This window comes from Caretta caretta, chromosome 6 (genome assembly GCF_965140235.1).
Source record: "Caretta caretta isolate rCarCar2 chromosome 6, rCarCar1.hap1, whole genome shotgun sequence".
In the NCBI taxonomy this organism is placed as follows: domain Eukaryota; kingdom Metazoa; phylum Chordata; order Testudines; family Cheloniidae; genus Caretta; species Caretta caretta.
Window position 1 is genome coordinate 6,615,549 of NC_134211.1, and position 72,089 is coordinate 6,687,637.

The 72,089-nt window shown below is 46.9% G+C and overlaps 1 pseudogene; it reads right to left on the reverse strand.

Annotated features, from left to right (window-relative positions):
• Nucleotides 1-30,562: 30,562 nt before the first annotated feature.
• LOC142072416 (up-regulator of cell proliferation-like) lies at nt 30,563-44,136 on the reverse strand (annotated as a pseudogene).
• Nucleotides 44,137-72,089: the final 27,953 nt, after the last annotated feature.

A 72,089-nucleotide genomic window follows, 5' to 3' on the forward strand; every position in this document is an offset into this window, starting at 1 on the left:
CGTGGGACAGCCTTGAAGGGCCCCCCCTTCCCATGCCCAGAAGCTCCCACTCCCTGCCGCAGGTAATGCTCTTTCCTGCTGGGCCTGGGGGAGAAGGGCTAGGGGGAGGGGCCATAAACCCCATAGCACTGAGAGAAACCCAGACCGAGCACCTCGCTCTCACCACCCTGACCCCTGGAGCTGGGGCCAGGCCACATACGGTCCCTGCCCCCATGCCCAGAGGCCAGTTTCAGAAGCATCAGGCTTTCAGGGCCATGGGACTGGCCCAGAAATGGGAGCATTCTCAGAGCCAAGGGTTATCCTCAGTAACCATTGCATTCTGGGAGGGGTGGCCCGATGTGGAGCCCTCCCCTGTTATCACTGCTCAGACCTCCCCATTGCCCATGTTACCCCGTCGCAGTGAATGTCTGACTATCCCCCACCTGGAGCCCAAGCCACACACATGGTATCTGAACCCTTCCCAGACAGGAATGAAACTCCCCCCTAACACCTTGGGGCAAGGAAGGATCCTCCCCATCTGGCAGGTGGGGACTGAGACACAGAAGAAGGGCTGCAATCCTGGTCACACACTCCTGGGGGTAGATCTGGGAACTGGAGTGGATCCCAGGCTAGTCCCTTTCCCCGAGAGGCAACTTCACTTTCTGCCCTTTATTCTCCCCTCCTGCTGGGGGGGCGGGTCTCTGAGTGTGAAATGAACCAGGAGGGTGATGGGGTCCTGGCACAATGCTTGGGTGGGAGCTCCCCTTGGCTTGGACCCCAGGCTCAGAGACATCTTTGTCATCTTGCTCTCCTTCTTTTATTCCTAGGAAGGGAGTCCCCCGATGAGGGGTCTCTAGGGATCCAGCTGGGCAGTGCCTAGGAGAACCTGTAAGTCATCCTGGTTCCCGCCTGCATGCACCACCCTGTCCTGCCCTGCCCTCCGGTTCTTCATTGTTGACTCTGGTTTGACCCTTGGCTCCGGTCTCTGATTATGACTTTGGCGTGACCCTTCTTGGCTCCAGATGCTGCCTGCCCACCTTGATTCCATATCTCCTTGCCCTTCTTTAGTCCCGCTCCAGGCCCTCCACTGACCCGCTCCAGCATTGCCTTCTCCTCCTGATCTTCCCCAACCACTCGGACGTTGACTACCCGGCTTTGACCCTCGGCCTGTATCTGCACTCCGGCTTGACACTGACTTGGCTGATCTTTGCTCTCTGACTACCGGGCTATGACCTTTGGCATGGATTTAGACTCTGGCCCTGGTTCTGCTTCTGCTTTGTCGATGGACTCTGATCTCGGTTTTGACCCTGGTGTGTCCCTGGACCTTGATTCTAGCACCACTCTTAGCCTCAGCACAATCCTGCACCTTGCTGCGACCTGTACTCCCACCCCTGGGCATCGTTATCAGATGCAGTATGTGACATTAGGTGGTGCAACCTTTTGGAGAAAAGCAGGATCTCCGCAAGTCAGTGGCCTGTATGCAACAGGGACACACCACACCAGGTGTGAACCAGGGCCTCACTACATGAGCCTGGCCCGATGATGTCCCTGCTGGAGCTGCACAATGGAAATGACTGAAAATGTCGGGGTTCCTTGAACCAGCCTCTGCCTCTGGACCTACTCCACCTTCTTGACTCGGACACCCGGCATTCCTGATCAATACCCGGATTACATGGATACCTGTGAAAGAAATGGGGGCTCGTTGCCTCTGCACCAGGACTATGACTGCCCCCTTGACCTGCAACCTTGGTTGAAAGTTGCCTTCACCAGTATTTACACATTGGTGGAACCAGAATTAGTGGCTCTCCCTGCGTACAGGCTTGAAAACCGGTCCTAAGAGTTTATGAGCAAATTAGCGTTTCCCACGGGTGCCCAGGAACTTTTGGGGAAGAAGAAATGTGGGACTCTACTATGTCTCTCTTTAGACAATCAGCCCCCTGAAAAAAAGGATCATTTGGAACCATAACCCCCTGTTGGGAATCCCACAATTGTTTGCTCGCAGGAAATCTGCAAAGTTGTTCATCAAACTTCATCTGTGAGGATTTCCAATCTAACACTCATTTGGGCAGGGGACAAATGGAAGGCAGATTTCAATGCACACTATGGACATTTTAACTGTCGGACATGCCATTTGAGCTAACTAATGGTCCCCTGCCCTTGCAACACTTCATCAGTGATGTATTTGGGGCCATTGTGGATCTGCACAGTGTCATCTATTCAGGTGACAGACTTCTTTTTTTTGGAGAACCAAGAGCAGCATGCCCACCACACCTGAACCTGGAGAGGTTTCGGCAGCATGGTCTCAGCACAGAATTGGAAAAACGTACCTCTGACCAACTCTCCACAGAGTTTTTGGGGTACATCCTCTCCCCGGAAAATGTTACGATTGATCCAAATAAGGTGGAAGCCATTCATAGATGGGACGAAGTTTGAAGTCCTCAAGAAGACCAGTGCTTCCTAGACTTCACCCGCTTTACTGCTGCTTCGGCCCAGGGTTCTCAGAGCCAATAACCCCCACGAGCGCTCTCCTCCACATAATGGCCACGTTTGTTTGGTCACCCAAGTTCCAAAAAGCCCACAAACAGCTCACAACTGCCTTCACTACTGCACCTATTTGGAGGCTCAGTGCTCATCCTGGAAGTAGATGCATCTACTATGACCACCAGGGCCTGCTTCATTAGCTGGTGCCAGATGTGGGCTGAAATTCAGACTTAGCTTGACTGATGTGACTTCTGCGCTTTCACCAAGGCACCACGCACCAAACTCCTTGGCATTTCAGGCCTCTGGAGACCCTGCCCTGGCCATGGGCAGCCATTGCCAGGAATTTTACCGAATCAAATGGCCACATGATGGAACTGACTCTCATAGATCACCTGACCACGATGGCATGCTTCATCCTCTTCTGAACATGTACCGTCGATTGATAGGACAGATCAGTTCCAAATTTGCAAAGGCCAATGAAATCTTTAGTTTGCTAAATGTAGATTTCCCACTGATTTCATGTCATGCTACAAATGACCTCTCCGAAATTCCCAGCTATCGACCTGGGTCAACGAATCCATCACCTGCAAGAAGAATGAAGGGAGCCCCTTCAGGACACTTGGAAGGAGTTCAGATACTGTATGGACTGCTGATGACAAGAGGGAAGCCATTTGCTGAAGGGAGGTACAAAGTCCCTGGCACTGACCAAATCCCTAAGCTCTGTCCATGGCAGCAGTTCCTGGCCCATCCCCTTTGCTGACCTTCTGATAACATCTTCCTCCCCTGGGTCTAGGGAGCAAACTCTGGGTCCCTTCCCTCACTCTGGCACAATCTGTGCCCAGAGTGTCTGAGTCCCTCACCAAAAATGGGTCTCTCCTCCCTTCTCCTCCCTGTTGGGCGGGGGAGACTTGTACCCCCATTTTACAGACAGGGAATGAAGGTGAGGAAGTGACCTCTCCAAGGTCACACCGAGCAATGTGGGGGAGAGCTGGGAACTGACTGGGTTCTACAGGAGTGCCCTCCCCACAGGGGCAGCTTCACTTTCTGCCCTTCCTCCTCTCCTTCCCTCTTGACCCGTCTTTGAAGGGGACTCTGAAAGGGAAATGAGCAAGGGTTTCCTCCCCGCTCTGTCTTCCAGGTTCTGGGATCTGTCCATGTCGCTAACAGCAATGCAGCCTGCAGCTGGCCCGGCTTGGGGAGCCATGGCCTCATCCTGTGAAATCGAGAAGTACTGGCTCTCAGGGATGCTTAGATGGAAAACCACACACCCCACCCGGAGGTAGGAGCCACCCATTCCCAGCTTGTCCTGAGGAGCCGCAATTCCTCCAGGAGCTGGGGAAGGGCACAGTGATCAGTTTATCAAAAGGTAGGGAAGGATCGTGTAAGAAGAAGGTCTAAGAGAGAAGGAGCATGAGCTACTCTCTGTATTTGGGCGTGGCAGGGATCAAGAGAAGGGACAGGGGCTGTTAGAGGGCAATGGTGAGGTACAAGGGGTGTCAGAGGTGGGGGCAAGGCCTGAAAAGTTCAGATACATTAGAACAATTGTGCCAGAGGTTCACCGGTTGAGGTGCTGAAAGCTCTGAACTAGGGCTGGCCAAAATCATCCTCCTCAGATGGGAACATCCCAAAAGTCTGTAGAAGCTCAGCCTCTGAGGTGAACGTTGTGGCCCCAACCTCTCTCTGCTCTGTACCTCACAGGATTCCCACTGGCTGTTCCAATCCAGGATGAAAACTATGCCACCGAAGTCTCACAGCACCTGGGCAGTGAAGTGGCCACTTAAACCCGCTGTGATGCACTGACTGTCTGCACAGGGCTGAATTTCACCCATTCAAAGTGTAAGGAAATAATTGGCTGAAGGCCTTTTTCTGCTCGGATGTGGTTCTAGGGGGAAAGAACCATGGAGATTTTTAACCTGTATTGCTCCCAGGACTGGTGCTGCAGTGATGCAGAGAAGTGCTGATGCACTGGATTTTTTTTGGATTCCCCCCGGCCCTGCTATTAATCCACTCTCTTCCTCTCTTTTAACTGGTATTCTAAGGGCACCCCATGCTTCATGTGGGTATTCTTGGGTGGGCAGATTGCATCAGACCTGCACCACAATAAATACTAGTGAATGACATATGCAGACACTAAAGTTCTGCAGCCTAATTCTCAGAAACTTTCCTCTTCAATGTAGAATCAGGATTTTGTTTTTAATTTATTTTTTGAAGGTGCTAAGCAGATGCTACCCTGTAATAAGAGGAAACAGAAGCAAAAACTGAAAGAATGTTACTTAAACCAATGAACAGATGCAGAGAGTGGAAACACAGCAAAGCAAACGAATGAATCCTGTGATTAAATAACCTGGAAGCAAATGGGGGAGAAAACCTCATCTGGGTAATTGTGGTTCTTGGGATAAAGATCAGGTTCCTGGTGCGTAGCCTGGCTGAGATTCTGCCTTTTCCCTGGATCCCAGACCTGGGCTTCACATGTCATTCTCCTTATTTTATTCCTAGGGAAAAAGGATCCCCAAAGGAGGTGTGAGGATCTTCGACTCTAATGTCTGCAAGAAGCTTCAGCCACCTTCACAGGTAGAAGTCACTGTCTTTCCTACAACGCCACTAGTGCCCTTTCTGATCTCCAGGCCTGCTCCCTGCAGCAGGACAGAGACACCCCTTAACTCCCCGAGTCCTGATTTCCTGCCATTCAAGGGTCTAGGGGCTTGCATTGCCCCCACCCCCACCATCAGATACTTTTCCGATGGAAATCTCCCTAGAGCAGGGGAGAAATCTGTTCTTCCCTTAGAACCAGTCTGCTCAGTAAGTCAAGCCACACTGACCTCATCTTGGCTGCTTTGTTTATCCACGATTAGTGCTATCTTTGGAAATTCCTTCGCGTGCGGGGGAGTGAGGTGGAGTGGGGGAGATGGGAGCTCCAGCAGATTCCCCTGAAGAACACCACCCTGTCTTTCTCTGGTCAGGGTCGGACTAGCCGTCCATTGCAGAGGTGAAGACCAGATGGGAGCTGCTGGATTGACCTTGATATGCCATGTCCTTGTGTGGATGAAGGACCGACATCTCAGGGATGGCCAGCAGCAGATGTACCATGTGTCCAGGAAGAGTCTGAACAACTGACACTGACAGGTAAGTAGAGTCATGGCCACATGCCGTGGGGAGCTGGAGCCGGTTCGCGCCAACCGGTTTTTACATTTTGAAGCCATTTTAGAACCAGTTGTTAACCCACTTCCCTGCAGGGGGCGCTGAGGCTTTGAAGGGCTCCGGCCGGGAAGTGATGTAATTCCTCCTCCGGCCACCGGGGGCGCTGCGCTGTGGGAGCCACGTGGGCTGCCGCCCGGCCCTAGGCACGAGCCCTGGGGCTGCTGCTGCTCCCCTGGCCCTGGAGCTCCCACTACTGCCTGGTGGGTCCCTGGCTGCTCTGCTGGGCCTGGGCTGCGTCCTGCTGCTCTCCCCGTGAGCACCCACCACCCTGCCCGCAGCCAGCCCCTGCCCGCAGCCACCCCCACATCCACTGGTGCCCTGCTGTTCCCAGGGCAGTAACCCTGCACACCTGCTTCAATGAGGGGGGCAGGGAGCAGCTGGGACCCACACATGTACACACCCTAGGGTGACCAGACAGCAAGTGTGAAAAATCAGGACATGGGGTGGGGGGTAATAGGAGCCAGGGGGTAATAGGAGCCTATATAAGAAAAAGACCCCAAAATCGGGACTGTCCCTATAAAATCAGGACATCTGGTCACCCTAGCACACCCCCAGGGACTGGCGGGGACCCACACATGTGAAACGGAGCTCATTTCTAGTACAGGCCCATCTTTTTAAAAAAGAACTTTAGGCAGGATTAATATACATCCATATTTTCCCAGACAGGTCAGGCTTTTTGGTTCTTAAATCGCCGTCCAGGAGGAATTTTTAAATTTTAAAAATTCCTCCCGGGAAAATACAGACGAATGCTAACCCTGTTTGTACAAAAAATACATACTGGGGCACATCCCTTAAATCAGAACTTTTTATGGGGAACCGGTTGTTAAGATTTTGGCAGCTCATCACTGGCCACATGTAGACACCACAGGAATTGGGGGGATTGAACCGGGGTCCTTCAGCACAAGCTCCGCTCACTCATTGTCAACCAATCCAGCTCCACCCACTAGACCTCACCCCCTTTCACAGTCACAGAATCCAGGAGCCCTAAGTCTCAGATCCATGCCTCACATCACAAGGCCAAACCTCCTCCCATTATGGGTGCTGTAGAAGGGACCATCTGCAGAGACCCCTCTACATTCCCCCCGTCAGAGACTGCAGCCACGGGTGACCAGTGAATGAGCAGAGATCTCCCCTGTGGGAATCAGAGGGGCTGCACATTTGGGGTTTCACAGGGAAGACGTCTGGCAGCCATTAACAGAGTGACCCTGTGAAGAGATTTTCCATCTCTAACAAAGGGTTTCTGTTCCCCCAGATCTCAGCCGCTCAGCAGAATGCAGGAGAGCCGAGTGCTGATGGGCTAGAGGGGTCACAGGAGTCACCGTGCAGCAGCTGTGGTGTCTGCAGTCAGCATGGGCCAAACCCTGTGCTCCAGGCTGTTTCTCTGGATTGCGAAGGGGAGTTTGGCTTGGGGAATCAGTTGCTGGTGCCTGTGTCCACAACTGGGATGTTTTCAGGAGGCTACTCAATGGCCCATGAAGCGCCATCCAAGCAAGTGGAGAGTGGACATTAAAGAGCGAGGCTGGGACCTCCGCAGAGCTGCTGCAGTCCAGCATCCACAGCCAGAAGAGAGACAATGGGAAAGGTACGGAGATGGCTGGCCACAGCAGCAGCCGCCATCTCATAAACCTCTGCTCATGCTCTACACAACAGAGGCAGGACAAAAAGCCACACAGTGAGAGCTTGGGTTGCAATGAGCAATACACCTTTTTTCAGTAGATTATGCTGCCCTGACAGTCTACTGCCTGTAATGTGCACATCCAGCCTCCCAGGCTGACCTCAGTGGGAGTTAGGTGATCTGTGCCCACAGGACACGGCTGGCCTTACTAGGTGGTGAACTGAGGTGGCCACCTCAGGTGCCAGACTGTGGGGGGCGCCACTAGGACCCAGAGTGTAGAAAACTGTGTCTGCTGCTGGTGCATGTGGATTCTCTCTGCTCGAGATGCACAGAGAGGGTGGAGTGCTGTGCTGGAGGAAGGAGGGCACAAGAGACATAACAGGCAGGCAGGAGAAAAGGTGAGAGAGAATCACAGAAAGCAGCAGGAGCTGCAGGGAGAGAGAGGAGGAGGAGCCTCTTATGTACCTCTCTAGCATCCCCAGGAGCCTGGACTGATTAACCCCAGCTTCTCAGGGAGCTTCCTGTTTACTGCTGCTTCCCTGAACCCACCTGAGGAGAACAGGAAGTCAGCTGAGGTAGTAGGAGCCAGTTAGGCCCTTAAGACGCTGATTTCTTCCCTCACTCAGGCCCTGCTACCAGCATGCTTATTTGTCCCCTTCAATTGAGTGTTGAGAGCCACTATGGCTGGCACAGAACAGCAGTCATGAGTGAAAGAAGAAAACGTCCCTCTGAGGCAGCATTCAGAAAAAGAGAAATGCTTCTTTTGCTTTCTTTATCTAAGCAGGAAGGAGCTCTCCTGAGATACGTAGACACAAATGTTCACAGTGAGCCTTCCGGCCCCAGTGAGGATGTGAGTGGTGAGGAGATGCCTGATCTTCCAGTTAGTCAGAGTGCAGGTGACCTGGCAGCTACTGCAGCATCCATATCTGCATCTCCAATGGATGTAACCATGCACGTTCCTGAAGAAAAGTGTAGATCAGAGAAGAGTGTGGTGGAGGCGCACGAAACTGCTGCTGCTGAGTTGAATTCCTTGAGTCTAGATGATCCAGGACTGTGGACCCACTTGAGCAGTAGCCTGAGGGACTTCCTTGTACTGCATGGGCCACAGCAAGTGAAAAACTTCATGTTCCCCAAAGACAATGAAAAGAGTAGTTCCCATCCAACACATTACTGGCATGAAATCTCCAATGGTGACAAAGTGGAGAGGAACGGCTTATGTATTCAAAAATCGAGAATACAGAATTCTAATGTTCCAGCCTCTTTGGGCTCTACAGAAACAAAGGACTGGAAAAATCTGGCTAGAAATCTGGCATGCCATGAGAAGGCAGCAAATCACCAGAGAGCATTCCATAGGTGGAAAGAGCTTGAGATGAGACTAAGGTTAAAGGCCACCATAGATGATCAGTATCAAGAGAAGATTGCATCAGAGTCTCTTTCCTGGCAAAATGTTGAGAAACGGCTCCTTGCCATTGTGAGAATGCTTGCTACCCAAAACCTAGCACTGCGTGGCATTTCAGATCAACTGTATGTGCCAAACAATGGAAACTTCCTTAAAATTGTGGAGCTGATGGCTGAGTTTGGTGCTGTACTCCAGGAGCTTCTAAGAAGTGTCACCACCCAAGAAATGTACACACACTGCTACCTTGGAAAACCATTCAAAATGGGATCATTCAGTTACTGGCAACAAAAGTCAAATGGATGATTGTGGGAGATCTTAAGTCAGCAAGATATTACCCTGTTATTCTGGACTGCACACCTGACATCAGCCATACGAACACATGCCTTTAATGGTGAGTGTTGTGTGCAGGCCACAGAATCTCACCCACCCACTCCTGCAATAATCCTCTCACCTGCGTCTGAGCTATTGAAGTCCTCAAATCATGGTTTAAAGACTTCAAGGTGCAGAGAATCCTCCAGCAAGTGACCCGTGCCCTATGCTGCAGAGGAAGCCAAAGAACCCCAGGGCTTCTGCCAGTCTGTGCTGGGGGAAAATTCCTTCCTGACCCCAAATATGGCAATCAGCTGAACCCTGAGCATGTGGGCAAGATTCACCAGCCAGATACTACAGAGAATTCTTTTCTGGGTAACTCAGATCCCATTCCATCCAACAAACCGTCCCAGGCCACTAGGCCCCATCTACCACAAATAGTCAAAGATCAATTAATTGCCAAAATCATGTTAACCCATCATACTATCTCCTCCACAAATTTATCAAGCTTAATCTTGAAACCAGCTAGGTCTTTTGCCCCCACTGCTTCCCTTGGAAGGCTGTTCCAGAACTTCACTCCTCTGATGGTTAGAAACCTTTGTCTAATTTCAAGTCTAAACTTCCTGTGGAAGTAACAAAAAGGGATTTAAGTGCAGCCATCTTAGTTCTGTTGAAAAGAAAGCAAAAGTCAGGCTAACTCTAATGCAAAACTTGTAAAGGCAAAACTGGTAAGCGTATAAAAATTGCAAAGCAAAGCTGGATTTAACCTTGCCTTACAATAACAATAACATGTAATTGTTTAACATTTTTTGCTACAAATAAAATATAAACAAGTATAAACAAAACAAAGCTTTATTATTACATAAATAATAAAAAGCTATAAATACTTGCTTTACATTTTTTATACTTTAAAAATTTGCGTAAGGACACTCTGTCCAAACGGACGTCTTCCTTCTTGCAATTGCCTAAAAATAAAACTGTCTCTAACTTGTTGCATCCAAACTAAAAGTAAGAACTTGTTTTCTTCCACTATTTGGTGCTGTGACTCGGATAACGATGCCCGGCTAAAACAGCAGCAACTACTACAAACCTTTCCCCTTCAAAGCCCAAAGCACCAAACAAAAGGTAAAAAAAAAAACCTATAAAAATCGATACTGGGGTATCAAAAAAAAAAAAATCCTAACCATGGGACTGTCTGTCCCTTTGGGCTCACGCCATGCAAACTTATTTATTATGCAACAAGGCCAAATGCAAAGTGGTGCTGAAAAACTTTTTTCCGCACCCCCAATATGAGGTTGAGGTCAGACCTAATCAATGCTAAAAATTTTTGCTGCCTCAATAAGGGTGTATTATGTCCAAACATAAAACATAAAGGATATAGATTAAAAAATACATTTAAATATAAAAGTAAAAGTAAATAATAAATGTGTAAAAAGTAAATGCCGCTATCGAGGTCTGGGATTTAAGCTAACTTCAGGCACACCAGGGCCCTCACTCTCTCATTAAAAAATTCTAAACATAAGGGGGGAGGGGTCAGCCAAGCCTCATGACCCAGCAAACAGTGCAAAAAAGTAAAAGCCTTTCCTAATTATAAGCTGCTACCCCACAAACCCTTTCCCTAAAGTATTTAAAAATCTTTTTAGCTTTTAAGCAGCTAACACAGCAAACAAAATAAACTGGGGAAACTATTTTATAAGCCGCTAAGCGAACAAAATACTCCCTTGTGTAATTAAAATTTTTACATAATAATCCCTCTAAACAATTCCCACTAAAAGGTACCTTCAATTTAAATAAAATCATACACCTCAAAAAAAGCTACAAAAATCTCCATAAGTCTCAAGTGCAAAAGCTAAAAAACTCCCCCCCCAATTAAAAACTCAAGTACAAAATGTAAAAACTAAATGGAATGCAACCAAATGCCTCCCTACCCAAACTATATTGTTAACCCTCTCAGCTCTTTCATATCCCCAATTAGTTAAAGCTAAATGCAAAAAAAAAAAAAAAAAAAAAAATGGCGGGGGAGGGTTAATTTAAAAAGTCAGTTTGGCCTAAAAATAAAAAAAGCTGCCTTGCATTCAAAAATCAAAAAACAGAGACTAAGCCAAGTAGAAAAAAAACTGCTTTCACACCCAGCTGGCTGTAAAAAAAATATAAACACACATAAAACGAAAAGCAAATAAGTTGCAAAACTAAAATTACATTTGCAAAGATTGTCTGCCCGGTAAAACCCAACAGTCTGCCTTTGCAACCCTAAAGCCAGAATAGTTTGAAAACGCTAAAAAGGCCACAAACAGCCGGCCTAAACTAAAATACCAAGCAAAGATCCCTAAAAGGAACGCTCCAAAAAACCCAGGGCATAAAAATCCCTCTCAAAAGGAAAAGCAAGTTGAAAAATTTTGCAGCGTACCTTTAAACAATCGATACACAAAACAACCTACCATCCACCGCTCGCGCTCTCTCTCTCCTACCCCCAGGGCTGGCCAGCCCGGGCAGCGTGTGTACATGTATAAAAGTGGGTCAAGGTTTAAGTATTAACATTTTTTCTTCCTTTAAGTAACGTAAAAGCAGTTCCTACACTCACCACTGTGTTAGTTTATTAATAAAGATTTAAAATTCAGTCACATGGTGTGTGCTCTTCATCTCCGCCCCTGCGATCCTGTGGTCTTAGCCTAATGAACTAAGGCACAGGCAAATTGGTAACAAAAAATCGGAGACAGTTTAAGAAAAAATTGCAAAGGGAAAAAGCCCTGAACAGTGCACACCATCTATCTGTTTTATCCTTCTTATTTTATGTTTGCTTTGTTTGGCACTGTTGGTATTATAGGTTAAAAATTGCATAATTAAAAATAAGCCCCACTCTCCATTATAGTATGCCTAAAAACCAAAGAAAAAAAAAAACGGTTTAGCATTCCGCTCTCCACCCCGGGCTGCAAACAAAGGGTGCAGGTGGGTCTACCCCAAGTCATAGCAAAACTAAGCAATAAAAAAAAATTAAAAAAATATGTGTACCCAACAGCTCAAAAAAATGAATCAACTAAAAGCATAAATCACTATCCAAGCAGAAACTCAAACCTCCGCCCAAAACAAGTTGCAAGCCTTAAAACAAAACTTCCAGGCAAAAAAAGTGGAATGCACACGCCTGAAGCCCTGGCTAAGCAAGTACCAGCCCTTCAGGAACATGTGAAAATGTAACCATGTGTGCTCAGCATATGCCGCAATGGCCGTGTGTCTGCCGTAAAAAACATGAAACAGTGACAACGCCAATTGGCCATGCATTCTGCCCAGGTGGCCAGCCTCACACACCACCACCCGGGTAGCCCTTGGAAATAAAAATGTTTCCAAAAAAATAACCCCAAGGGGTGGGAGCTAGTTAAAAAGCCCACCCTCCTTGCTAAAGTGGTAATAAAACAAGGCTTGTACCCATAAAAAGGAACGGTTCCGCAAAAAAAGCAAAATCGGGCCCAAGCAAGCAACACAACATTTTTTTTTTTAAAGTTAAAAACTTTAAAAGCATAGCTAATTACAAGCATCAAAAATTTAAATCCCTAAAACAATTAATTAACTTAGATTTTACTATTTTAAGTGTCATTTTAAAAAATAACCAATTTTAAAAAACTAAAGTTAACTCTATAATTGCTGAAAAAATTAAGTAGTTAAATTTTACAAAATGCTGGAAAAAAATAAGAAATTCTTCGTTTCTTTGCAGCCAGTTGGAAAAAAAGAAGGGCCCCTTTCCAAAAAAAGGTCTGCAAATAAATCCAGGCAAAAAAATGATTTCATTAAAATCATTTGGCCATAAAAATTTTAGTCAAATGAGCTAAAATACATAAGCGGTTTTATTAAAACCTAACTGCCCCAAGAAAAAAACGGGGGCTTAAAATGGGCCCAAGCAGCCGTAAAAATCTGCAGAACACTGCCAGGCATTAATAAAATGTGTTAGGTCTCTGTATTCACAGGTAAGAAAAGTCCTGCTCCAAGAAACCTCAACCAACCTGCCATTGGTTAAAAAACAGGTAACTGGGTCTATGTACAGGTCCGTCAACACAAAACTGCTCTGGCCCCACGCTAAAAAGGCCCTTAGCAAGTCCTGCTAACTACCAACACTGCTGTAAAGTGCCAAGAGCTCACTGCCTGAACCCATGCTTCTTTCTGCAAAAAAGCCCCTCGGCCTCAAAATAACTCCACTTCAACTCCTAATCAGCCGCTCCCTCCTTCTGGTATTGCTTTTCCTCCTTCTGGACAGCAAAACTAACAAACAAACAAACAAACAGAAGTGCTCGTAACCGCTCACTTGTCCAGTAATGAAATTACCACACAGCCAGCATTTGCCAAAAAACCCAAACCACTTCAGGGTAACGTGCTGGTAACTTCTCCCCTACATGGTACTAAACCACAACTGCTTCAAACAAAAAAACCCGCTCTCTCTGCTAAAACTGCCAACGTCCAAAAATTCCTAACCACAAAAAACATTAAAAACTAACCCTGGTAAAAAAACAAAAAATTATACACAAGCCAAAAAAGCCTTGTAAAACCCATGCTTAACAAAGTGGTATTAATTAAATGTGGGGCTTTATTCCGCAGGCTGTGCCCTGTGTTTTTAAATAAGTATCTTCAGCACGTATTGTCCTTTCTGATTGGCTGTTAAATAACAAATACCAGAAAGGCCTTGTTGCCACTGCCCCCGCCATTTTCTCCACTATACTATCCCCCGTAACACATCCAAGTACAGACAATACCATATAGTCTAATAACACCCAATAGCCAAGGCCTTCCCACTTTAGTAATTTATTTAAATATTGTTTAAAAATATTTTTAACGTTCAAAATATCCCATATAAGCAAACAATTAAGTAATACAAACCGGTCAGTAAAAGTAAAGGTATATCTCATGACTACAAATAAGCCTAAAAAATTTAAAATGTAAATTAGTGGGTTTTATAATGGGGTTAATATAATGGCCATTCCAGTGGTCTGTAGTATATATATATTAAAAAAATGGGTCCTTATTGTTTTTGGTGACCCAATTAGAAAATAATTAAATTCATATTTAAAAAAGGTGTGTTCTGCCACCAAAAAATTACCTGTACTAAAATAGTCCCAGTAATTAATAACCTAATCTATACCGTATTGCAATATACCCCTTCCTATGCTATTCATGTCAATGCTTCTTAAAGGTACATAAAAAATTTTAAACAAATGTGGTACCGTATTTATTGAAAAAAAGTTTTAAAATACTAATTAACAGTAATTTATGTTACATTAAAAATTGTCAAATTTGTTTGGCCCTATCTCGTTTCAGGTCAATTTTATATATCCAAACTGCTCCAAGGGGGCTGCTGTTCTGTTGGCAAAACAAAGGCCCTGGGTCTCCTCTAGAAAAATGAACTCTGGTAAAACACCTATAAAATGGTGCCAGGAGTGCAGCAGCAATTTAAAACATTTCAAGGCCAACAGCATAATAAAAAATTAAAACAGCTAAAAAAGGCCACTGGTCTTATTACTAAAGGACAGTTAACCCAGGTACAGGCTAAAGTTGGTAAATTACATGTTATCTCCACCCTTAGTTCAAGGACCCAAAAGCGGCTAACAAAAATGGTATTAAATATCACGAAGGCAAAAAAAAAAAAAAAAATGCTGTGAAATCTGGCATGTAAAAACATGCAGAATTTCCCAGATAACCAGCTAACGGACATTCAAAGTGACCTTAAGCATCAGGCTTCGTCCACTGCCCTTACTAGTGCTTCAAAAGTGCCATCTGATCTGTGGCCGTAAAAACAAACTTAAATGTTTTTAGGGTAAAGTTTCAGGCACTCTCAGTGCTCCTTCCAAGCCTACGGGCCGGTTAAAGGGGTGTGGGCTCCCACATACCAAATCCTGCCAGGTCCATAAAAAAAATGCAGGTAAAGTTAAATAATTCACCGTAATATTTAAAAAATTAAACCACCTTGTATGCCTAGCCAATTTGTTGTCAGTGCTCCTAAAATAACACCTAATGTTTAAATAAAAATAAAAAATTAATAAACACTTTGACCTTTAAAGCCCCCACAGCTTCAGTGCGTACAAAAGCTAAAGCCAAAAAAAGTCGTCACTGTTTATAACAATGGTTGTTAAAAAGGTAGCAAACAGAAAATGACCCGAACAAAACACCTAATTTCCCAGTTAGTAACAGCCGTGTAAATGTTGAGGCCACGACTTTGTAAAATGTACATTTTAATCTCATCACTGCTGCCAACAATTCCATTATTGGCCTGCAAATAAAGTCCTACAATTAAATCTTAGGTTTCAAATACCTTTGAATTAAACTACCTTCATACCAAACCAATTCCAAAACCTACACTCACTCCTACCAAAGGTTCAAAAAATCTCTAAATTACAAGGTCAAATTTATGTACTTCAAGTTATATTGTATTTATGTACTTCATTGATGTACATATATATTTATGTACTTCAAAGTATATTATATTATACTTCGAATTATATATTCAATTAAAAACCATGCATTCCACAGTTTATAAAGTGTCTATCATCAAGTAGTGTGTTATGTAACTAAGGCTATAAATCAACCCCAGCAGATTGTTACAATAAAAACAGTAATGTTTATACTGTTTTCATGTAGTTTAAAAATATGTTGTTGTAAAAAATGTAAAGCAAAAATACCTTTCATGTTCAAACAGTATGCTTTGTTGTTATATCCAGTCATAGTTGATAAGGCTAACCATTTAATCTAAAATCAAAAATACAAAATCTAATAAAAATAAAAAATTTAAAATGGTAGTTGTGCTAAAAAATGCACAAAAGGCGGGGGGAGAGTGTAAAAACAAAATTAAAAAACATTAAATGTCGGCCTCTCAGTTGATTTAAAAACAAAGCAACAGTCAGGCTAATGCAGAACCATAATAATGCAAAATTTGTAAAGGCAGACCTGGTAAAGCGTATAAAAAACTGCAAAGAAAGCGGTTTAACCTTGCCTTAAAATAAAAATAAAATGTAATTGTTAGCAACAATTTTTAAAAACAAATAAAATATCAAAAAAGTATAAACAAAGACACCATCTTATATAATCAAAGGGTATAAATACTGCTTTATATTGTTTATACTTTAAAAAAATACTAAGGCAAAGGTATTCTTCATCCATTGCATTTCTTCCCTTGCAATTGCTTAAAAATAAACTCTTTTTGGCTTGTTGCATTCAAACTAAAATATATATATATATTCTTCAACAGTACTAAACCACAATTGCTCCAAAACAAACAAACAAACAAACAAAGCCGCTCACTCTGCTAAAACCGCCAAAGTCCAAAAATCCCTAACTACAAAGAACATTAAAAACTGGCCCTGGTAAACAAGGCGTAGCGTTATACACTGGCAAAAAAAAACCCTTGTAAAATCCATGCTTAAAAGTGTGGTATTAATTGGGTTTGGGGGTTTATTCCAAGGCTGCGCCCTGTGTTTTTCAATAAGTACCTTCAGCATGTATTGCCCTCCCTACTTCGCTTTCAAATAACAAATACCAAAGGTGCCTTGTTGCCACTGCCCCCGCCATTCCCTCCATGATACTTCTACCCCCGTAACACATCCAAATACAAACAACACCATATATTCCAATAAAACCCAATGGCCAAGGCCTTCACATTTTAAAAATGTATTTAAATATTGTTTAAAAAAATAGGTTTAAGGTTCAAAATATCCTATCTAAGAAAACAATTAAATAAAAAACAAACTAGTCCATAAAAAGAAAAGTATACAATATCACTACAAATAAGCCTCAAAAATCTAAAATTAAAATTCGTGGATTTTATAGCGGGGTTAATATAAAAGCCATCTTAGGGGTCTATATGTCATAAAAAAGGTCCTTATTGGTTTTGGTTGCCCAATTAGTAAATAATCAAATTCATATTTAAAAAAGGGTGTGTTCTGCCACCAAAAATTTACCTGTACTAAAATAGTCCCAGTAATTAATAACCTAATCTGTACCGTATTGCAATATACCCCTCCTATGCTATTCATGTCAATGCTTCTTAAAAGTATTTTAAACTATATAAACAACAAATGTGATATGGTACTTTACTAAAAGAAATGTGTTAAAATAATAGTAATTAATGCTATATTAAAAACTATAAAAATTACTCTTCCCCTATTTAGCTTTCAGGTCACGTATATCTATCCCAACTGCTCCGAGAAAGCTGCCATTTGGTTAGCAGAGCAAAGCGCCCGTGTCTCCTCTAAAAAAATATTTGGACAAACACCTGTCAAGTGGGGCCAATAGTGCAGCAGCAATTGAAAACATTTATAAAAGCCAACAACATAATAAAAAATCAGGGCAGCTAAAAAAGGCCACTAGTCTTATGACTGAAGCACAGTTAACCCAAGTGCAAGCTGAAATGGGTAAATTACATGTTATCTCTGCCCTTAGGTTAATAACCCAAAAGCTGTTAATAAAAATGGTATTAAATATCATTAAGGCAAAAAAAATTGCAGTAAAATCTGGCATGATCCAAATTTCCTAAATAACCAGCTAACGGCCATTCACAGTGACCTTAAGCACCAGGCCTGGCCCACTGCCCTTATTCGTGCTTCCGAAGTGCCATCTGATCTGTGGCCATAAAAACAAACTTAAACGTTTTCAGGGTAAAGTTGCAGGCACTCGCAGGGCTCCTTCCAAGCCTACGGGCCGGTGAAAGGGGTGTGGGCTCTTACATACCAAATCCTGCAGGTCGGTAAAAAAAATGCATAGAACATGAAACAATTCACGGTAATATTAAAAAAATTAATTCCCCTGGTATGCCTAGCCAATTTATAGTCAGTGCTCCTAAAATAACACCCAATGTTTACATAAAAATAAAAAGCCAACAAACATTTTTGGCCTTTAAAGCCCCCACAGCCTCAGTGCGTACAAAAGCTAAAGCCAAAATAAAATTTGTCACTATTTCTAACAGCATTTGTTAAAAAAGTAGAAAACAAACACCGACCCTAACAAAACACCTGCTCTTCCAAGCTAGTTACAGCTGTGTAAACGTTAAGGTCACCATTTGCAAAACATACATTTTAATTTCACCATTGCTGCAAAAAATCCTTATCTATTGGCCTGCAAATAAAATCCTATAATTAAATCTTAGGCTTCAAATACCCTTTCATTAAACCACCTTAATACCCGAACAATTCCAAAACCTACACTCACTCCTACCAAAGGTTCAAAAAATCTCTAAATTACAAGGCCAAATCTATGTGCTTCAAAATATACATCAAATTAACAAACATGCCTTTCATACCATCTATAAAGCATTTATCTTATGGACTAATTATAATATATTGTGCTATGCAACTAAGGCTACAAAATAACTCCAGCATATTATTACACTAAGCACATTAATGTTTGTATTGTTTTTGTTTAATTAAAAATATGTTATTGTTATAAAAAACAGAATAACAAAAATATTTTTCATGTTCATACTAATTATGCATTATCGTTACATCCAACCAAAAGTTATGGAGCTGATCCTTTTAATCTAATATCAAAAATACAAGCTCTAATAAAAATAAAAGTTTAAAAATGATGGTTGTGCTAAAAGCACTGAAGAGGGGAGTGTGAAAGTAAAAAAGGGCATTTAAGTGCAGCCATCTTAGTTCTGTTAAAAAAAAAAAAAAGCAAAACTCAGGCTAATTCTAACCCCTAAGAACTCAAAACTTCTAAAGTCAAAACAGGTGTAAGCGTACAAAAATTGCAAAGCAAAAACCTTACCTTAAAATAACAATAAAATGTAATTGTAGCAAAAACATGTTAAAAACAAATAAAATATAAAAAATGTATAGACAAAGCAGAGCTTTATGTAATAAAAAGGTATAAATACTTGCTTTACATTGTTTATACTTTAAAAATTTGCATAAAAACAGACATCCTGTCCAAACGGCTGTCTTCCTTCTTGCAATTGCCTAAAAATAAAACTATCTCTAACTTGTTGCATGCAAACTAAAAGTAAGAACTTGTCTTCTTCCACAGTATCCATTTGTTCTTGTGTCCACATTGGTACTGAGCTTAAAGAATTCCTCTCCCTCCATGGTATTTATCCCTCTGATGTATTTATAGAGAGCAATCACATGTTCCCTCAGCCTTCTTTTGGTTAGGCTAAAGAAGCCAAGCTCCTTGAGTCTCCTTTCATAAGACAGGTTTTCCATTTCTCGGATCATCCTAGTAGCTCTTCTCTGTACCTGTTCCTGTATCCTTCTTAAACATGGGAGACCAGAACTGCACACAGTCTTCCAGATGAGGTCTCACCAGTGCCTTGTAGAACGGTACTAACACCTTCTTATCTCTACTGGAAATACCTCGCCTGATGCATGCCAAAACCGCATTAGCTTTCTTCACGGCCATATCACATTGGTGGCCCATAGTCATCCTGCGGTCAACCAATCCTCCAAGGGCCTTCTCCTCCTCTGTTACTTCCAATTCATGCATCTCCAGTTTATAACAAATTCTTAATTCCTAAATGCATGACCTTACACTTCTCACTATTAATTTTCATCCTATGACTATTACTCCAGTTTACAAGGTCATTCAGGTCTTCCTGTATGATATCCCAGTCCTTCTCTGAATTGGCAATACCTTCCAGCTTTGTGTCACACACAAACATCATTAGTGTACACTCACTTTTTGTGCCGAGGTCAGTAAGAAAAAGATTAAATAAGATTGGTCCCAAAACCGATCCCTGAGGAACTCCACTGGTAACCTCCCTCCAGCCTGACAGTTCACCTTTCAGTAGGACCCTCTCTAATAATTAGTATTCTTGAACTAATAATTCCCCATGTAGCACCGTAACAAACGCCTTACTGAAATCTAGCTAAATTAGATCAACTGTGTTTCCTTTGTCTAAAAAATCTGTTACTGTCTCAAGGAAGGAGATCAGTTTGGTCTGGCACGATCTACCTTTTGTAAAACCATGTTGTATTTTGTCCCATTTACCATTGACCTCAATGTCCTTAACTACTTTCTCCTTCAAAATGTTTTCCATACTACAGATGTCAAACTAACAGGCCTGTAGTTACCCGGACCACTTGTTTTCCTTTCTTAAAAATAGGAACTATGTTAGCAATTCTCCAGTCATGTGGTACAACCCCTGCGTTTACAAATTCATTAAAAATTCTTGCTAATGGACTTGCAATTTCATGTGCCAATTCCTTTAATATTCTTGGATGAAGATTATCTGGGCCCCCCATTTAGTCCCATTCAGCTGTTTAAGTTTGGCTTCTACCTCGGATATGGTAATCTCTACCTCCATAGCCTCATTCCCATTTGTCATGCTACCATTACCCTAAGATCCTCATTAAAGACAAAGGCAAAGTACTTGTTTAGATATTGGGCCATGCGTAGATATTCTATGATTATCCTTAACTTCCACTCAGTCCTCAGTGTTTAACTGTCCCACTTCTTCTTTCTCTGTTTTCTTCTTATTTATATGGCTATAGAACCTTTTACTATTTGTTTTAATTCCCTTTGCAAGGTCCAACTCTACATGGCTTTTAGCCTTTCTCACTTTATCCCGACATGTTCTAACCTCAATAAGGTAGCTTTCCTTGCTGATCCCTCCCATCTTCCACTCCCTGTATACTTTCTGCTTTGTCTTAATCACCTCTCTGAGATGCTTGCTCATCCAGCTTGGTCTACAAGTCCTGCCTATGAATTTTTTCCCCTTTCTTGGGATGCAGGCTTCTGACAGCTTCTGCAACTTTGACTTGCAGGAATCCCAGGCCTCCTCTGCCTTTAGATCCATAAGTTCTTCAGTCCAATCCACTTCCCTAACTAATGTCCTTAATTTTTTTTTAAAGTTAGCCCTTTTGAAATCAAAAACCCTACTCACAGATCTATTTTTTGTTATCCTTCCCTTCAGGTTAAGGTGAATTAGCTCATGATCACTGGAACCCAGGGTGTCCCCTACAACCATTTCTTCTAGGAGGTTCTCACAACTTACCAAAACCAAATCTAAAATGACATCCCCAGTTGTTGGTTCAGCAACTACTTGATGAAGGAATTCATCAGCTATCGCATCTATTAAAATCTGAGCCCCATTATTATTACTAGCACTTGTCCTCCAGTCTATATCTGGGAAGTTAAAGTCTCCCATGAGCGCACAGTTCCCATGAGTATTTACTTCATTAAAAACATTAAAGAGGTCTCTATCCATAGTGTGGAAGAAAACATGAGTTTTTCATTGTGTCCTCCACCGCTTGGGTCACCACCACTGCTGCCCCTGTGTCTGTCTTTGCCTTCTCACCTCAGTCCTTCTCCTCCAGCAGAACTCCCCCTCAACCTCCCCTGTCTCCAGCTCTGGTGGCTGGCTCCTCTGCCGCTGCAGCCACCTACACTCCTTCCGGCCAGATGAGGGATTTCAAAACGTTCTGAAGAGTGCGCAGAAATGGGTAGAGCAGCTTCCCACTGAAACTATTTCCCCTCCCATTCAAGAATACAAGAGTCACCAAAGAAGACGACATTTTGTATATGAGGCACGGGAGAATCTCATAAGAGACCCCAAACAACAATTCAAAGCTGAATTCTTTAACCGGGTGCTAGACTGTGGGATACAATCAGTTGCAGAACGTTTCATGCAGCTCAAGGATCACAGCAGCATATTTGGGATGTTGTAGGATGTTCCCAAACTCCTCACTGTACCTGAAGAAGACCTAAACCAGCAATGCAGGGCACTAGAGACCGTGTTGACACATGACGACATGTGCGATATTGATGCAAGTGATATAGGTGATGAACTGAAAGCCCTTTTCAGATACATTCAACAGGATCAACTCCAAAGGCTGTTCTGGAATATACGTGCACAAATAAGATGACCACCATCTTTCCAAATTATTTTGTTGCTCTGTGCATATTTCTAACACTTCCTGTAACAGCTGCCAGTGGAGAACACAGCTTCTCCAAGCTGAAATTAGTAAAAACACATCTACGCTCCACAATGACCCAGGAGAGGCTAGTCGGCCTTGCAACCATCTCAATAGAGTTTGAGTTGGCCCAGACTGTGACCTTCAGGAAGCAGAAGCAGTTCAAATCTCTGCAACTAAGAAGGCACGGAAGCACCACTTTGATTATTCAAACATCAAAATGCCAGTGTTAACTTTCAAATGCCTGAACAGCAAATGTAACTTTTCTTGTCTGCATAATAAAGTGTACTGACAATTTTTGAACAAGGCATTTAAAGTTGTTAGTTCTCCTTTATTGGGGTAGGTAGCAGAGCAGTACCATGGGCGGAGTAGAACAGAAAGAAGGCAGAATTGAGACCTTTCAAAGTTTTGGCCCAAGCAAGTGAGCATGGGGGTGTCATTTGAGCTCCCCGCCTGATAGGGTGACCAGACAGCAAATGTGAAAAATCAGGACAGGGGGTGGGGGGTAATAGGAACCCATATAAGAAAAAGACCCAAAAGTCGGCACTGGCCCTATAAAGTTGGGACATCTGGTCACCCTAATGCCTGAGGTGCCAAAATGTTGTGGGCCGGCCCTGCCGGCAGGTGCAGTGTATTGAATAAAACAAACACATACAAAACGGGATGTGATTGAAGAGAATTAGTCATTAAATAACTTATTTCTCTTCTGTTTATCTTGATGGAGGTATTAAATCAGGAATCACAGACTCTGCGAGCCCCAAAGCTGTGGGAGAAAGGTGGCATAAATCCCGAGTAGGAATTAGACTTTCAACAAACCAGAGAGCCGGAGGAGACAGACCTTCCCCAAGACAATGTCCTCTTATCGCCCTTTGTTCTGTAGTGGCAGTGAACATGGTTAGAAGAGATTGGCACTCCCAGGTGTGAATGGGGCTTGTGAGAGTGAAGTATTTTCATTGTATTCTGCAGATAATATTGCTCAGGTTCAAAAGGAGATGCCAAGTTAACTCGAGCTACACCTTATGCATTGCCCTAACTCGACTCCTGTCCACACAGAAAAACCCTTAAGATGTGCTGCTAATAACTCAAGTGAGCTGGCCCCTCGGGGCACAGGCTAAAGCCTAAGTTAGCACAACTCACCAGCTAACATGATCTTTCTGTAGTATGGATGCAAGCTAGCTGCACTTGAGTGCTTCTAATTCTCCAATGCCTTCCCACTCTTCCCCCTGTGTCCCAAGAAAGGACAGACAAGTTCTCCCACCATCCACTGGGAAAGAATCCATAGAGTGGCTCAGCTCACTGCTGGGCAAAGAACCTTGGGATGAGCTCCTAAAAGTCTCAGTGCCCCACCTGAGTGAGTGCAGTGCCAGTCTGGACACAGCAGGACCTTTGTTTATTCACAGTGCGGCTCTTCTCATGTGAGAGAGGCTGACTCAAGCCCAGTAACTGAGTGTAGAAAACTCAGGTTAACTCTGCAGTGAAGACAAAGCCTCAGATCTTTCAGCTGACAGGGATCTATTCTACCACAGTGGTTCTGAACTGGGGGGTCTGTGGCCCTGTCGGAGGGGGGGGTGTCACAAGAATAAATAGAGACTGGGAGTGGCTAAGTCATTATGGAAGGTAGCCTATTTCCCCTTGTTTTTTTCCTACCCACCCCCCCGACGTTCTGGTTAAACTTGGATTTAAACTTGGAGAGCGGTCAGTTTGGATGAACTATTGCCAGCAGGAGAGTGAGTTTGTGTGTGTGGTTTTTGGAGGGGGGTGAGGAGATGAGAGAACCTGGATTTGTGCAGAAAATGGCCCACCTTGATTATCATGCACATTGTGAAGAGAGTTGTCACTTTGGATGGGCTATTACCAGCAGGAGAGTGAGTTTGTGTGGGGGGGTGGAGGGTGAGAAAACCTGGATTTGTGCTGGAAATGGCCCAACTTGATGATCACTTTAGATAAGCTATTTCCAGCAGGACAGTGGGGTGGGAGGAGGTATTGTTTCATGATCTCTGTGTGTATATAAAGTCTGCTGCAGTTTCCACTGTATGCATCCGATGAAGTGAGCTGTAGCTCATGAAAGCTGATGCTCAAAGAAATTGGTTAGTCTCTAAGGTGCCACAAGTACTCCTTTTCTTTCTCCCTACACATTTACTGTAATAACTCTAACTTCCCTTTTAACTAGAAATCCCCCTGCATTCAGCTTCCCTCAGTGCTGTTACAGCCTCTCCCACCCCAGCAGTTACCGAGCTGTGCCCCGTTGTGCCTGGGCACCCCAGCAGGAGCCACCGAGGTTCAGGGCTCCCTGGAGCCTTTTTACTGCCCCAGCACCCCCATCCCCTGTGCTGAGCTGCTCGGAGAGTGCAAACCTTTCTTCTAGACTGGATGGATGTTCTTCAAACTGTTATTAACATGAGAGCTCAGTGAACTGAGGGTGTGTCTGTGTCTCTCCAGCCTCTCGCTCTCCAATACAGAGGACTGTACGTTTCTGTGCGTGTCTCCTCTCAGTTCGGAGAGGTTCCTTCACATTCCCAGGCCAGGCCGTGTCGGTAGCAGTCAGAGGGACGGGGGTCGATGCCAGCAGGAGGTGACGGCTCTCTTTCACTGAATGAGAATGTGGGAGGCTTGCAACCCATGAAACGAAGAGCTAAAAATAATGAGGTGTTTTATGAAAGGGGCCCCCGCTGTTACCCCAGCATTATGACAGACTAGGGTATGAATGAAGCCCAGTTTGTCCTCCCTTACAGGGGGGATCCCAAGCGTGTGACAAATGCTCCAGACCTCTCCCCTGGAGCCCCACAGAGGGGGAGCTGCAGTGACTGGGGCCTCTTTTACCCAGCACCCTGCGCAGCACCAGAGCCTCCCGCTTCCCCTGCCGGCTCTGGGGCTGGGCCCAGACCCCTCCCTGACCCTGCAGCCTGGGCTCCCAGCACAGCCACAGCCATGCCCAGGGGTCTGCAAGCCCTGAGGAGCCCTTTATAGCCCCCCCGGCACCCAGGCCAGCCCCTGATTGGCTGCTCCATTATCCTCTGTGCAAATTAGCTCCCACCCCCGAGGCTAATGAGGGCCCAGGTGGCTGTAAGGGGGGAGGGGAGCTTGGCATGTCCTGGGGTGACAGTTAAACCGACACAGCAGAGTCACCCTGTGGAGCTGGGGGTCACTAGGGAAGGGAGGGGGCAGTTCAGGGGGGCTGCGGTGCAGGAGTGGCTGCAGGGGTCAGGAGGTGGGTTCAGGGTTCATACAGGGCTCATTAGGGGGACTGAGGAGGGGGCCAGGATGGGGGAGGGGCAGAGTCCAGGCACGGGGTAGATTTGGGGGGCAGAGTTGAGGGGATTGTTGAGGAGGGGGAAGTTCAGGGGCAGTTTACAGGGGTCAGTGTTGGGGAGGGGGAGAAGTTCAGGCTGACCCCCTCCCTCCCCAAGGCAGGGCTGTGGGGCACAAACTGGCTTTATTAGCAGGCAAGGACTTTCTCCTCTTCCCAGCCCCATGCGGTTTGGGGCTGGGGGCACAGAGGTTGGAGCAGGGGAGGGGTGTTATCAAGCCAAAGGGCGGGGGGTTGTTTGCGTCAGGGCAGGGAGCAGAATGGGGCGGGTGCTGTTCAAAGGGCAAGCGAAGGAGATGGAAGCAGGAGGCGGCAGGTGGCAGTTCAGGGGGTATGAGGGGCAGGAGGGGGAAAAGGCTTTTTGGGGGTGACTGAAGGGCAGGAGGTGCAGGGCGAGGGAGGGTGACAGGAGGCGGATTCAGGGGAGCAGAGAGGATTTGGAGGGGTTAGTAGAAGACCCATGGGGAGATTTGTGGGGGGAGGGTGTGGGAAAGGTCAGATTACAGGAACTACTGCTGCTTCCCCCTGCCCCCCCCAATTAGCCCAGCTGGGCCCCTCTGCCCTGGGGTGGGGGAACTCCCAGGGGCTGCTAGGGTGCCCAAATAGCAAGTTTGAAAAATCGGGACAGAGTGTGTGTGTGTGTGGGGGTAATAGGCACCTATACAAGAAAAAGCCCTGAATATTGGGACATCTGGTCACCCTAGCCCCTGCAGCATCCCTGCCCCAGGAGACCTGTTGCCCCATCGCCCCCAGGCCGAGCTGTGGGAAGGGAGACCTGAGCCACCAAAGGAGGGAGGCCGGAGAGCCTCAGTGCAGTAGCAGGAGGGGAGAAGAGCCCAGTGCTGGGAGCAGCGGAGAGACAGAGCCCATATGTGAGGTGTAAGAATTGGATGGGGAGAGGTGGGAATTAATGATCACCTGGAGAGTGGGAGGCCCTGAGTGGCAACACTAGGGTTGGTCGTGTTCTGTGTGTTTATTATTGACCTGGAATAATGGACTAAAAACTTGAGATAGGAAAACTTGCCCGGGACACCAAATTCTTTTGTTTGGGTGGATTGTGAGGAATTTGAGAAAGAGCTTGATGATGTCAGGCAACGTTCAATGTGTCTGTGCAAGGTGCTGCCTTTCAAGAAGGCTGACTTAAGAAAATTCAGGGAGTTGGTAGGTAAGATCCCTGGGTAGCAAGTCTAAAGAGAAAAACAGTTCAAGAGTTGGCAGTTTTCCAGAGACATTATTACTTGCCTGTAGCAAGGCGAAGGCTCACCGGCATAGCACCTCCTGCTGGTCATCTTGTAAGTTAGCTCTTCAGCACTGGGAGCCACCTCTGCAGGCTGGTGTCTTGCCTGCCTTAGGGCCCCCATATCCCTCCTGGACCTCGGTGCCCTTTTACCTTGGGGTGCTGCCCCCTAGCTGTACCCCCACACTCTGGGTCTCCCCTCCCAGGGGAACCCCCAACCCTCTAAACCCACCTTGCCTCAGTGGCTACTGCCAGTCATCATCTAGCCCCTGCTCACTGGAGCAGACTGCAGTCTGTAATGGCCACTCATCATTGGCAAGGGGGTAGGACCTGCTGCCTTTGCCTATCCCCAGGCTGCCCCTCTGCCTCCCCAGTACCTTTCTTAGGCCTTCAACAAGGCCTCAGCCTGGGGATTTACCAGGCTGCTGCTCCCCAGCTCCCTTTGCCCTTTCCCAGCACTGCTCCACTTCAGGTACATTGCTCCCAGGCAGCTAGCCCTTCTCCCTCCAGGGCTAGAGTGATACTCCTCTCACTTCTGGCCCCAAGCCCTCTTATAAGGGCCAGCTGGACCCTGATTGAGCTAGCCACAGCTGTGGCTGCTTCCCGAATCAGCCTAGCCCAGCCACAGCCCTCTCCAGGGATGCTTTTAACCCCTGTTTTACTGGAGTGGGGCAGTTGCCCCACTACAAGGCCTAAAAGAAAACTATTCCACTGCATAGGAAAGATAGGAAGTATAGCCAGAGACCATGCTGGCTTAACCAGGAGATCCTCAATGATCTAAAAATCAAAAAATTGTTGTACGTAAAGTGGAAACTAGGTCAAATTACGACAAAGGATGAACATAAATAACACAAGTATGTAGGGACAAAACGAGAAAGGCCAAGGAACAAAACAGATCATAGCTAGAGACATAAAGGGTGACAAGAAAACATTCTACAAATACGTTAGAAGCAAGAGGAAGATCAAGGACAGGGTAGGCCCATTACTCAATGAAGAGGGAAAAAAACAATAACAGAAAATGTGGAAATGGCAGAGGTGCTTAATGACTTCTTTGTTTCAGTGTTCAAGAAGAGGGTTAGTGGTAATTGGACATCTAGCATACTGAATGCCAGTGAAAATGAGGTGGGATCTGAGGATAAAATAGGAAAAGAACAAGTAAAAAAATATTTAGACCAATTAGATGTCTTCAGGTCACCAGGGCCTGATGAAATGCATCCTAGAATACTCAAGAAGCTGACTGAGGAGATATCTGAGCCATTAGTGATTATCTTTGAAAAGTCATGGAAAATGGGAGAGATTCCAGAAGACTGGAAATGGGCATCTATAAAAAGGGAAATAAGGACAACCTGGGGAAATACAGACCAGTCAGCTTAACTTCTGTACCTGGAAAGATAATGGAGCAAATAATTAAGCTCTAAATTTGCAAACATCTGGAAGATAATCAGGTGATAAGTAATAGTCAGCATGGATTTGTCAAGAACGAATCGTGTCAAACCAACCTGATAGCTTTCTTTGACAGGGTAACGAGCCTTGTGGATGGGGAAAGCAGTAGATGTGGTATATGTTGACGGTAGTAAGGCTTTTGATGCAGTCTCACCTGACCTTCTCATAAACAAACTAGGGAAAGACAACTTAGATGGAGCTACTATAAGATGCGTGCAAAACTGGTGGAAAACCATTCCCAGAGAGTAGCTATCAATGGCTAACTTCCTGTCAGGGTGGTTAAGCACTGAAATAAATTGCCTGAGGGGTTCTGGAATCTCCATCAGTGGAGATTTTTAAGAGTAGGTTAGACAAACACCTGTCAGGGATGATCTAGATGATGCTTAGTCATGCCATGAGTGCAGGGGACTGGATTAGATCAGTGGTTCTCAGCGGGGGGTCAGTGAGCCCTTTCAGGGGGGTCGCAGAGCCCCATGGCTGAAACCTGGAGCCCCAGTGCTGAAGCCTGCCCCCCTCCTTCCCCCTAAGCCAGGGGTGGTGCGGGTCTGAAGCCAGTGTGCCCCCTGCTCTAGTTAGGAGCGGCGCGGGGCTGAAGCCCGCGGTGCCCTCCCCATCCCCCCCAAGCCGGGAGTGGCGCAGCCAGTAGCTAGGTGGGGCTGAAGCCGGCAGGGTCCCCACATCCCCTCCAAGCCAGGAGCAACGCGGTGCTCGAGCCGGCAAACCTCCCCTCCCCCACAAGCCAGGAGCAGCAGGGAGGCTGAAGCCGGGAGTCCCAGTGCCTTGCCCCTGAAGCTGGGCATTGCACTGGAAGCCGCCCTGCCTGCATACAGCCCATAGCTACCCCCTGCCTGCACCCTGAGCTACCCCCTGCCCATACACAGCCCTTAGCTATCCCCTCCCTGCACCCTGAGCTACTCCCCTCATTTCACACAGCCCCTAACTAACCCCCTGCCCGCACCCTGAGCGGTTTTCAAACTTTTTGAACTGAGTCCCCACTTTGAGTTATATTTTTGGTTGCATCGCCCCAGAGCACAGACAAGCTGGGTGCCCTCCTGAGTGAGTCAGTGGGTGGAGATGGCACATCCCCCCTGGACCCTGCTCTGTGGAGATGGGATGAACCATGCCAGGCATTCCTCCCCCCGCCCCCCCCAAAAAAATAGAAGTAAAACTATGCCTATGCCCAAGTGTGTCCCCTTGGCCTGGAGCCCACGCTTCCCCCCTGCCGGGCCCTATTGTTTTTATAGGATGTTTTTATAGGGGCCTCAGCAAGGAAAAGGTTGAGAACCCCTGGATTTGATGATCTCTCAAGGTCCCTTCCAGTCCTATGATTCTATGTGGAAAGGAACAACTGAAACCGGGTGACATGGGCAAATCCACTGAGCAGCTGGGCTGACAGATAAAGTACGGCAACTGCGTGGCATGCGGCAATGAAGAGAAGAGATTCCCCCATGGGACAGTAGACGGAGCCACTGCCCAATCCAGCTACACTCACAGCCCCACTGTCGAGAAGAGACACAGAGAGGGAGTGTCATGGTTTGGGGTCACTGCAGAGAGTTTGGGCCATCAGTGTTGTTACTGGGGATTTCTAACCCTACATATTTCAGTCTGTTTGTGTGTGTGTGTGTGTGTGTATAGTTATCTAATTTCCCTTGTAACTGTGGAAAATCCAGTCTTTGGGTTGGGGTTTAACTGCTTCACCTGAGGGTTGCTCTGTTGACTCCAGAGCTGGCCCTGCCTATCCCACCACAGCGGTTACTAACTTGTGCCCCATTGGGTCTCCACCCCATCCCCCCCCAGTGAGAGCTCAGGGCTCTGTGAAATTTTCTCACTGTTTAAGTGAGAAAACAAAGCCCGTTTTTCATAAGGTCAGTCATTCTTATCAGCATCAGGCCTCTCAGAAGGGCTAATTTAAATGTTAAGGGTTCCTGCATCACTTGGGATCTTGGGTTTGTTCTTTGGAAGTATCACATCTCCTGAAATGTTTGCTGACCTCACCCACTACCCTTCCTCTCAGGGCTAAATAAAACAAAAAGTTCCAAGGCAACATTTCAAAATAAATAAGCCAGCACAAAAAAGTCCGTTCCCAAGTTTATTTTGTTTAACTGTAAATGGTTTTCTGTTGCTTCTTATGTGTGATTACATTAAAACAAGAATACTAATTTCTTAATGCACAATAGGGAGAGTAAATGACAGTCATGCTTTAAATATAGCAGTTTAATTGTCTTCAACGGATTCTAATTGTCTTCAACTAAGCTATTGCTGGAAATGGCCAGGTCCTGCTGCAGCTCTTTGCAAAAGCTGTCTAAAAAGGCAGAAACTGTGTTATTGTTTTTATTTATGGAGTTTTTCAGAACTCCCTTGATTTTATTTATTATTCTGGATAGAATCCCTTTCTCCAAATCTCTCAAACTTGCCTTCCCTCCATAGTGGTCTATCAGACATCTCTGTATCCAGGATTTGACAAACTCTTCATAGTTACAGGTTTCAGAGTAACAGCCGTGTTAGTCTGTATTCGCAAAAAGAAAAGGAGTACTTGTGGCACCTTAGAGACTAACCAATTTATTAGAGCATAAGCTTTCGTGAGCTACAGCTCACTTCCCCATATCATGCATCTGAGGAAGTGAGCTGTAGCTCACGAAAGCTTATGCTCTAATAAATTGGTTAGTCTCTAAGGTGCCACAAGTACTCCTTTTCTTTCTTCATAGTTACTTATCTATTTCACATCATTGTCAAAGTTCATCTCTTCCAGCAGCTTCTTTAGCAAAAAGAACTGAAAGAAGCTTTGGCTGGCGTATTCAAGGGCCTGTTCACTGCTGAGAAAATTGTCAACTATTTCTAGTCCGAGCCTTTTGTTGACATAACCCACCAGGGCAGGTTTGAGACACTGATCACAGAAATTCCTCGCCCTTGTTTGGCTTTCCTTCTTTTCCAAATAGAGATCAGTAATTATGGAGAAATAATGAGGTTTCAGCTTCTCCAGACGTTGCTGAGGATCGTTTTTTTTGATAAAATGTTCATGCATCTTCTGAAATGCCCAAGCTGCTTCCCCCAAAACGTGACGCTTCAGGTCAACTTCAAACAAAGAAGAAGTGTGAAGTTTCTCAATCTCCTCCTCTTTTAACCTCTCATTAACCATATGCAGCAGTTCTCCACAATAGGTTTCATCATAGTCTGTTTTGGATTTAACTTTTTCTTCAATGTATTTCTTGCATTCTGTCATTAAAGATAGAGCAAACTCTTCAGTTTTACAGTAACATTCCTGTGAGAAGTATTCTACAACTGCTCTGGTCCATTTTAAGTTTAAGTACTCCTTCTTCATTGTGAAAGACTTCATTCTATAATCCAGCAGGCTTTTTGCATGTTGTAGTATCTGTCTGACAGCACCCCCTCTGTGCTTCAGATCCTTTCTCAGCTGGAGATCCATATCCTCAACAACCTGATGTTTCTGTAAAGTACAGAGCGTTAACTCTGACAAGGTTTCTCGCCACATCGTTTCAAATTCTTTTTTCAGTTTCTCATGGTCTAATTTATCTTCTCTGTTTCGGTATTCAGCCAAGAGTCTGTCAACTTCCCCTTCAATTTTCTGCTTGTACTCAGACTGGATATTGTCTATCTTGTGCTGTCCTCTTCGTATTCGAATTGCTTCCTTACAGTTACTGGTTGAATAATTTTCAAGTTCTCTTTTGAGGCTATTTGCGCTCCTTTTGAAATCTTCTCTGTACTTTTCTATCAGGTTCAAATTTGGAGCTTCACTTTTAAAATACTGTTCTATGTTATTCAAGAGCTTCTGTTCTCCCTGCTGTAGCTTCCCTTGTGCTTCCATTTTTAAGCTGTGAAAGAGATCACCCTCTAGTGTCTCTGGCAGCTGATTCGGGATAAAAGTTTCTTTTTCAGATATCCAGAGATACATCTCCTTGCGGAAACCCCATTCCCATTCAGAATACTTCACAGACAGCAGGTTATAGGCTTCAGCTACAAGGCTGTTTCTAAAGCTAAAGATGAAGTTCTCATGTTTCACTGACTTCCACAGGTTCTTCAACCATACAATAAAATCAGGAATATCCTTTCCAGCTCTTTTCCGTGAACGGTTCTCTATGAATTCAAACAGGTATTTCTTTAGCTCACACACACTCTCACTGTATCCAGTGTTTACGGGAGCCATGGGAGGGACTCCATGCCGCAAGCCAGGCATGTACCAATTGTGTTTTTCTGGGTCATACTCCATAATATCAGAAAATGCCATTTCCCTGCTTTGCTTTTCCATCCTTGCTGCAGCTTTGGTCATTTCATTCAGCTGCTCCAGGAGGTGTTTCCTGTCCCTCATGTTTTGATCATGAGCAGACACATCACTGACATTCTGGTGCACAAACTGGCAGTTTGGCTGTTGTCCTATTTCCTCCATTCTGAGAAATGCATGGACCACAATTTGCAGAACATCCTTCATTTCTGTGGCATTCTCCATGGTCATGTTAACGATGGTGATGTCACTCAGTCCAATCACCAGGGTGGCCAGCTCATTGTCATGTTGATAACTGTCTTCCAGTGCTGTTAGTTCAGGGGCCTTCAGACCTTCAGTGTCTATCACCAGGATGAAATCACAGCCAAGCAGCTCCTGAACAGCTTCTGTAACTTTAATGAGTGTCATGAACGCTCCTCGCGTACATCGATCGCTACATTGATCAACTGCAGGCCGAACATGGTGTTGAGAAGAGTGGATTTCCCAGTGCTCTGCACTCCCAACACTGTTATAACCACCATTCTGGATCTACCCCTTAGTCTGATATGGAGATGAGTTAGAACATCTACTACCCAGTTCATGGGGATGTTGGAGGCATCTCCATCGATCAGCTCCACAGGAAACCCTTCCAGCATCAGGTCAGCTGCTGTGCATGGGAGATGGGAGAATGGTCTTTGGCTTTCTTCCATTTTCCCTTCTTTAACCATTGAGCATTCAGCGTCATAGAACTGTCCCAACTCACGCATGAAATGCTCCACCCCCAAGGAACTATCAGATATTAATTTATCTAATTCCTCCAGCTGTTTTCGGTCCACTCCTGGAGTTTCACATTTCTCTTTATAGTCTGCCCGCATTTCAGAAAGATTCCCCCTAGCAATATTATCCAGGCTAAATTTCATCCATTTCAGAAAGTAATGTTTCTCCACTGGATTCAACTGTACTATTCCATTGATAAACTTAGTCAAACCATTAGTACGGTCACACTGATTCCGCTGTCTACGTATCTCTAACCATTTCTGTTTCAGCGCAGATTTATAGTCTTCAATGGCCACGTCCCCTTGCCTTTTCATTTGGCACATCTCTTTTTCCAATTGAGCCAAGTTTTTCCATGGGTCTCCTTGCAGGCTCAGCATTTCCCTTTTGTATTTTGCCCCATCTCTTATTTCTGCAGTGATTTCTTCAGTATATTTCCTCGCACACTGACATGCCTGACACTCTTCATCCACCTGGATTCATAGGTCACGTGCCGTCACAGCCATGGCTTCCAAACTCACTGTCTTCGGAGATGAATTCACTATGGTTCCTATGGTGGACTTCACCTTTTTCCACAAATCCTGCATTATTCATGGTACTATCTTTCACCAGTATTAGTGATTTGCTCAGTTTCAACACTGGGGACAGCTTATTAAGAAATCCCAGAGTTTCTTTGGGTTTCTTATTCTTGCAGTTGAGGATGAAGTAATATTTAGAGCTGGATTTTTTCAGAGATGATAACAGCTCGTATTCTCTCTCACCGATGCTCTCGGTAACTATGAACACTGCGGAGGAGACCGCTGTTAAAAAGCTAAACTGTAGCCAGTGGGACTCAATGTCTCCATGCAGATTTGTAACTGCAATGGGTTCTCGGAAAAATCAGAAATTTCCGTCCCCCCAGGGAAATACCAGGAAATCTCAACCAGCCCATCTGTGATTTTCTGAAGGAAGTTCCCAGACTCCATGTCCCGATGGATAAAGAAATTGTGGTGCTGCTGGGAGGGGCTGAGAACCTCATTGAGGAGTTGGGACTTGGAGAAGCTGCAGCTCCCCATCCACAGAAAAGAAATCGTTGGCATTTCTGTGAGCACCAGGCTCTCCTCTCTGAACCCTCTGCTCTGTGCCAGGGAGTGCGGCCTCCACTTCCTCACAATGTCCCTCATGACCCACAGTAGTAGGGTGCCCTTGGGGGTGTTGAGGGCGGGTAGCAGCAGAGGGAGGGCAAACTGGCACTGGACATTTTGGATAGGATCTCCTGCTGTAGGAAACTGAGCAAAGCAGAACAGCACAAAGAACATCAAGAGATTGCAGAGAAACTTTCATCTCAGTGTCACTAAAACAGAAAGTGCCATCAGTATGCAGTTTCTCCTCATAATCATCCATTTCTTCTGCAGGAGCCTTGTGCCCAATGCTTGTATTTCTGGCCGTCCCATTCAGAGCCATGACCTTCCTCAGGAAATGCCAAGGTAAATCACCTAATGCCTCTGGAATCCTGTTCTTGATGCTTTCTGGGCAGATCTCCAAAACATCCCTCAGCCTGATCTTGATGCTTCTGTGCTTCTCCAGGTTTAATCTGGACAGAACATCTTGAAATGCTTTACTTCTTTCTGCAGAAGGAAGTTAAAACAAACCAAAATTTCAGAGTAGAAAATGGTGACTTTATATACAGTTTACTCATTCCATAGACAGCCTGATGTTTGTAATTTAAAGAAAAGCAGAACCCAGTAAGTAACAGATGACTTATACATCCTGGGTTCAATTCTTCTCTTACTTATATTGGTATAACAAAAATGAAGCCAATGGGATTACTTCCATGCAAATAAAACATAGTTCTGGCCCACTTTGAACTCCACTAGGTTGGTTTGCATTGTTTGATCCCAATCCTTATCCTCAGCGCAGTGCAGAGTCCACTTGAAAATGGCTTAAGTGGCCAACTGAGAATTTCCTAGAAAATCTTCCAGTATAACCAGCTCTATGACATCCCAGCTCACAGCTACTGGAGGAGGGGGCATAGACTCAGGACCCTGTCTCTGTGGTGATCCCAGAAGCTGGAATGATCCCTTGGCTGCTCTAAGCTGCTGCTCAGGATCAGACTGGTGCCTGGCAGTCTGAGGATCAGGTGGCTGTGATGGTAGCCTACACCCGTCACCCTGAGCTGTGCTGGGCATCAATGGCTCATCCGGAGGATCTGACCCTTTATTTCCCTTTCAGCAGTCAGTGCAGATTACACCTTCTGGGAAGACTTATTTTTGATTTTCTTCATATCTTCCTCCATCTCTTTGCTGGGACATGTCTTTTACAGGTGTAGCTAACAGCATTGTGGCTTTGCTTACCTCCCAGCGACTAAATCAGTCCCTTCACTCACGCTACTTCCTCTGTCCTTTTGGGGAGCTGTGAGTACTGTCATTACTTACAAAGCAAATTTACCCACACTGCAACATGGGGAGCTAATGCTAAGACACCTCCAGGCCAGTCCTGGTACGGTAATGTCTCCAGTGCAGTGTAAGGGAATTTGTATCTGATAAATGATTAATCCATTTATTATGTGTGATAGAGACATTATTAAGGTCACAAGAGCAAACTATTCCACTGCACAGGAAAGATAGGAAGAGTGGCAAGAGACCACCCTGGCTTAACCAGGAGATCTTCCATGATCTAAAAATAAAAAAAAGAATCCTACAAAAAGTGGAAACTAGGTCAGATGACAAAGTATGAATACAAACAAACAACACAAGTATGAAGGGGCAAAATTAGAAAGGCCAAGGCACAAAAGGAAATCAAACAAGCTAGGGACATAAAGGGTAACAAGAAAACATTCTACAAATACATGAGAAGCAAGAGGAAGACCAAGGACAGAGTAGGCCCATTACTCAATGAAGACAAAAAAGCAATAACAGAAAATGTGGAAATGGCAGACGTGCTTAATGACTTCTTTGTTTCGGTTTTCACTAAGAAGGTTGGTGGCAATTGGATGCCTAACATAGTGAACACCAGTGAAAATGGGGTAGGTTCAAAACAGGGAAAGAGCAAGTTGAAAATTACTTAGACAAGTGAGATGTCTTCAAGTCACTAGAGCCCAATGAAGTGCATCCTAGAATACACAAGGAGTTGACTGAGGAGATATCTGAGCCATTAGCTCTTATCTTTGAAAAGTCATGGAAGACGGGTGATATTCCAGAAGACTGGAAAAGGGCACATATAGTGCCTATCTATAAAAAGGAAAATAAGGACAACCCAGGGAATTACAGACCAGTAAGCTTAACTTCTGGACCCGGAAAGATAATGGAGCAAATAATGAAGGAATCAATTTGCAAACATCTAGAAGATAATAAGGCGATATGTAATAGTCAGCATGGATTTGTCAAGAACAAATCATATCAAACTGACCTGATAGTTTTCTTTGACAGGCTGACGACTGTGTGGATGGGGGGAAGCTGTAGATGTGGTATATCGAGACTTTAGTAAGGCATCTGATATAGTCTCAAATGACCTTCTCATTAAAAAACTAGGGAAATACAACCATGATGGAGCTATTCTAAGGTTGGTGCATAACTGGTTGGATAACCATTCCCAGAGTAGTTATCAATGGCTCACAGTCATGCTGGAAGGGCATAACGAGTGGGCTTCTGCAAGGATCAGTTCTGGGTCTAGTTCTGTTCAATATAGTCATCAATGATTTAGATAATGGCATAGAGAGTACACTTATACAATTTGCAGACGATACCAAGGTGGGAGGAGTTGCAAGTGCTTTGGAGGATAGGATTGTAATTGAAAATGAGCTGGACAAACTGGAGAAATGGTCTGAGGTAACTAGGACGAAATTCAATAAGAACAAATGCAAAATATTCCACTTAGGAAGGAACAATCAGTTGTACATGTACAAAATGGAAAATGACTGCCTGGGAAGGATTACTGCAAAAAAGGGATCAAGAGGTCAGAGTGGACCACAAGCTAAATATGAGTTAACAGTGTAAGACTGTTGGAAAAAAAAAAAAAAAAAAAACCTCATTCTGGGATGTATTAGCAGGAGTGTTGTAAGCAAGACATGCAAAGTAATTCTTCTGCTCCAGTCCACGTTGATTATGCCTCAGCTGGAGTATTGTGTCCAGTTCTGGGTGCCACATTTCAGTAAAGATGTGGACAAACTGGAAAAAGTCCAGAGAAGAGCAACAAAAATGATTCAAGATCTAGAAAGCATGACCTATGAGGGAAGATTGAAAAAATTGGGTTTGTTTAGTCTGGAAAAGACTGAGAAGGGACATGATAACAGTTTTCAAGTACCTAAAAGGTTGTTATAAGGAGGAGGAAGAAAAATTATTTTCCTATCCTCTGGTGATTGGACAAGAAGCAATTGGCTTAAATTGCAGCAAGGGAAGTTTTGATAGGAAATTTTTCCTAATGTCCGAACTGTCAGGGTGGTTAAGCACTGGAATAAATTGCCTAGGGAGGTTGTGGAATCTCCGTCATTGGAGATTTTTAAGAGCAGGTTAGACAAACACCTGTCTGGGGTGGTCTAGATGGTGCTTGGTCATGCCATGAGGGCAGGGGACTGGACTTGATGACCTCTCGAGGTCCCTTCCAGTCCTATGCTTCTATAATGAAGCACCAGCTCTACTTTAGTTTAGATTGAGAAGCCCTTTCTACTTAAATGTTAATTCTTCTAAGTGCTGTAAGATCTGTATGCTTACTTGGACTGTCTTGAAATTTGTTGTCTCATGGGGGAACAGGATAGGGTTAGTGACCCAAATTTCGGGGTCATTTGAGCAAGGAGTTCCCTAGACACAGCTCGTCAAAAAACACAGCATTTTGCAAAATCAGCAGTCTTATAATGGAGGGGATTGTGCACCACAGAGCTCAACATCCCCTACTTGATCTCAGTCACTCAGCATTTATTTCAGCCAGTGTGTGGCACTCACTGCCCGTTTGAGGAAGCAATACTGAAAACATCTATTAAAGGAAACCTTTGGCTTTCTAGAACACTGTGTGCAAACACTCATGAGCCAAAGAGATTGAAACGTGCATGTGCTGTGAGCCTAGGCAAGAGTCTTTCCAGACAGTCCACTCTCACAGTAGCTGTATGGCTCAAGTACATTTGAGCCCTACTCTACTCCACAGTATTAACAACCTTCCTCAGAATACCATCCTTGCCACCATGGATGTCACTTTCCTATACACCAATATCCCTCACAATGATAGGATAGCTGCCTGCCCCAAATATTTAAAAGACAGTGGACAACCATCAATTATCCATTCCAAACACATAGCCAAACTCATCCAGTTCATCCTCGCCTGTCATAGATTTACCTTCAACAATAAACATTTTGTCCAAAGCATGAGAACAGCCAGGGGTACTAGGATGGCTCCCCAATATGCTAACCTCTTCATGGGTCATCCTGAAGAAGAATTTCTGGAGAAGTGCATCATGAAACCAGTGATATACCTGAGAAATTTTCATCCTATGGGAAGACAGCTTAAACTCCCTCAGACTTCCACCACAACTTCAACAACCACCACCCATCCATTAAACTCTCTCTGGAGCTTTCCCACAACTTCTGGACAACACAATCAGCTTCAACAATGGAACCCTACAGACAACCATCTACAAGAAACCCATGGATCACCACACCTACCTTCATAGATCTAGTAACCACCCCAACCATACCAAGAAATATGTTATTGACAGCCAGGCACTCAGAGACCACAGAATGTGCTCTGAGGAGAAAGTAAGTGATATATACCTTAATGAAGGGATAGCCTATTTTTGTCAAGGTCCAAATTTCTTGGTCAAGGTATAGTCAAGGTCCAGACTCCAAGAAAAAAAAATTGAGAAACCCATAATGATAATAAACAAATAAAAACATTGTGGGGTCCATTCAAAAGCATCTCGTAGTCCGGATTTGGCCCATGGTCTGCCTATTGACTATCCCTGGCTTAACACACTTGTTGTCGATATTGTGAAGGCCAAAACTGTAACAGTGGTCAAAAAAGACCTAGATAAATTGATGGAAGATAGGTCCATCAATGGCTATTAGCCAGGATGGGCAGGGATGGTGTCCCTAGCCTCTCTTTGCCAGAAGTTGGGAATGGGTGACAGGGGATGGATCACTTGATGATTACCTTTTTGATTCATTCCTTCTGAAGCACCTGGCATTGGCCTCTGTCAGAAGACAGAATACTGAGCTAGATGGACTTTGGTCTGACCCAGTACGGCCGTTCTTATGTTCACTTAAAACCACCTTCACCAAACAAGGAAACTCCATCAGAGAAGTAGATTGCATCATGCAACAGGCCACCCAAATACCCCAGGAGAACCTGCTTCAATACAGAAATAAACCCCCTTCTGACTGCATACCCCTATTTGTCACCTACCACCCCACACTGGAACCCAGACAGTAAAGCTTGTGTAACCACCAATGGGTGTAAACAACTACACCCCATACTCGATGGGTACCCCATCATGAAAGAAATATTGCAAGAATCATCTCTTCTGGTCTTCGAACAATCTCTTCAAACTCATTGTTGCCCTGGTTTGAGGGATTTGTGTACCCCATTATGTGATCAAACTAATTGCAACCATATTATGTGCATTCTGCCAATATGAATTAATGAAATAGAACACCACATAGTTAAGGGTTAATTTGGAGAGAGGCTTTTAGAAGCGAGGTCATATCTAGCTGATATTTTTTGCTAATCAGAATGGGAGGAGGGGACAGACAAGTAAACAACTGAGACTGAAAACCTTGGTGGTTGGAAAACTTTGAATCTAGGCACCTCTAATATGAAAAGTTGACTGAAAGTTAGAAAAGAGATGATCCAGTTGGGGTCATTATGACCTATGTGTTTTGTAGAAGTTAGTTATAAAAGATTAGCTAATAGAGTATATTGTGGAGCAGTCCTCGGAAGCCATCTTGAGACACTTTTTTCTGACACCCTTTCTCCCTGGTGAGTGAGCAACTGGCCACTCCAAACCTGCTGTTAATTACTCAATACCATTCCAGATGTTAGGAAAAATATCTGGGATGTTCTAAACCTATTGCTTATGTCTCTGTATGCTTAAATCTAATAAACTGCAGTGTTAGATAAGAGCATACTTACTTGCATTTAATCCTTGATCAGACAGAACTGCTGTGTTCCTATTGATTGATTCCTGACACTGCATGGAGTGAAATAGTTAAGTTGCCCCTGTTGTGGGTTCTGAAAACCCCAGGTAACCCTCGTCATCAAGAGGAAGCTCCCCACAGACCAGGACACACCCACTCAAAGCAGCACCAGACTCTGCCAGAACAATAGATGCAAAACTTGCAGACATATCTCCATTACTATCATGATCAACACTCCACACAAAACACCTTTCAAGATTCCAGGATCTTATACATGCCTATCACATGTAGCACACTTCATCCAGTGCACTAAATGCCCGAATAATGATTATATGGATGAAACGGATAACCACTATACACTCAAATGAATATACACAGGAAAATGATAAAAGACAAAAACACCCTATCACCTGTGGGTGAACACTTTTCTTGAAGTAATCACTCTATATCTGACCTATCAGTCCCAATCCTCAAAGGAAACTTGCACAGCATTGTCAAAAGAAGAACCAGGGAGCTTACATTCATTACTCTGCTGGACACCAAATTGTGGATCATGGACATCATGGATTGAACAGAGACACTAGATTTATGGTTTATTAAAACAATCTGTAATCCACTAACGCCCTCTTTTTTTCCTATGTTTGCAGAGGTGCTAATGGCCCATTCTACTTTGAATGGTCCCTTACAATATGTGCTAACTACTTATGCTAAACAATCTGTTCCATCTTGCATTTTGCTCTGACATTGGGAGTAATGTTCCCAGACCCGAAGAAGAGCTCTTTGTGGCTCAAAAGCTTGTCACTCTCACCAACAGAAGTTGGACTAAGAAAAGATATTTCCTCACCCACATTGGCTTTCCAATATCCTGGGATCTACCCAGCTACAACTATGCTGCAGACAACCCTATGCTTGTCAGAAATCTGAGAACCATCTCTAGGAATATTGACAGGTTTCAGAGTAGCAGCCGGGTTAGTCTGTATTCGCAAAAAGAAAAGGAGTCCTTGTGCCACCTTAGAGACTAACCAATTTATTTGAGCGTAAGCTTTCGTGAGCTACAGCTCACTTCATTGGATGCATTCAGTGGAAAATACAGTGAGGAGATTTATGTACACACAGAACATGAGAAAATGGGTGTTATCACACACACTCACTTAAGATGAGCTATTACCAGCAGGAGAGTCAGGGCGGGGGGGGCGGGGGGGGGGAGGGGAGAAAACCTTTCTTGATAACTGCTGGAAATGGCCCACCTTGCTTATCACTACAAAAGGTTTTCTCCCGTGCGCACCGCCCCCCCCGCCCACTGGTAATTATTATTTTCTGCGGGTATCTGCTGCTGTTCTTGTGACACAGTGCCCTCTGGTGGGCAAAAGGTGGAATGCAACAACATTTTGGCAGAAGCTTTTTTTTCTACACAAAAAATTAAAGATCTGCATGGCTCATTAATTATGCATGCCTACAGTAGTACAGAATTCCTCCAGGAGTAATATTTGGAGAAAACCTGATTTCACAACAGCTGGTCCTTTGTAGAAGATTTTCTTCTTTGATGAAACACAAATGCCTCATGATTAAAAAAATCCCATTCCCTATGCACCAGGTGAACCCTCCAAGGTTGAAATGCAGTAGCATTCAAGTTCAAAATCTTGGTCTTTATTTTCATACCTAGTGTATCTAAAAAATCAACTAACGCTACAAGACAAAGACTGTGGTCAACATTTAGTCTTGTCTGCCACAATGAAATGGAATTCTTTACAAGGGTAAAGCTCATCTAGGTAGGAGACAGAGTTTCCTTGAAAAGGTGACCAATAATTTAAATCTGATTGAATATCAGATGAGGAGTGAGCAGAGGGATTCAAAGAGAAAAGTGATGGGTTCAAATCAACAGGTAGAGAACGTGCTTTTAGCAGCTCAACCTCAATACATTATTTCTTGAAAAAAATGCTTATGGATACACTGGACACAGAAATATTTTGGATTGCTTTTTCCCAAAAATGGCTTTTCTGAATTGTTTGGGATATATACTCAATGTGTGTCCACCTCAGATACCCATCCTACCTGACCTTAAATGAAATTGATGAGTTCAGCATTAAAAATTAAACATTGTTTTAAAATTAAGTATTTTAAATACTTGTGGCACCTTAGAGACTAACAAATTTATTTATATGCTCAAATAAATTGGTTAGTCTCCAAGGTGCCACAAGTCCTCCTTTTCTTTTTGCGAATACAGACTAACACGGTTGCTACTCTGAACCCTATTTTAAATACGTTATTCTTCCTCTATAATGTGGTCATGGCCTTTCCAGTGTGCAGTAAATCTGAAATTACTGAAATTGAAAATTTCTGAAGCTTACTTTTACCAGCTTAGGTTAAAACTTCCCCAATGTACAAAATTATTTTACCCTTGGATTTCCACTTGTCAAGGTTCCTTTCCCACTCTGAACTCTAGGGTACAGATGTGGGGACCTGCATGAAAACCTCCTAAGCTTACTTTTACCAGCTTAGGTGAAAACTTCCCCAAGGTACAAAATTATTTTACCCTTGGATTTCCACTGCCACCACCAAACTTTATCTGGGTTTCTGAAAAAATGGAGTTTGGACACGTCTTTCCCCCAAAAATCCTCTCAACCCTTGCACCCCACTTCCTGGGGAAGGTTTGGTAAAAATCCTCACCAATTTGCATAGGTGACCGCAGACCCAAACCCTTGGATCTTAGAAGAATGAAAAAACGTTCATTTTCCTTACAAGAAGACTTTTAATAGAAGTAAAGGAATCACCTCTGTAAAATCAGGATGATAGAAACCTTGCAGGGTAATTAGATTCAAAACATAGAGAAAAATCCCTCCAGGCAAAACCTTAAGTTACAAAAAAGACACACAGACAGGAATAGTCATTCTATTCAGCACAACTCTTTTCTCAGCCATTTCAAGAAATCATAATCTAACACATACCTAGCTAGATTACTTACTAAAAGTTCTAAGACTCCATTCCTGTTCTGTCCCCGGCAAAAGCATCATACAGACAGACACAGACCCTTTGTTGTTCTCCCACCTCCCAGCTTTGGAAAGTATCTTGTCTCCTCATTGGTCATTTTGGTCAGGTGCCAGCGAGGTTACCTTTAGCTTATTCACCCTTTACAGGTGAGAGGATTATTCCTCTGGCCAGGAGGGATTTTAAAGGGGTTTACCCTTCCCTTTATATTTGTGACAACTATTCATCGAAAGAAAGAAAGAAAGAAAGAAATTAGTAGTCCTTACATATCCTGCTTTCTTTCTATGTGTCCATCTTCTTTAGATCATAAAGTCTTTGTATTGTTAAGGAAAAGTTAGCACATGTGACTCCATTTTGGTTTGGGGCCCATCATTGTCTAAAAGCAAGCACATCATGCACCAGGAGAAGTCTTCCTTAGACACTGCATCCCTGTGAAAATCCTCCTCCTTGTCTCCAGCCTGCCTTGACTCCCAGTATCTGTTTTTTGTCAGTCTCTAACTCCCTATCTCCTGGCCTGTGATGTGAGGCCTCCCATCCTGATAATAAAAGTTCCTGATGCATGGCTTTCGGACCATGCTGTGTAATTAACATACTGGTTTAGCACGAGGAATGCACCAAGCAGGGATAGGTGGTAGATAAGAAAAGGGTTTGTTTATTGGCTAAGGTTTCCAATGCAGAAGGGCAATATGCTTTTCTAAAAAGTATATAACCAGTGTATAATCTGTATTCGAGGTCCCCTCCTGGCTAGCAGGGTGGCACCACGCTCGAGTGTAATAAACTTGGTGTTTTGTGGGAACTCTGCAGTTGTGGACTTTGTTTATGTGCCTCAGCCTAGATTCGAACTGTGCGTGACCTATCAGGTATAATTCATAACAGCATTTGTGTGCGTGTCCTACCAGGTATAATTCACAGCATTTGTGTGCATGTCCTACCAGGTATAATTCGCAGCATTTGTGTGCGTGTCCTACCAGGTGTAATTCGTAGCATTTGTGTGCGTGTCCTACCAGGTATAATTCGCAGCAGTTGTGTGCGTGTCCTATCAGGTATAATTCGTAACAGTTTTAGGGAGTGTCCTTACTTTTTCTGTTTTGTAAAGCACACATGATTGATACTGAAGAGATAAATAATGGATACATCACCAAAAAACAAACAAAAAACAAAAGAAAACCCACCTTTGTCATAAAGGTTGGTCTCCTCAGTAAAGTAAGCCATAACAATTAGGACAAAGGCTATGAAGTCAAGTACTCTCAAGTTAGGAAATACCAGAATGAGTGTTGCCCATGAAACATTAACTCTGCAATAAATGAGGCAGGGATCCTGCAGACAACAGACTCCTTCAATACACAGCCACAGAGCAAAGAATTCTGTGCACTGAATAAGGCAGGAGTCGCGAGGGAAAAAAATAACATGGGATCATGTAATTAACGTCTGCATCATCGGGCAAAGGCACAAAAGGACTGAATTAAGGGTACCACGGCAACACTTATTTGGACATTTGCTAACCTAAAAATGCTAAACTTTGTCACCTTTTAATCCTTTTTAAAACCTTGACTTTGTATTTCCTAATTATTTGATGGTTTAATTTATTGATGAAAGCTAAGCTAAGAAGCGTTAAATGAAGGGTTTTTGGTTTCTTAATTTCCTTTGTTTTTGAATAGAAAGAACATCTGTTATATATGTGCGGTTTAAGCAATAAAGCTCTTACTCATCTGTTGTTTTCAGTATATATTTTATTGCCATTCTTATCTTTGTGAAGGTCCCTTTTCACCACTCAGTGCTGTGTTGATCAGAGTATAGCAAGTAATTAAATTAAACTGTATTAAAATAAATCTCATTTTATGCAACTTCAGTAACAGTGAAAGTTCTAAGCTCTAATCCTCAATTTGTAAGAAGCAGATAAACAATATCCAAGTAAAAGAGCAGGAATTTTGCATCTTATTTTCACTGAGCCTTTACTAAGGAAAGTAGCAAACAATTGCTCTTTGAAAAGAAACACTGTACAGTACCACAGTACAAACCCAAATGAGCCCAGCAGGAGACTGTCCTGCTTATCCAAATCTGGTCCTGTTTCATTACAAACTGCCTTTCTGTGATGATGTTCTGGTAAGAAGGGGGCAATCAGTTGTCACAGGTAGCTGTTGCCATGGCAGCCAGGGGGCTAGTCATTCTCCCCAGGTGTGACAAGGAGCTGGAGGCAGGGAGCGCTGAGTGGTGGATTATCTCTGATGTCACAATGCTACTGCTCAGGCAGCACCAGTGGGCAGCAAATGTGCAGTGTGTGTGTGTGTGTGTGTGTGTGGGGGGGGGGGGGGGGGGGAAATAGGCTTTCCCAGTCCTCCCGTTTCCCCAAATTTCCTAAAGAAACCTACAACATAACACCGAATGCACATTAGTGATTGTTCCACACACATGCTAATTAGTAGCTGAAATTTGATTCAAATTCCCGATGGCATGTTTAGAAACCAGTGTTCCAAAACAAGGAGAGACCTTGTAAAACAGAAAATTTGGATGCTCTGGTGTATTTCTGGTTGTGTTAAAATTGAATACTGTGACTTTAAATTTTGGGCACAGTTCCTGGACCTACTTGCATGCTAAGCAGCTCAGTGGGGGTGTAGCAGCAGTCAGTCAGCAGGTACCCAGTGAATTGTGCCTCTCTGTTATAGGCAGAAGCTTACATTCTCTCCTTCTGATTTTGGGGTTCTTATGTGTTTTTGTTCTGGTCTTCAGAAACAAATTAGCGAGACATTGCAAACTTCCAGCAAGAATCATTTATGTTTTTCTCTAACTTCTCTACTTGTGTGCCAGAAAACCTAAAAGACACAATCTCATAAAAAAATGAAATAAAATTCTGCAGCCAAAAGTCCTAACTTCCCCCATACTAATTTCCCCCTATTCTTACTGACACCTTCTGGTCAACTGTTTGAAATGGGCCACCCTCATTGCCACGACAAAAGTGATTTTTCCTCCTCTGGTATCCTACTCTTAATTGAATTGTCTCGTTGGAACATGTCCATCTCCATGATATTTCGTTTGCTGGGAGTCCCAACCAAAATGGGATAGTGGGGGAGTTCAGAGGTTGTTGTAGGGGGGTTACTGCATTGCCACGCTCACTTCCGTGCTGCCTTCAGACCTGGGCTCTGAGGGCACCTGCCAAGAATCTTTCTGAAGTGAGAGGAGGTTCTAAGATGTGCGGATGGGTCCCTGCTGCTGAGAGCACCTCAGCTGGGGGCTCCTACCTACTAGTCCCCTGGCAAATTTATGCAAGGACCAATTTGGGGACATCCTTAAAAATGGACCCCTGAGCCCCAGAAGGAACTGCAAGGGATGCCCTGAGCCCCAGCTGCAGATGCCGGGCAGACACCCAGAGTGCTGAGAGCAGTGGGGAGGGGCATGAAAGTCCTGAGCTCAGCACCCCAGCCTTGGCTGCAGCCACGGGGGTCAGAAGCCCCTAGCCCAGACACCCAGAGACGTGGCTGGAGCAGAAGTTGCCAAGGCCAAACCCCTGAGCCCAATGCCGGGCTGATGCAATGCACTCACTTCTGCATGCCTCTGGTGCATCTGATATCCCCAGCCCAGCAGACAAACAGCTAGGAGGCCCCTACTGGGTTCTCCTGGCTGGAGGGATCCCAGCAGGACAGGGAGATCGGATTTCATGGGGCAGGGCTAATTCGATCTTGCCAAGAAAGGCAAAACAAGAACCAACAGCTGTCAGTTGAAGCCAGAGAAATTCAGATGAGAAGTAAGGCACACATTTTTCACAGTGAGGGAGACTAACCACTGAAACAAACAGAAAAGGAGGACTTGTGGCACCTTAGAGACTAACACATTTAGTTGAGCATAAGCATTCGTGAACTACAGCTCACTTCATCAGATGCATGCAGTGGAAAATACATTGGGGAGATTATTATTATTATTATTTTCTTTGTTGGGCCTGTCCTGTAGTAGGTAACTTCTGGGTACTCTTCTGGCTCTGTCAATCTGTTTCTTCACTTCAGCAGGTTGGTATTGTAGTTGTAAGAATGCTTGATAGAGATCTTGTAGGTGTTTGTCTCTGTGTGAGGGGTTGGAGCAAATGCAGTTATATCGTAGAGCTTGGCTGTAGACAATGGATTGTGTGGTGTGGTCTGGATGAAAGCTGGAGGCATGTAGGTAGGAATAGCGGTCAGTAGGTTTCCGGTATAGGGTGGTGTTTATGTGACCATCCCTTCTTAGCACCGTAGTGTACAGGAAGTAGATCCATTGTGCGGACTGGTCCAGCCTGAGGTTGATGGTGGGATGGAAATTGTTCAAATCATGGTGGAATTCCTAAAGGGCTTCTTTTCCATGGGTCCAGATGTTGAAGATGTCATCAATGTAGCGCAAGTAGAGTAGGGGCATTAGGGGATGAGAGCTGAGGAAGCGTTGTTCTAAGTCAGCCATAAAAATGTTGGCATACTGTCAGGTCATGCGGATACCCATGGCAGTGCCGCTGATTTGAAGGTATACATTGTCCCAAATGTGAAATAGTTATAGGTGAGGACAAAGTCACAAAGTTCAGCCACCAGGTTTGCCATGACATTATCGGTGATACTGTTCCTGATGGCTTGTAGTCCATCTTTGTGTGGAATGTTGGTGTAGAGGGCTTCTACATCCATGGTGGCCAGGATGGCCTTTTCTGGAAGATCACCGATGGATTGTAGTTTCCCCAGGATGTTGGTGGTGTCTCGAAGATAGCTGGGAGTGCTGGTAGCGTAGGGCCTGGGGAAGAGGTGGATTCTCTGTTTCCTGGTATCCTCCCATCACAACTGGTTATCATTCTGGAAGGTGCCATGGCACCTTTTTGTGAATGACAAGCAATTGGGCTTAATATGGTGGTAAGCGTGTGAAATGTCATAGCCAGTGAAATAGAGGCCGGATGAGGAGATCAAATAGTTTCACAACCGATGCCTCTATGAAAAACTCAGTGTGGGGTGAGGCATAGATTCTGCTGTTTTACTGGGTGGCCTGCTCGCTCCCCAGAATCAATAATGAGCAAGTGGGGTGATCCAGGGTGCAGCTGAAACATCCAGCCAGGCTGGCCAGGGGCAGACATCAGGCCTGCAAGGGAAAGGTGAGTGTGGCAGTGACTTCACAAAGGCCTTTGGCAGGAACTCAGCCTATTGGGCAAAGATGATGAGGCGGGTGTGACCCCACAGAGCTCCCTTGACAACAGCCCGGCAGGACAGGGGTGCGGGGCAGGGGGAACCTCGGAGACCCCTGTAGCCTTGCTGCAGCAAGCCTCCATCTCGCGGTCTCTCAGTGGGGACCAAGAGACGGTTGGTGTGGAGGAGATTCTCGGGATTATTTTTATGACTGTATTGATTGTGTGGAAAGAAATCGTCATCTGTGTAGAAGGTAAGAAAAAATATAGGCTCTAAGTAGAAGATGGGGGACCCTATCCTAGCAGATTCAAAGGCATCCCCACCCTCCCAGGGAAAAAGTTTTTCCTAATATCCAAGCCTTCCACACTGCAACTTGAGATCATTGCTCCTTGTTCTGTCATCTGCCAGCTCTGTGAATTTCATGAGAATCAATCTTTCATTAGGAAAATAATTCAAAAATACAAAGACAAAAAATGTGAATTGAAATCTATCCATCCTGATCTTCAGTGTCTGGGGGGTGTGGGCCTCGGAGGCCAGACTGAGACCCTCATTGGCTAGGGACACCCAGGAAGCCAGTAAAAAAATTCCAGTCCTCTTTGCAACCAAGCCTCCATAATCCAAGGAACACCTGAGGGCTGCGGGAGATAGAGGAGTGCTGAGAATGTCTAACTCATGATTGAAAATACAGAGATGTGTTATTGGCTTTGGATGGGGGACAAGTATCAAATCCGTTGAGGTTCTTGCCCCAAACAACAATCACCCATTGTCCTTTAGAGCACAAGGGCTCTCACACGCCTGACGTGCTCAAATCTCTTGCCTGCTAGGACTTAGAGAATTTTCTCCATCTCCATGATAGAGAGGGAAAGAGAAAAGAAGTGACCTCTCTTTGGTCACAAACCACGGTCATGCTGGAGTTAGAAAGAGAAGCATAAGAAAAACGTTGTATGAAAATGTTTTGCATTTAAAACTGATTTCTTAAACAAAGGAAATTTGAAGTGTGGTTAGTGAACTAAAATGATACGTTCTGGTTTTCACGTGTTTCTAGATTTATGAACTAGTATATCCATCCCCTCACACCTAGTTTTTATCCATAGATTGAGGGAGGAAAAGAAGTTCCTGTTTTGTGAACTCTCAATGGCTTTCTTGAATTTCAACGAACGAGTCATTGAACTGAACTCTTTGAATAAACTGAAAAGAAGACAATAGTTTCTGCACCTTCCAAGGAAGCTATTGCTGTCCAAAGCTGGGTTAGCATTTCAGCTAACTTTGCTTCCAGGGCTTTAGCTATCATGTCAGTGGTGTGACTCTCTCAAAAACTTGGCAGTGAACATGTTCGATTTCATGTTATTTTTTCCTCTTCTCTTTAAATTATTGAAGAGATTTTCATAAATTTTGCCCTTAATTTAAAATAGATGATTTTTTTGGTCAAGCTGGGCCTTACAAATCTCTAAGGATGAAGATTCCACCACCTCCATAGGTCACACTCAGGGCCAGGGAGACTGGGAATAGAAGAAAATCACCAGTGAAAGCCAGGAGTCCAGATTCCCACCCCCCTGCCTCAGTCACAACAACAAGTCACACTCAGAGCCAGGGAGACTGGGAATCGAGTTCCGCTGGCACTTCCCAGCTCTGGAAGGGACTGTTCCTCTAGTGGTTAGTGCGGGAGCCTGGACAAAGGCTCCACCCCGGCTCTATCCCTGACTCCCTCAACGACCCTGAGGCAGTGGCTTCTCCTGCCCAGGCCTCTGTTTCCCTCACTGGGGCTGGGGACACTCCCCTACAGCCCTTGGGTCATCACGCTTCAGGAATGTGCTTGAGGTACGAGGAGACCTGGAGATGGGAGGTGTGCTGCTGGCCATAGGTCAATGTTGTAAACCCCCGGTTGCTAGGCTGAGTTTATCCATCCCCTGACAATAAAACGTCATCTTGTTTTCACAGCCACTTTCGATCTGCAGGCTTCTACTCCCTGCTCTGCTGGCAGGGCATTGGGCAGCACCCTTTCCAGCCCACCTGGGTGCAGGAGATCAAGGAGGAGGGCAAGAGACTAGGCCTCGGTGAGTATCTGCCACCCAGCGCTTTCCCATCTAGAGCAAGTGAGTGGAGTTCTCCAGAGCCATCCCCAGTGTGGTGGGAATGGGCCAGCAAGAGGGCTCCCAGGCCTTCCCTTGCAGGAGGTTGTTCCCCACGTCGAGAGTCTTTGGGGAGGGCAGAACCTGCCAGGTGCTGAACACCCACAACCGCAATCAGTGAAATCAGTGGGAACTGAGGGCGACTCCTCCCTCCCAGCATTGGCACCTTGTGAACTTTCGCTGGGGACTGTCCGGGTGCTGCTCTTTCCCTGGCCTGGGAGGGAGCAGGACCTTCTGGGATGGAGGGAGCTGCTTGTCCAAACTAACAGAGAGCCCCACTGCTCTGAAAGGACGAGACTCCCCTGGTGTCACAGGGCCCCAGGGCTGAGGGGGAACGTTGGGAGCAGCCTGTGCTGTGAGCTGCTGCCAGTGGGTGTGGACGGCAGCCCCCATGCCCTGGGGTGGGGTGTGTGGTGAGGAGAAATTGCCTCAGAGGAGGGGAGGTGGATGGAGGAACAGGCAGGCACATTAATGAGAGGCTGCCTTGAACCCAGACTCATGGCTGCTCCCCACTCATTCCCAGGATGCAGCGGCTGAGGCGGATGCTGAGGAGGAAGGCCGGGCTGGTGGCTCCGGAGCCGGTAGGGAGCAGCGGCCGGCTTTCCCAGGAGGAGAGCGGCCCCTCTGTCCCCGCGGGCGGGGAAGAGGCCAGTGGCCAGGCGAGGAGGAGGAGCTCCCTGGCTTTCTGGAGGAGGAGGAAGACACCAGCTCCCTTAGCATGCCCTGAGGCCCCTTCTGGTCCCAAATGGAGGTGGCCCAGGGTGATGCTATGTAGGAGGGACCCAAGAGAGGGTGGGAGCCTGGGAAGGTGGCTCTGCAGCTTCCTTCACAGGAAGCGGAGGAGCCAGGAGCCGCACCCCAGTGCCCAACCGGAGCCATCCACCAGCCTGGCCACCGAGGAGCCCCCAGCCAGCCCAGAGCAGGAGCTGGGCGACTCTGGCACGGGGACCAGCAGCTCCTCCTTCTCCCGAGGGGCCAGCAGCCCCTCCGTGGGGTCTGAGAGCCCTGAGGCTGAAGGCTCCCTCTGTGCAGGTGAGGGGAGACCCACGGGACAGGGGGGAGGACAGGGGCAGCGGGGGACTAGTAACACCCTGTCAAGGTTTCTTCCCTACTCTGAACTTTACGGTACAGAGGTAGGGACCTGCATGAAAGACCCCTAAGCTTATTTTTACCAGCTTAGGTTAAAAAAACTTTCCCAAGGTATAAACTTTGCCTTGTCCTTGAACAGTCTGCTGCCACCACGAAGCATTTTAAACAAAGAACAGGGAAAGAGACCACTTGGAGACGTTTTCCCCCAAAATATTTCCCCCAGCCCTACACCCCCTTTCCTGGGGAAGGCTTCATAATAATTTTTACCAATTGGTAAAGGTGAACACAGACCCAAAGTCTTGGATTTTAAGAACAATGAAAAATTAATTAGGTGTTTAAAAGACGAATTTTAATTAAAGAAAAGAGAAAAGAATCACCTATATAAAGTTAGGATGGTAAATACCTTACAGGGTAATTAGATTTAAAACAGAGAATTTCTTGAGGCAAAACCTTAAGTTACAAAAAGACACAAAAACAGGAATATACATTTCCTTCAAAGTTAGTAACAGCCCATTTGTTGAGCCATTTATGAAACAGATTTGTTATTTGGTTTACATAAGCCACATTAGTTCAGGCCTTTTTTAAGGGTTTGAAATTTTACTTTGTAAGTTTTAGGTGTAACTTGAAATTGGTGATTTGGCTGTATTGCGCAACAAATGGCCTGTAATATCTGGCCAAGCCTAAGAAGGACTGGACCAGTTTTTTTTTTTTTTTACTTTGGGACAGGCCACTTTTGGATAGCATTCACTTTGGCCTGTAGGGGGTTGATAGTTTCTTGACCCACCTGATGTTCAAGGTAAGCTACTCTGTTTAGGCCTATTTGACACTTTTTAGTCTTAACAGTTAGTTTTGCCTCCCTTATGCGCTTGAAGACTTTTTGTAGGTGTTCCAGGTGTTTTGCCCAGGATTCCAAAAATATGGCCACATCATCAAGGTCTGCGAGTGCACATTTTTCCAATTCCGCTAGGAGACCATCTACAAGTTTTTGGAAGGTGGCGGGTGCATTCTGCAGCCTGAAAGAGAGCACATTAAATTCATACAGCCCGACATGTGTGATGAAGGCTGACCTTTTCTTGGCGGATTTATTTAGCGGTACCTGCCAGTACCCCTGGGTTAAGTCCAAGATAGGGATGAACTGGGCCCGTCCCAGTTTCTTCACTAGTTTATTTGTTCGTGGCATTGGATAGTTGTTTGGGAGCGTTACAGCATTCAGCTTATGGTAGTCCATGCAAAAACGTATTTCCCCATTTGGGTTGGGAACTAGAACCACTGGAGATGCCCATGCACTGCCAGAGGGGCAGATTACACCCATTTGTAGCATATCCTGGATCTTCCATTCTATAGCAGTTTTAGCTTGAGGAGACAACCGGTAAGGTCGGGCTCTAATTGGGTGAGCATTACCTGGGTCAATGGAGTTGTATGCCCGTTCAGTCAGTCCTGGGTGGCTGAGAACGTCGGCGTGTAGCTAGTGCACAGCTCCTTGATTTGCTGTCACTGCATATGCCCAAGGATCATGGAGAGGTTTACCTTTTCCACACCACCATCACTTTTTCCTTTGTAGTAGACACCTTTAGGCCACTCAGCGTTATCTCCTCCCTGGGCTGTAAACTGACAAATCTTTAATTCTTTGGAATAAAAGGGCTTTAGAGAATTAATATGGTACACCTTAGGCTTTCGGTTGGAGGTGGGGAATGCTATGAGAAAATTAACAGCTCTCAGGAGCTCTTGGACCATTAATGGCCCTTCCCACAACGCTTTTATTCTGTGGGCCTAGAGTGCCTTCAAGACCATGACCTGGTCCCCTACACTGAAGGAATGCTTTCTGGCATGTTTATCATACCAAGCTTTTGGCTCTTTTTGAGCATCCTGTAGGTTTTCTTTGGCAAGGGCTAAAGAGGTTTGGCAGGTGTTTTGCAGGTTAGTTACAAAGTTCAGAATGTTAGTTCCTGGAGAAGGTGTAAACCCCTCCCATTGCTGCTTTACCAACTGTAATGGCCCCTTAACCTTGTGGCCATATACAAGTTCAAATGGTGAAAACCCTAAACTGGGATGTGGTACAGCTTTGTAGTCAAAAAGCAACTGCTGCAACACTAGGTCCCAATTATTGGAGTGCTTATTTACAAATTTACATATTATGGCCCCCAAAGTTTCATTAAACTTCTCCACCAGGCCATTTGTTTGATGGTGGTAAGGAGTGGCAACCAAGTGGTTCACCCCATGAGCTTCCCAAAGGCATTCCATAGTTCCTGCCAGGAAATTAGTTCCTGCATCTGTAAGGATGTCGGAGGGCCAACTTACACTTGCAAAAATGTCTGCTAGTGCCTGGCACTCACTTTAAGCCCTGGTGTTGCTTACAGCTACTGCTTCTGGCCATCGGGTGGCAAAATCCATGAAAGTCAGTTTGTACTGCTTTCCTCTGGCTGTCTTTTTTGGAAAAGGAGCCAGAATATTTACAGCTACTTGCTGAAATGGAACCTCAATGATGGGGAGTGGCTGGAGAGGGGCTTTGACCTGGTCTTGGGGTTTTCCCACTCTGTGGCACACCTCACAAGACCGGACATAGGTAGAAACATTCTTGCCCATTCCCTCCTAGTGGAACGACTTTCCCAAATGGTTTTTGGTTCTGTTCACCCCAGCATGGCCACTAGGATGATCATGGGCTAAGCTTAATAGCATTACCCGGTACTTAGTTGGAACTACCAACTGTCTCTGAGGATGCCAGTTTTCCTCGTATCCACCAGAAAGAGTTTGCTTGTATAAAAGTCCTTTTTTTACAACAAACCTGGATTGATTCGAAGAGCTGAGAGGTGGTGGGTTGTTCCGTCCAAGCTCTCTGGAGGCTTTGATCTGCTTTCTGTTCGGTCTGGAACTGTTCCCTTGATGCTGGAGACATCAATTCCTGATTGGATTGTGGACCTGGGCTTGGTCCCTCTGGAAGCGATGCAGGTGATGGGGCTGTTTTAGTTGACTGTGAACCGCTCTTGGCTGGTGCACTATGTTGGGGTTTAGGCTCTGGCTGAGCCTCTTGTGTAGGGTTATCTGCTGCTGCCAGTGCAGGTTGGGTGGGGCCCTCTGGTGTTGGGGTTGCAAGTACTGGATTCAGTGCTGGCAATGGGTCTGGTGCTGTTTTTTTTGCCGGTTCCAGTTCTGGGACTGGCTCTGTCTGGGTCTCTGTGACTGGATTCACTACTGCTGTTGCAGACGTTGGTATGGGGTCTGGTTCCAATATCTTTGAGTGCGTCCTGGTAGAAGTCTCCGAAATAGAGCTAGGTGTGACAGCTTGCTTAGCCTGTCTGCGGGTGACCATTCCCAACTTCTTGGCTAGCTTCACATGATTGGCCAAGTCTTCCCTCAACAGCATGGGGATGGGATAATTATCATAGACTGCAAAAGTCCACGTTCCTGACAAGCCCTTGTAGCGAACAGACAACTTGTCTGTAGGCAAGTCAAAACAGTTGGCCTTGAAGGGTTGAATTGTCACTTGGACCTCTGGGTCAATTAAATTGGGGTCCACTAAGGAAGCCTGGATAGCCAATACTCCGGTGTCCCTCCATTTTGTGACCTTCTTCCTGCCCACACTCACAGTTTCCCTCCACTCTGAGGGTGTCTGGGAGGCATCTGGGCCTGAGGACCTCTGGTGTGATTTTGGTGCAATGAACTATAATTTCCAGGGGTTCTTGGGGCAGTTGGGCTTGACATGTCCCGGCTTGTTACATTTAAAACTTTGCCCAGCTGACTGGTCACTGGGGCGAGGTGGGTTGCTGGAGAACGGTGTGGTGGGACAACAAGGTGTCTGGAGTGTTCCGTGGGGTGTAGTTGGGGCCTTGGGCTGCCCCGGGTAGTAGGATGTGGTCTGAGGGTGTCCCTTCTGGTATCCGCTCCAACTGTGACCAGGGTTGTTCCTCTCTCCTTCCTCCACCCGTTTTGTTCCGGTTTGCCCCGCCTCTCTGGCAGTCTGGGACTGCTTGTATAGATCAGCATAAAAAGCAAGACTTCCTGCTGAGTCCATTTTTTTATCCCATAAACACTGCTTTCTATCATCCTTGGACATATTGAGGAATTGCTCCTGTATTATCAAATCCCGTATTCCTCCAAAGCTAGTTACATCCTGTCCATTGAGCCATTTCTCAAACAGATCTGTTCTCTGGTTTACATAAGCCACATTACTTAGTCCAGGTCCTCTCTTAAGGGCTTTCACTTTTACTCTGTAAGTTTCAGGTGTAACTTGAAATTGTTTTAAAACCAAACCCTTGGATTTATTATAGTTCGAAGCCTCCTCAATCACCATCTTATTGAATATGTCCAGAGCTCTTCCAGGCAATCTTGCGGCCGATCTGGTCATCTTGTGAGCTTCAGGGATTTGATGGAGTGTGCAAAGTCTCTCAAAGGTGAGAAAATATTCAGCAATATCACTGGATTCATTATACTGTGGACATAGTGTAATGGATTGTTGGGGAAGGATTTGTGGATTGTTGGGGAAGGATTGTTAGGGTTATTTGGTATATTCTGCCGAGCCTTTGCCTTCTCCATCTCCACTGTATGCTTCCTCTCTTTTTCCTTCTTCTCCTCTGCATGCTTCTTTTCTTTTTTCCTCTCCTCCATTTCTTTTTCCTTTGCCTCCATTTCTTTTTTTGCCTTCATTTTCTCTACCTGAGTTCGACCCATCTTTTATGTTCCTTTTGTTTTTCCTCAGCCTCAAATCTGGCTAATTGCAGCTTCTGTTGAACATGGCATTCTGTCCTCCTAACCTCTCTGTTTTTAACTCACTTTACACCCAAGAGTTAGAAATAAAGCAAAAAACCCAAAAACCCTGACTTGTAAAATTTTGCTGTGCTGTAACCCAATACCTTTTTTCTTTGATAGCTGTTCTCAGCCTACAGAAAACTCCTTTTGTTATGCCTGCTGCTCTGTCCCCCAGACAGAGAGACAAAATCTACAGCTGCAATCACTTTTTACAAAACCTTTTAAAATCCTGCTGTGCTTCTGGTCCAAAATGATCCCACCACTGCCACCATGTCAAGGTTCCTTCCCCACTCTGAACTTTAGGGTACAGATGTGGGGACCTGCATGAAAGACCCGCTAAGCTTGTTTTTACCCGTTTAGGTTAGAAACTTCCCCAAGGTACAAACTTTGCCTTGTCCTTGAACAGTATGCTGCCACCACCAAGCATTTTAAACAAAGAACAGGGAAAGAGACCACTTGGAGACATCTTCCCTCAAAATATCCCCCAAGGCTCTACACCCCCTTTCCTGCAAAGGCTTAATAATAATCCTCACCAATTGGTACAGGTGAACCGAGACCCAAGCCCTTGGTTCTTAAGAACAATGAAAAATTAGTTAGTTTTTTAAAAGAAGAATTTTAATAAAAGTAAAGGTAAAAGAATTATCTCTGTAAAGTCAGGATGGTAAATACCTTACAGGATCATCAGATTTATAACACAGAGAATCCCTCTAGGCAAAACCTTAAGATACAAAAAGACACAAAAACAGGAATATACATTCCCTCCAACACAGCTTATTTTACCAGCCATTAAACAAAAGAAAATCTAACACATTTGCTAGTTAGATTACTTACTAACTTAACAGGAGTTGGAAGGCTTGCATTTCTGATTTGTCCCCAGCAAAAGCATTACACAGACAGACAAAACCCTTGATTAGTCCCCCGCCCCCCTCCAGATTTGAAAGTATTTTGTTCCCTCATTGGTCATTTTGGGTCAGGTGCTAGCGAGGTTATCTTAGCTTCTTAACCCTTTAGAGGTGAAAGGGTTTTGCCTCTGGCCAGGAGGGATTTTATAGCACTGTATACACAAAGGTGGTTACCCTTCCCTTGATCTTTATGACACACCCTGTGCCCATTGGCTCACCAAGGCGCCAGGACGGAGCCACGGGAGCCCCACTGACACCAGTGGGAGTGGCCCAGCCACACTCCATGGCAGGAGATGCTGGGCACAGTTGGGGGAACTCCAGCCTCCCCTGATAATGTTGGGTGGGGGCTGATGGCCACGGGGCCCTGAGGCTGATGGGGCTGAGGTCATCTCTGGGAAGGGCAGGGTGGGGACCTTGATGCCATGGGGTTCCTTGTTGAGGATGGGGGACATTGAGCCATTTCTCTACCCTGCATTCTCACAGCAGTAGCATAAATGATGCTTTTCTCCTTCTCTCCCTGGTGCAGAGACCCTCAGTGCCCAGCTAGAGGAGGAGGAGGAGGAGGAGGATGTGTCCCCTGAACAAGACACCATCAGGGTCATCCAGCAGCACCTCCAGGGCAGAGTTGAGGTACAAGAATCTTCCAGCTGCACTGCCCCCAAGTCTGTCCTGCCCCTTGTTCCATCCCCACCCACATTCGGGGTCTTGTCCCAGAGAATCCATCACCCGCAATGGGGGGCACTTCTCCCCTGTTACCTGGCACCCCAAAGTGGGGGTGTTCATCTCATGCAGGCCAAGGTGTCCGCTCCCCGCAGACACTGCCCCAGTTACAACCCTAGTCTGTGCAGGGTGACACTGATTTTGGGAAGAGGGGCGACTTTCCCTGTCCAACTCCAGGGAAGTCCTGAGACCTGGAGCTTTTGTAGTTGGGGTGGGGAGGTCCCTACCTGACCATCTCTCTCTCTCTCTTTCTCTCTCCCACAACCCCACTCTTAGTGGGTGGAGGACAGGGCCAAATAGCTCCGCTTCCTCCACGCTGTCCCACGTCTGTGCTTGTCGGCACAGCAGCAGGGGTGGGACACTCTGGAGCCGCACTTCTCCAAAGCGGCCCTTGTGGAGAGCACTGCGGTGAGTGGGACCCCGTGCCCGGCTCCTGGGGTGAGGGAGCCCAACATGGGAGGAAGAGTTAGTGGGGCTGGAGGGGGAAGCAGAGGACAGGGCTTCCTGGGGATGAGGGCTGGGGAGCAGGGAAAGAGGAAATTCTGACACTGATGGGGAACTGGCAGTGGGGAAACTGTAAGGCCGGAGGAGCTGAGGCTGAGGGGAGGGAAGAATTGGGTGGGAGAGGAGGAAGGAAAGAGTAAGTTTGATGGATGGGAGGAATGGGGAGGCCAGCTGGTTGGGGGTGGGGGTGACACTGACTGTTTCTGCAGAGCACTTTGGCCTCCTCCCTGGGAAGCGCCTGTGGGTCTACAGGGCCTGAATCTCACATGCAATTTTATCTCCTTGGGGTCTCTCAGGAGCTGATTGAAGATCTGCCCATGGTGTCTGAGCCGAGCTCCATCGTCTCCAGCTCCATGGCCGCGGTTTGCAGCCTCAGGTACCAGGACCCTCCCATCCAGCTGCTCTAACCCTGGTGCAGATCCTCTCAGGCCTAGATTAACCCCAGCCGTGTCGGTTTGCATCCCCCAGCAGAGGAGTTGGGAACATCCCCTCTTTCCTGGCTGGGGGTGATTTCACTCCCGTAACGTTACAGTGGCCATAGGGAGGGATCATTGCAGGGGAGGAGGGTCATGTGCATGACACTGCCAGCGCCACTCCGGTGCTGCCAAGCATAACACGGGCTCCTCTTTCCCTCCAGCAAACTGAAGCCACCACTTGCCCTGGAGCTGGAGTCACGCCTCCTGCGGGCTCTACAATACACCATTTTCACCATGGGCACGGGGCAGGACACCACCCACTTCCGGGTAGGTCATGATCCTACTTCTCTGTCCCAGGAGCAGGAGCGGCCTCTGGTCCCTGCCCCCTCGGTTTGATGGAGCTGCTGAGAATAGGGGAGGGGTGAGCAGAGCGGGGGGCAAGCCCGGGCAGGGCGTGTGGGGTGGGGGGGATGACACAAACTGCAAGGGAGGGCCCCTTCCCGCCAGTGAGGATTGCGTTACCCCTCTGTGGCTGATCCCAGCCTTCCCTCTTCTCCTCATTGTGTGCTCTGCTGCCTGGACTTTCACAGGGATCCTACCTCCCACCCATTGCGGTTTGGCTTTTCCATATTCTGCTGGGTACCAGGCCCTGCGCAGAGAACTGCTAAGGGCAAGGATTGAAGAGCCAGCAGGCATCCAGCCATGAACTGTTGCTAAGTGTCCCTGCAGTGATGTGAATGGCAGAGGCCAGGATGTACCTTTTGGGTCTGGCCTGGGCTCCCCAGAGAACCCTCCTGGTCCCCTGAGAGGGGTAGCCCCATGTCCCATGACTGACGGGTGCTCCCTCTTCTTGCAGGCTGTCAAGGTTCCTTCCCCACTCTGAACTGTAGGGTACAGTTGTGGGGACCTGCATGAAAACCTCCTAAGCTTACTTTTACCAGCTTAGGTTAAAACATCCCCAAGGTACAAAGTATTTTACCCTTTGCCCTTGGATTTCCACTACCACCACCAAACTTTATCTGGGTTTACTGGGAAAACAAAGTTTGGACACGCCTTTCCACCCAAAATCCTCCCAACCCTTGCACACCACTTCCTGGGGAAGGTTTGGTGAAAATCCTCACCAATGTGCATAGGTGACCACAGACCCAAGCCCTTGGATCTTAGAAGAATGAAAAAGTATTCAGTTTCCTTACAAGAAGACTTTTAATAGAAGTAAAAAGAAAAGAATTACCTCTGTAAAATCAGGATGGTAAATACCTTACAGGGTAATTAGATTCAAAACATAGAGAATCCCTCTAGGTAAAACCTTAAGTTACAAAAAAGACACACAGACAGGAATATTCATTCTATTCAGCAAAGCTCTTTTCTCAGCCATTTCAAGAAATCATAATCTAACACCCACCTAGCTAGATTACTTACTAAGTTCTAAGACTCCATTCCTGTTCTGTCTCCGGCAAAAGCATCACACAGACAGACACAGACCCTTTGTTTTTCTCCCTCTTCCCAGCTTTTGAAAGTATCTTGTCTCCTCATTGGTCATTTTGGTCAGGTGCCAGAGAGGTTACCTTTAGCTTCTGAACCCTTTACAGGTGAGAGGATTTTTCCTCTGGCCAGGAGGGATTTTAAAGGGGTTTACCCTTGCCTTTATATTTATGACACAGGCTCTGCACAACACCTACTTAGAGAGCCTGGACACCATGCTCGGGGGCCTGCTGGCAGAGACCCCCACCACGGACAAGCTGCAGCACCTCTTGGAGGTGAGCAGAATGGGAGGGTCTGGGGGGGAATTTACCATGAACCCCGTGGGAGGGCTGCAAAGGAGAGACTAGAAGAACCATGTTTCCATTGTGTCCTCCCAGCTTGGACCCAGATGGCCACGCTTTCCCAGAGCCATCAGTGCAGTTGAATGCTGGGACCCTTCCGCCATCCAGGGTAGCAGTGGCGGGGAAGGGGCGGGGGCAGAGGGAAGGAACTGGGACTGTCAGCCAGAGCTCTGCATGGTTCCATTGAGCACTAACAGTGAGCACCAGGCCTGGCTGGGGACTGACAGACTGAAACCCCTGTGCGACCTGGGACACAGGCCTCTGAGAAAAGTTACTGGCTCCTTTCTAGGGAGACCCTGAGATACAGGAGAAGACTGAGGGAATCAGCTCTTCTGTCCTAGGGACACGGCAGTTCCTGGAGTGATTGTCCCCACGGCCCCTCCATCCATCCTACCAAGGCCTGTGGAGCTGGGGTCTGGGGGCACAGGGCATGTGCCTCGATCCTGATGGGCTGTTGATGGATCAGGGGTTCAGAGCAAATAGACCAGCCCCAAGGCTGAGCTTTGTCCCAGGCTGGAGAGACAGTGACAGCTTGTGCCCAGCAAGATGTGGGCAGTGTCATGAACCCCCACATGAGGAGTCAGATATTCCACCCTGAGCACAAGTTCTCCGCCCCATGTGGAGTGGGAGAGGCTCGTTTGTAGAGCATGTAAGCCTGCCGGCTGACCCTCCCCTGCCTTCTTCTCCCGCAGCACCTCCATTTCTGGCTCGACTCCAGAAACACCCAGGAGAGAGCTAGGGCCATACGGAGCAGCGCTGCCCTGCTCCGATTTGCCACCTCCCTCTCCGGATTTGACGTAAGTGACCTTTGACCCCAGCATCCTGCAGAGCCAGGGCTTGAGTCAAATTCCTCATCCCCTGGTTAAGTGGTCCCCCCTGGCTCCGTAAGGGACTGCGACATTCCATAGGCCACTGGCTGGCAGGGTCGTGCCTGGCCTCAGTGCCCTTGTTACTCTGGAGAAGCCTGGCAGCTAGTGATCATAGAGGGCCCAGGCCGTGGGTCCCTTTGCTCCAAGCTCCCTTGGGGGCAGAGAGAAAGAGGGCTCTAGTTCCTCTCCCTCAGTGCCTCCTACAGATGGATGGGAGCAGAGCTCTAGCCCCGGGGAGCTGGGGAGCTGAAGGCAGAATGTTGATGGATTCCCCCCTTCTCCTCCTCCACCAGACCTCCTCCGATTTCCCCAAGGCGGGCAACTTTGTGCTGCGGCTGGGTCTCTACCTCTCTGACCCAGCCGATGACATCAGCCGGCAAGCCAGGGCTGGGATCTATTGGCTGCAGAGGCTCCTGCTGCAGAGGAGGGGTAAGAAACTCAGCTGGGCAATGGGACCCCATAGAAATGAGTCCCTTGGAGACTAGCTCCAGCTGGCCATTGGGACACCAATAGAACTAAGGCCTCTGCTCTTAGACCAACTGCAGGAGGGCAGAGGGACCCCAATGGAAAGAAGTCCCCTGTTTTGGGCCCCCCACTTACTGGCCAAGGGACCCTACAGAAAGAAGCTCCCTCCTCTGAGACTGACCCCAGCTTAGATGATGACTCACACTCATCTCCCTAATTCAGGGAGAGAGGAAGGGGACGAAGATGCCAGGGAAATTGGCTGCTTTACCTCATAGCCTGTCTCTGTCCCCCAGTCCAGAGAAATCAGCCCCCCCAGGGGGCTGCCAGCTGGTGAGGGGACAGGAACGGACCTATTGAGACACATGGAGGGAAAGAGCCCATCATGAAGGCAGGGGCAGGGACCACAGGGGACGGACACAAAGCTTGTAAAATGTCACCAGTTGGGTAGCTAGGGCCAGATCCTGAAGTCAGTGGCTGTGGGGCGTTTTCAGCATTAGCAGCCACCATTAACAGGCACCCATGCCCAGAGCACAATGACCGTAAGGGTCACCTGATTACTGTGATGAATGAGACAAATCCCCCTTCAGGTACTAAAGCACCTGGTGGGGACCCTGCCAGTCCATTGGGCCGTGGATGCTATGAGAACCCCAGCTAGTGTTCACCCAGCAAAGGGAAGAGAAGGAAACAGGCATTAAAGCCAGATGCCAAACCTCCCCAATGGGTGTGTCTTTCTCCCCCAGGGCTGAACATCAGAGAGGAGAGCGATCTGTGGTGTCGGGACGGGCTCCAAGACACCGAGCGCCTGGCGTACAGAAACATGGCCAGGGTGGGGGAGGTAAGGACTCTCCGCCAGGGCATTGCAGTAGCTCAGGTGTGGAGCTGTCTCCCCCTGCAGTGAGTGTGTTCTGTAGGGGGAGGGATAGCTCAGTGGTTTGAGCATTGGCCTGCTAAACCTAGAGTTATGAGTTCAATCCTTGAGGGGGCCATTTAGGGACCTGGGACAAAAATCTGTTGGATGATTTAGTTGGGGATTGGTCCTGCTTTGAGCAGGGGGTTGGACTAGATGAACTCCTGAGGTCCCATCCAAACCTGATATTCTATGATACTTATTTCCAGCAGACAGTGTTTGGCTGCAAGAGGCCGAGGAGCCTGGGCTGGACCCTTGCTAACGGTCCAGGCTTGTGTGTGTTGCATGGATCCTCTGGTGGGTTGAGTTAATGAAGGATTGTATCTCCAGGAATCTGGCTCTGCTCACTGTCTCCCTGGCTGACACCCTGGTGTCTGAGAGGTGAGCCCCTGGGTCAGTGAGTTGGGAAGCTCACACCAGCAATTGCTGGACCAGATCCTTGTTGGATTCCCTGCACCTCTGGAAGCACAGGCAGGGTGTGGGGTTTGCCGAGCACCAGGGCGAGTCAGGAAGCAGAACCTGCCCCTGTCCTGGGCGTTGGGTGAGGGACACTGAGCTCCTTTCCTGGGCTGAGTCACTGCAGCATATGTGACGCTCGTGGGATTGTCGGTGGGATGGGGAGCAGGAATGGAAGCAGATCGAAAAGGCCCCTAACCTCTAGTGGGTGAGCTGCAGGAAATAGCGCTGCTGGGAGCAGTAGCGGGTCCTTTGTTGTCTTTGTGAGCTGGGTTCCAGAGCGCGCAGACACGTTCCCAGCATGTCATGGCACCTGTGGTGACTCCCGCTCCAGAAAGAGCTATTCCTCAGTGCCTGCAACCTCTTCCTGAAGGGGGTTCCTTGGTCCATGGGACCCCAAAAGTTCGCTGCACAAGGAGGACTCTTGTCCACCTTGTGAGATACTAGAGGGATTTGGAGCCTGGTTCTGGACAATTGACAAGGGCTCTGGTGCTGTTGGTTTTAGGTCTTTGGAGAGATCTTCACGGAAGGCCAGAAAAGATCTTTCCTCCAGGCATCGCTTCTGGCCATACATGACCCCCAGCTCCGTGTCAGCCAGGCTGGGCTTGTGCTGACATATTCTATCCTGGGGGAAGCCGGCCAGCTGATCGGGAATGAGGTAACCAAAGAAGGATCAATTGGGGAGTGACACCCAGGGCCTTTCACCTCCAGGCCATTGACAGTCACTCCCATCCCATCCCCTTGCACTGACCTGGGAGCAAGGAGAGGATGAACCCGGGCAGGTGCCATTGGTAGGTGTCAGCTTCTCCCCTGAGCAGCTCAAAGCAGAGCAGACCCAGCTTGGCTATTTCCTAACAGGTGTCACATCAACATGACACGCTGCTATTGCTCATGCTAGGGGCTGCCAACTCCCCCTGTGAGAGTTTCATACCCCTCCAGGCCTCAGGCTGGTTCCTAGGGCCCTAGTATCATGTTATCCCAGCCACCACCTGCTCTGGGAGAACTGGAGGAGTCAGTCAGCAGAGGCTGCTGAAGTGCCCCATTCCCCAGAGCTACTGTCCATAGCATCATCTTAATAACGGGGGGGGGGTCCCCTTGGGAAAGGTTTCCACCTCCTCTCACCCCACAGCACTGCTGCCCAGAGCCTTCCAGCCCCTCAGCTGGAGGGGGAGAGGGTGGATAAGGGGATTCTGGGGAGTGGAGCTTAATCCCTGGCTGGGTTGGGAGGTAGAATAGCTCTCACAGGGGGACTGAGAGGAAGGGGACAGGAGTTCATTCCACAGTGGTGGGAGTGGGGTTGGAGCTCACTCGAGAGGAGACAAGATTTCGTCTCGGAGGGTTGGGTGCGGGAATCTGTCCCTTGGATGTGGGGAGGGTTGGGGTGGAAATTTTGCTGGCTCCCAGTGCCGTTCATGCCCTTCATTGCCATGGGTGTCGGAGGCTCTGACCGATCCTTGTTCCCTTGCAGCAGGAGGATGTGACAGCGGCGATCATGGCGCACCTGTTCTACATCCGGTGCTTGCGCCAGGTGCCCAAAGCGCTGCAGGGGCTGTGCTCCATGGGACAGCCTTGAAGGGCCCCCCCCTTCCCATGCCCAGAAGCTCCCACTCCCTGCCGCAGGTAATGCTCTTTCTTGCTGGGCCTGGGGGAGAAGGGCTAGGGGGAGGGGCCATAAACCCCACAGCACTGAGAGAAACCCAGGCCGAGCAGCTCGCTCTCACCACCCTGCCCCACCCTGACCCCTGGAGCTGGGGCCAGGCCAGATACGGTCCCTGCCCCCATGCCCAGAGGCCAGTTTCAGAAGCATCAGGCTTTCAGGGCCATGGGACTGGCCCAGAAATGGGAACATCTGCAGAGCCAGGGTTTATCCTCAGTAACCATTGCATTCTGGGAGGGGTGGCCCGATGTGGAGCCCTCCCCTGTCGTCACTGCTCAGACCTCCCCATTGCCCATGTTACCCCGTCGCAATGAATGTCTGACCATCCCCCACCTGGAGCCCAAGCCACACACATGGTATCTGAACCCTTCCCAGACAGGAATGAAACTCCCCCCTAACACCTTGGGGCAAGGAAGGATCCTCCCCATCAGGCAGGTGGGGACTGAGACACAGAAGAAGGGCTGCAATCCTGGTCACACACTCCTGGGGGTAGATCTGGGAACTGGAGTGGATCCCAGGCTAGTCCCTTTCCCCGAGAGGCAACTTCACTTTCTGCCCTTTATTCTCCCCTCCTGCTGGGGGGGTGGGTCTCTGAGTGTGAAATGAACCAGGAGGGGGATGGGGTCCTGGCACAATGCTTGGGTGGGAGCTCCCCTTGACTTGGACCCCAGGGTCAGAGACATCTTTGTCATCTTGCTCTCCTTCTTTTATTCCTAGGAAGGGAGTCCCCCGATGAGGGGTCTCTAGGGATCCAGCTGGGCAGTGCCTAGGAGAACCTGTAAGTCATCCTGGTTCCCGCCTGCATGCACCACCCTGTCCTGCCCTGCCCTCCGGTTCTTCATTGTTGACTCTGGTTTGACCCTTGGCTCCGGTCTCTGATTATGACTTTGGCGTGACCCTTCTTGGCTCCAGATGTTGCCTGCCCACCTTGATTCCATATCTCCTTGCCCTTCTTTAGCCCCGCTCCAGGCCCTCCACTGACCCACTCCAGCATTGCCTTCTCCTCCTGATCATCCCCAACCACTCGGACGTTGACTACCCGGCTTTGACCCTCGGCCTGTATCTGGACTCTGGCTTGACATTGACTTGGCTGATCTTTGCTCTCTGACTACCCGGCTATGACCTTTGGCATGGATTTAGACTCTGGCCCTGGTTCTGCTTCTGCTTTGTCGATGGACTCTGATCTCGGTTTTGACCCTGCTGTGTCCCTGGACCTTGATTCTAGTACCACTCTTAGCCTCGGCCCAATCCTGCACCTTGCTGCGACTTGTGCTCCCACCCCTGGGCATCATTATCAGATGCAGTACATGACATTAGGTGGTGCAACTTTTTGGAGAAAAGCAGGATCTCCACAAGTCAGTGGCCTGTATGCAACAGGGACACACCACACCAGGTGTGAACCAGGGCCTCACTACATGAGCCTGGCCCGATGATGTCCCTGCTGGAGCTGCACAATGGAAATGATTGAAAATGTCGGGGTTCCTTGAGCCAGCCTCTGCCTCTGGACCTACTCCACCTTCTTGACTCGGACACCCGGCATTCCTGATCAATACCCGGATTACATGGATACCTTTGAAAGAAATGGGGACTCGTTGCCTCTGCACCAGGACTATGACTGCCCCCTTGACCTGCAACCTTGGTTGAAAGTTGCCTTCACCAGTATTTACACATTGGTGGAACCAGAATTAGTGGCTCTCCCTGCGTACAGGCTTGAAAACCGGTCCTAAGAGTTTATGAGCAAATTAGCGTTTCCCACGGGTGCCCAGGCCCTTTTGGGGAAGAAGAAATGTGGGACTCTACTATGTCTCTCTTTAGACAATCAGCCCCTGAAAAAAAGGATCATTTGGAACCATAACCCCCTGTTGGGAATCCCACAATTGTTTGCTCGCAGGAAATCTGCAAAGTTGTTCATCAAACTTCATCTGTGAGGATTTCCAATCTAACACTCATTTGGGCAGGGGACAAATGGAAGGCAGATTTCAATGCACACTATGGACATTTTAACTGTCAGACATGCCATTTGAGCTAACTAACGGTTCCCTGCCCTTGCAACACTTCATCAGTGATGTATTTGGGGCCATTGTGGATCTGCACAGTGTCATCTATTCAGGTGACAGACTTCTTTTTTTTGGAGAACCAAGAGCAGCATGCGCACCATACCTGAACCTGGAGAGGTTTCGGCAGCATGGTCTCAGCACAGAATTGGAAAAGCGTACCTCCGGCCAAATCTCCACAGAGTTTTTGGGCTACATCCTCTCCCCAGAAAATGTTACGATTGATCCAAATAAGGTGGAAGCCATTCATAGATGGGACGAAGTTTGAAGTCCTCAAGAAGACCAGTGCTTCCTAGACTTCACCAGCTTTACTGCTGCTTCGGCCCAGGGTTCTCAGAGCCAATAACCCCCATGAGTGCTCTCCTCCACATAATGGCCACGTTTGTTTGGTCACCCAAGTTCCAAAAAGCGCACAAACAGCTCACAACTGCCTTCACTACTGCACCTATTTGGAGGCTCAGTGCTCATCCTGGAAATATATGCATCTACTATGACCACCAGGGCCTGCTTCATTAGCTGGTGCCAGATGTGGGCTGAAATTCAGACTTAGCTTGACTGATGTGACTTCTGCGCTTTCACCAAGGCACCACGCACCAAACTCCTTGGCATTTCAGGCCTCTGGTGACCCTGCCCTGGCCATGGGCAGCCATTGCCAGGAATTTTACCGAATCAAATGGCCACATGATGGAACTGACTCTCATAGATCACCTGACCACGATGGCGTGCTTCATCCTCTTCTGAACATGTACCGTCGATTGATAGGACAGATCAGTTCCAAATTTGCAAAGGCCAATGAAACCTTTATTTTGCTAAATGTAGATTTCCCACTGATTTCATGTCATGCTACAAATGACCTCTCCGAAATTTCTAGCTATCGACCTGGGTCAACGAATCCATCACCTGCAAGAAGAATGAAGGGAGCCCCTTCAGGACACTTGGAAGGAGTTCAGATACTGTATGGACTGCTGATGACAAGAGGGAAGCCATTTGCTGAAGGGAGGTACAAAGTCCCTGGCACTGACCAAATCCCTAAGCTCTGTCCATGGCAGCAGTTCCTGGCCCATCCCCTTTGCTGACCTTCTGATAACATCTTCCTCCCCTGGGTCTAGGGAGCAAACTCTGGGTCTGGCACAATCTGTGCCCAGAGTGTCTGAGTCCCTCACCGAAAATGGGTCTCTCCTCCCTTCTCCTCCCTGTGGGGCGGGGGAGACTTGTACCCCCATTTTACAGACAGGGAATGAAGGTGAGGAAGTGACCTCTCCAAGGTCACACCTAGCAATGTGGGGGAGAGCTGGGAACTGACTGGGTTCTACAGGAGTGCCCTCCCCAGAGGGGCAGCTTCACTTTCTGCCTTTCCTCCTCTCCTTCCCTCTTGACCCGTCTTTGAAGGGGGCTCTGAAAGGGAAATGAGCAAGGGTTTCCTCCCCGCTCTGTCTTCCAGGTTCTGGGATCTGTCCATGTCGCCAACAGCAATGCAGCCTGCAGCTGGCCCGGCTTGGGGAGCCATGGCCTCATCCTGTGAAATCGAGAAGTACTGGCTCTCAGGGATCCTTAGATGGAAAACCACACACCCCACCCGGAGGTAGGAGCCACCCATTCCCAGGTTGTCCTGAGGAGCCACAATTCCTCCAGGAGCTGGGGAAGGGCACAGTGATCAGTTTATCAAAAGGTAGGGAAGGATCGTGTAAGAAGAAGGTCTAAGAGAGAAGGAGCATGAGCTACTCTCTGTATTTGGGCGTGGCAGGGATCAAGAGAAGGGACAGGGGCTGTTAGAGGGCAATGGTGAGGTACAAGGGGTGTCAGAGGTGGGGGCAAGGCCTGAAAAGTTCAGATACATTAGAACAATTGTGCCAGAGACTCACCGGTTGAGGTGCTGAAAGCTCTGAACTAGGGTTGGCCAAAATCATTCTCCTCAGATGGGAACATCCCAAAAGTCTGTAGAAGCTTAGCCTCTGAGGTGAACGTTGTGGCCCCAACCTCTCTGCTCTGTACCTCACAGGATTCCCACTGGCTGTTCCAATCCAGAATGAAAACTATGCCACCGAAGTCTCACAGCACCTGGGCAGTGAAGTGCCACTTAAACCCGCTGTGATGCACTGACTGTCTGCACAGGGCTGAATTTCACCCATTCAGAGTGTAAGGAAATAATTGGCTGAAGGCCTTTTTCTGCTCGGATGTGGTTCTAGGGGGAAAGAACCATGGAGATTTTTAACCTGTATTGCTTCCGGGACTGGTGCTGCAGTGATGCAGAGAAGTGCTGATGCACTGGATTTTTTTGGATCCCCCCCCCCGCTATTAATCCACTCTCTTCCTCTCTTTTAACTGGTATTCTAAGGGCACCCCATGCTTCATGTGGGTATTCTTGGGTGGGCAGATTGCATCAGACCTGCACCACAATAAATACTAGTGAATGACATATGCAGACACTAAAGTTCTGCAGCCTAATTCTCAGAAACTTTTCAATGTAGAATCAGGATTTTGTTTTTAATTTATTTTTTGAAGGTGCTAAGCAGATGCTATCCTGTAATAAGAGGAAACAGAAGCAAAAACTGAAAGAATGTTACTTAAACCAATGAACAGATGCAGAGAGTGGAAACACAGGAAAGCAAACGAATGAATCCTGGAAGCAAATGGGGGAGAAAACCTCATCTGGGTAATTGTGGTTCTTGGGATAAAGATCAGGTTCCTGGCGCGTAGCCTGGCTGAGATTCTGCCTTTTCCCTGGATCCCAGACCTGGGCTTCACATGTCATTCTCCTTATTTTATTCTTAGGGAAAAAGGATCCCCAAAGGAGGTGTGAGGATCTTCGACAAATGTCTGCAAGAAGCTTCAGCCACCTTCACAGGTAGAAGTCACTGTCTTTCCTACAACGCCACTAGTGCCCTTTCTGCTCTCCAGGCCTGCTCCCTGCAGCAGGACAGAGACACCCCTTAACTCCCCGAGTCCTAATTTCCTGCCATTCAAGGGGCTGGGGGCTTGCATTGCCCCCACCATCAGATACTTTTCCGATGGGAATCTCCCTAGAGCAGGGGAGAAATCTGTTCTTCCCTTAGAACCAGTCTGCTCAGTAAATCAACCCACACTGACCTCATCTTGGCTGCTTTGTTTATCCATGATTAGTGGTGTTGCCGGCATCCAGCGCCGAGAGGCTGAACAACAGCTTGAGTTGGTTCGTTACCTGGTGTGCTGCACCCAATAATCACAACGGGGTGGAGAAACAGAAAAGTTTATTTGCAGCTGCTAAAAGGTACAGGGAGAATAAAATCTCAAATCCTGCACACAGAGCAGGAAGTTACACAGGCTTTTATACATTCTTTTTTCCAGCATACTTATCCAATAGCAAGCTGCCCCAGGTATCCATATAGCCAGCCAATCCAGTTCCCAGCTAGTTCCCTGATTTTCTGTATCATTTGTTAAACTATACATAAAGCTGCTTTATTTAGCATTGTTCTTCCATATCTCCCCTGTTTGGCCTTGCTTAGTTGCAGGCAGTCTGACTCTGCAACATATTGTTGCAGATTCTTAGCATAACTGCTGTGTGTGCCTCCAGGCCGGGGGGGGGGGGGGGGGCACTTGGGCCTAGTACGCAGAGCTGCTGCGAGTGCCTCCAGGCAGGAGGGGGGGGCCAAGGACACCTCGGCCTAGTGCGAGGGGGCTTCATCGACAGTCGTGGTCTTCCATCCCCTCGAGTTACCTTGTGGCCATGCCCCAGTGTCCCCAACAGTGCTATCTTTGGAAATTCCTTTGCATGTGGGGGAGAGAGCTGGAGCGGGGGATATGGGAGCTCCAGCAGATTCCCCTGAAGAACACCACCCTGTCTTTCTCTGGTCAGGGTCTGACTAGCCGTCCATTGCAGAGGTGAAGACCAGATGGGAGCTGCTGGATTGACCTTGATATGCCATGTCCTTGTGTGGATGAAGGACCTACATCTCAGGGATGGCCAGCAGCAGATGTACCATGTGTCCAGGAATAGTCTGAACAACCTACACTGACAGGTAAGTAAAGTCATGGCCACATGCAGTGGTGAGCTGGAGCCGGTTCGCACGAACCAGTTGTTACATTTTGAAGCGATTTTAGAACCAGTTGTTAACCCGCTTCCCTGCAGGGGGCGCTGAGGCTTTGATGGGCTCTGGCCGGGAAGTGATGTAATTCCTCCTCCGGCCGCCGGGGGCGCTGCGCTGCGGGAGCCACGTGGGCTGCCGCCTGGCCCTGGGCACGAGCCCTGGGGCTGCTGCTGCTCCCCTGGCCCTGGGGCTCCCACTACTGCCTGGTGGGTCCCTGGCTGCTCTGCTGGGCCTGGGCTGCGTCCTGCTGCTCTCCCCGTGAGCACCCACCACCCTGCCCGCAGCCAGGCCCTGCCGCACCCCATGCCTGCAGCCACCCCCTGCCACATCACCTGCCTGCAGCCACCCCCTGCCACACTCCCTGCCCGCAGCCAGCCCCTGTCTCCAGCCACCTCCTGCTGATCCCACCCCACATCCACTGGTGCCTTGCTGTTCCCAGGGCAGTAACCCTGCACACCTGCTTCAATGAGGGGGGCAGGAAGCAGCTGGGACCCACACATGTGCACACCCTAGGGTGACCAGACAGCAAGTGTGAAAAATGAGGACACGGGGTGGGGGGTAATAGGAGCCTATATAAGAAAAAGACCCCAAAATCGGGACTGTCCCTATAAAATAGGGACATCTGGTCACCCGAGCACACCCCCAGGGACTGGTGAGGACCCACACATGTGAAACGGAGCTCATTTCTAGTACAGGCCCATCTTTTTAAAAAAGAACTTTAGGCAGGATTAATATACATCCATATTTTCCAAGATAGGTCAGGCTTTTTGGTTCTTAAATCGCCGTCTAGGAGGAATTTTTAAATTTTAAAAATTAGTCCCGGGAAAATACAGACATTTGGTAACCCTGCTGGTACAAAATACATACTGGGGCACATCCCTTAAATCAGAACTTTTTATAGGGAACCGGTTGTTAAGATTTTGGCAGCTGATCACTGGCCACATGTAGACACCACAGGAATTGGGGGGGATTGAACCAGGGTCCTTCAGCACAAGCTCTGCTCACTCATTGTCAACCAATCCAACTCTACCCACTAGACCTCGCCCCCCTTCCAGAGTCACAGAATCCAGGAGCCTTAAGTCTCAGATCCATGCCTCACATCATAAGGCCAAACCTCCTCCCATTATGGGTGCTGTTGAGGGGACCATCTGCAGAGACCCCTCTACGTGCCCCATCAGAGACTGCAGCCATGGGTGGCCAGTGAATGAGCAGAGATCTCCCCTGTGGGAATCCAAGGGGCTGCACAT